Source organism: Bufo bufo, chromosome 1 (genome assembly GCF_905171765.1).
Source record: "Bufo bufo chromosome 1, aBufBuf1.1, whole genome shotgun sequence".
Taxonomy (NCBI): Eukaryota; Metazoa; Chordata; class Amphibia; order Anura; family Bufonidae; genus Bufo; species Bufo bufo.
Window position 1 is genome coordinate 574,566,850 of NC_053389.1, and position 72,089 is coordinate 574,638,938.

The window sequence follows — 72,089 nt, forward strand, 5'->3', positions numbered from 1 at the left end:
CCATCAACAGTGTGGTTATTTTTTGGCCATATATTACATCAGGGGCAAGTTGAGCCTGTCACCCAGCGCCTAAAAAATAGACCTGACATTTCTATTCAACCAAATCTGTACTGTTTTAGCTGGTCAAGTTATTTGTAGTGACTGTAAAAGCACACTTTTTTTTCTGGGTTGAAAAACCATTCCCAAATTTGCCATTCTCAAAATAACTAGTTTCTGGTATTTGAGGCCTACTTGAAATCTATCCCAAAAATAATATCTTACATTGAAGGTACTGATAGTGTCATTCAGAAAAACCTAAGACACACGCTAGTGTGCTGATAGAAATCTGATTCTGTGATTAAACCTATACCTGTCACACAGCGCAAAAAAAAACAGGCCTTACATCTCTATTTAACCAAATCTGTACTGTTTTAGCTGGTCAAGTTATTTGTAGTGACCGTAAAAGCACACTTTTTTTTCTGGGTTGAAAAACCATTCCCAAATTTGCCATTCTCAAAATAACTAGTTTCTGGTATTTGAGGCCTACTTGAAATCTATCCCAAAAATAATATCTTACATTGAAGGTACTGATAGTGTCATTCAGAAAAACCTAAGACACACGCTAGCGTGCAGATAGAAGTCTGATTCTGTGATTAAACTTATACCTGTCACACAGCGCAAAGAAAAACAGGCCTCACATCTCTATTTAACCAAATCTGTACTGTTTTAGCTGGTCAAGTTATTTGTAGTGACCGTAAAAGCACACTTTTTTTTCTGGGTTGAAAAACCATTCCCAAATTTGCCATTCTCAAAATAACTAGTTTCTGGCATTTGAGGCCTACTTGAAATCTATCCCAAAAAGAATATCTTACATTGAAGGTACTGATAGTGTCATTCAGAAAAACCTAAGACACACGCTAGCGTGCTGATAGAAATCTGATTCTGTGATTAAACCTATACCTGTCACACAGCGCAAAAAAAAACAGGCCTTACATCTCTATTTAACCAAATCTGTACTGTTTTAGCTGGTCAAGTTATTTGTAGTGACCGTAAAAGCACACTTTTTTTTCTGGGTTGAAAAACCATTCCCAAATTTGCCATTCTCAAAATAACTAGTTTCTGGTATTTGAGGCCTACTTGAAATCTATCCCAAAAATAATATCTTACATTGAAGGTACTGATAGTGTCATTCAGAAAAACCTAAGACACACGCTAGCGTGCTGATAGAAATCTGATTCTGTGATTAAACCTATACCTGTCACACAGCGCAAAAAAAAACAGGCCTCACATCTCTATTTAACCAAATCTGTACTGTTTTAGCTGGTCAAGTTATTTGTAGTGACCGTAAAAGCACACTTTTTTTTCTGGGTTGAAAAACCATTCCCAAATTTGCCATTCTCAAAATAACTAGTTTCTGGTATTTCAGGCCTACTTGAAATCTATCCCAAAAAGAATATCTTACATTGAAGCTAGTGATAGTGTCATTCAGAAAAACCTAAGACACACGCTAGCGTGCAGATAGAAGTCTGATTCTGTGATTAAACCTATACCTGTCACACAGCGCAAAAAAAAACAGGCCTTACATCTCTATTTAACCAAATCTGTACTGTTTTAGCTGGTCAAGTTATTTGTAGTGACCGTAAAAGCACACTTTTTTTTCTGGGTTGAAAAACCATTCCCAAATTTGCCATTCTCAAAATAACTAGTTTCTGGTATTTGAGGCCTACTTGAAATCTATCCCAAAAATAATATCTTACATTGAAGGTACTGATAGTGTCATTCAGAAAAACCTAAGACACACGCTAGCGTGCTGATAGAAATCTGATTCTGTGATTAAACCTATACCTGTCACACAGCGCAAAAAAAAACAGGCCTCACATCTCTATTTAACCAAATCTGTACTGTTTTAGCTGGTCAAGTTATTTGTAGTGACCGTAAAAGCACTCTTTTTTTTCTGGGTTGAAAAACCATTCCCAAATTTGCCATTCTCAAAATAACTAGTTTCTGGTATTGGAGGCCTACTTGAAATCTATCCCAAAAAGAATATCTTACATTGAAGCTAGTGATAGTGTCATTCAGAAAAATCTAAGACACACGCTAGCGTGCTGATAGAAGTCTGATTCTGTGATTAAACCTATACCTGTCACACAGCGCAAAAAAAAACAGGCCTCACATCTCTATTTAACCAAATCTGTACTGTTTTAGCTGGTCAAGTTATTTGTAGTGACCGTAAAAGCACACATTTTTTTTCTGGGTTGAAAAACCATTCCCAAATTTGCCATTCTCAAAATTGTGGTGAACGGGAACAATGAGGAAAACATCTAATAAGGGATGCGGACGTGGACATGGTCGTGGTGGTGTTAGTGGACCCTCTGGTGCTGGGAGAGGACGTGGCCGTTCTGCCACAGCCACACGTCCTAGTGAACCAACTACCTCAGGTCCCAGTAGCCAGCAGAATTTACAGCGATATTTGGTGGGGCACAATGCCGTTCTAAGGATGGTAAGGCCTGAGCAGGTGCAGACATTAGTCAATTGGGTGGCCGACAGTGGATCCAGCACGTTCACATTATCTCCCACCCAGTCTTCTGCAGAAAGTGCACAGATGGCGCATAAAAATCAAGCCCATCGGTCTGTCACATCACCCCCATGCATATCAGGGAAACTGTCTGAGCCTCAAGTTATGCAGCAGTCTCTTATGCTGTTTGAAGACTCTGCTGCCAGGGTTTCCCAAGGGCATCCACCTAGCCCTTCCCCAGGGGTGGAAGAGATAGACTGCACTAACGGGAGGGAGCAGTGGGCAAAATCAGAACACCCGCCGCCAAGAGACTCCGCCTGCTACTGACCGCCGCCATCTGGGACCGAGCACCCCAAAGGCAGCTTCAAGGAGTTCCCTGGCATGGCACTTCTTCAAACAATGTGCTGACGACAAGACCCGAGTGGTTTGCACGCTGTGCCATCAGAGCCTGAAGCGAGGCATTAACGTTCTGAACCTTAGCACAACCTGCATGACCAGGCACCTGCATGCAAAGCATGAACTGCAGGGGAGTAAACACCTTAAAAACAAAGAAGTCACTCAGGCTCCCCCTGCTACCTCTTCTGCTGCTGCTGCCTCGGCCTCTTCTGCTGCTGCCGCAGCCTCGGCCTCTTCCTCCGCCTCTGGAGGAACGTTGGCACCTGCCGCCCAGCAAACATGGGATGTACCACCAACACCACCACCTGCGTCACCAAGCATCTCAACCATGTCACACGGCAGCGTTCAGCTCTCCATCTCACAAACATTTGAGAGAAAGCGTAAATTCCCACCTAGCCACCCTCGATCCCTGGCCCTGAATGCCAGCATTTCTAAACTACTGGCCTATGAAATGCTGTCATTTAGGCTGGTGGACACACACAGCTTCAAACAGCTCATGTCACTTGCTGTCCCACAGTATGTTGTTCCCAGCCGCCACTACTTCTCCAAGAGAGCCGTGCCTTCCCTGCACAAACAAGTGTCCGATAAAATCAAGTGTGCACTGCGCAACGCCATCTGTGGCAAGGTCCACCTAACCACAGATACGTGGACCAGTAAGCACGGCCAGGGACGCTATATATCCCTAACTGCACACTGGGTAAATGTAGTGGCGGCTGGGCCCCAGGCGGAGAGCTGTTTGGCGCACGTCCTTCCGCCGCCAAGGATCGCAGGGCAACATTCTTTGCCTCCTGTCTCCTCCTCCTCCTACTCAGCTTCCTCCTCCTCTTCTTCCACCTGCTCATCCAGTCAGCCACACACCTTCACCACCAACTTCAGCACAGCACGGGGTAAACGTCAGCAGGCCATTCTGAAACTCATATGTTTGGGGGACAGGCCCCACAGGAGTTGTGGCGGGGTATAGAACAACAGACCGACGAGTGGTTGCTGCCGGTGTGCCTCAAGCCCGGCCTGGTGGTGTGCGATAATGGGCGAAATCTCGTTGCAGCTCTGGGACTAGCCGGTTTGACGCACATCCCTTGCCTGGCGCATGTGCTGAATTTGGTGGTGCAGAAGTTCATTCGCAACTACCCCGACATGTCAGAGCTGCTGCATAAAGTGCGGGCCGTCTGTTCGCGCTTCCGGCGTTCACACCATGCCGCTGTTTGCCTGTCTGCGCTACAGCGTAACTTCGGCCTTCCCGCTCACCGCCTCATATGCGACGTGCCCACCAGGTGGAACTCCACCTTGCATATGCTGGACAGACTGTGCGAGCAGCAGCAGGCCATAGTGGAGTTTCAGCTGCAGCACGCATGGGTCAGTCGCACTGCGGATCAGACACACTTCACCACCAATGACTGGGCCTCCATGCGAGACCTGTGTGCCCTGTTGCGCTGTTTCGAGTACTCCACCAACATGGCCAGTGGCGATGACGCCGTTATCAGCGTTACAATACCACTTCTATGTCTCCTTGAGAAAACACTTAGGGCGATGATGGAAGAGGAGGTGGCCCAGGAGGAAGAGGAGGAAGAGGGGTCATTTTTAGCACTTTCAGGCCAGTCTCTTCAAAGTGACTCAGAGGGAGGTTTTTTGCAACACCAGAGGCCAGGTACAAATGTGGCCAGACAGGGCCCACTACTGGAGGACGAGGAGGACGAGGAGGAGGTGGAGGAGGATGAGGATGAAGCATGTTCTTAGCGAGGTGGCACCCAAAGCAGCTCGGGCCCATCACTGGTGCGTGGCTGGGGGGAAACACAGGACGATGACGATACGCCTCCCACAGAGGACAGCTTGTCCTTACCTCTGGGCAGCCTGGCACACATGAGCGACTACATGCTGCAGTGCCTGCGCAACGACAGCAGAGTTGCCCACATTTTAACGTGTGCGGAATACTGGGTTGCCACCCTGCTGGATCCCCGGTACAAAGACAATGTGCCCACCTTACTTCCTACACTGGAGCGTGATAGGAAGATGCGCGAGTACAAGCGCACGTTGGTAGACGCGCTACTGAGAGCATTCCCAAATGTCACAGGGGAACCAGTGGAAGCCCAAGGCGAAGGCAGAGGAGGAGCAAGAGGTCGCCAACGCAGCTGTGTCACGGCCAGCTCCTCTGAGGGCAGGGTTAGCATGGCAGAGATGTGGAAAAGTTTTGTCACCACGCCACAGCTAACTGCACCACCTCCTGATACGGAACGTGTTAGCAGGAGGCAACATTTCACTAACATGGTGGAACAGTACCTGTGCACACCCCTCCACGTACTGACTGATGGTTCGGCCCCATTCAACTTCTGGGTCTCCAAATTGTCCACGTGGCCAGAGCTAGCCTTTTATGCCTTGGAGGTGCTGGCCTGCCCGGCGGCCAGCGTTTTGTCTGAACGTGTATTCAGCACGGCAGGGGGCGTCATTACAGACAAACGCAGCCGCCTGTCTACAGCCATTGTGGACAAGCTGACGTTCATAAAAATGAACCAGGCATGGATCCCACAGGACCTGTCCATCCCTTGTGCAGATTAGATATTAACTACCTCCCCTTAACAATATATTATTCTACTCCAGGGCACTTCCTCATTCAATACTATTTTTAATTTCATTTTACCATTATATTGCGGGCAACCCAAAGTTGAATGAACCTCTCCTCTGTCTGAGTGCCGGGGCCTAAATGTGTGACAGTGGCCTGTTCAAGTGGTGGGTGACGTGAAGCCTGATTCTCTGCTATGACATGAAGACTTATTCTGTGCTGACATGAAGCCAGATTCTCTGTTACGCGACCTCTCTCCTCTGCCTGGGTGCCTGGGCCTAAATATGTGACAGTGGCCTGTTCCAGTGGTGGGTGACGTGAAGCCTGATTCTCTGCTATGACATGAATACAGATTCTGCGCTGACATAAGGCCAGATTCTCTGTTACGGGACCTCTCTCCTCTTCCTGGGTGCCTGGGCCTAAATGTGTGACAGTGGCCTGTTCCAGTGGTGGGTGACGTGAAGCCTGATTCTCTGCTATGACATGAATACAGATTCTGCGCTGACATAAGGCCAGATTCTCTGTTACGGGACCTCTCTCCTCTGCCTGGGTGCCTGGCCTAAATGTGTGACAGTGGCCTGTTCCAGTGGTGGGTGACGTGAAGCCTGATTCTCTGCTATGACATGAAGACAGATTCTGTGCTGACATAAGGCCAGATTCTCTGTTACGGGACCGCTCTCCTCTGTCTGGGTGCCGGGGCCTAAATGTGTGACAGTGGCCTGTTCCAGTGGTGGGTGACGTGAAGCCTGATTCTCTGCTATGACATGAATACAGATTCTGCGCTGACATAAGGCCAGATTCTCTGTTACGGGACCTCTCTCCTCTGCCTGGGCCTAAATGTGTGACAGTGGCCTGTTCTAGTGGTGGGTGACGTGAAGCCTGATTCTCTGCTATAACATGAATACAGATTCTGCGCTGACATAAGGCCAGATTCTCTGTTACGGGACCTCTCTCCTCTGCCTGGGTGCCTGGGCCTAAATGTGTGACAGTGGCCTCTTCCAGTGGTGGGTGACGTGAAGCCTGATTCTCTGCTATGACATGAATACAGATTCTGCGCTGACATAAGGCCAGATTCTCTGTTACGGGACCTCTCTGCTCTGCCTGGGTGCCTGGGCCTAAATGTGTGACAGTGGCCTGTTCCAGTGGTGGGTGACGTGAAGCCTGATTCTCTGCTATGACATGAAGACAGATTCTGTGCTGACATAAGGCCAGATTCTCTGTTACGGGACCGCTCTCCTCTGTCTGGGTGCCGGGGCCTAAATATGTGACAGTGGCCTGTTCCAGTGGTGGGTGACGTGAAGCCTGATTCTCTGCTATGACATGAATACAGATTCTGCGCTGACATAAGGCCAGATTCTCTGTTACGGGACCTCTCTCCTCTGCTTGGGTGCCTGGGCCTAAATGTGTGACAGTGGCCTGTTCCAGTGGTGGGTGACGTGAAGCCTGATTCTCTGCTATGACATAAAGACAGATTCTGCGCTGACATAAGGCCAGATTCTCTGTTACGGGACCTCTCTCCTCTGCCTGGGTGCCTGGGCCTAAATGTGTGACAGTGGCCTGTTCCAGTGGTGGGTGACGTGAAGCCTGATTCTCTGCTATGACATGAAGACAGATTCTGCGCTGACATAAGGCCAGATTCTCTGTTACGGGACCGCTCTCCTCTGTCTGGGTGCCGGAGCCTAAATGTGTGACAGTGGCCTGTTCCAGTGGTGGGTGACGTGAAGCCTGATTCTCTGCTATGACATGAAGACAGATTCTGCGCTGACATAAGGCCAGATTCTCTGTTACGGGACCGCTCTCCTCTGTCTCGGTGCCGGGGCCTAAATGTGTGACAGTGGCCTGTTCCAGTGGTGGGTGACGTGAAGCCTGATTCTCTGCTATGACATGAATACAGATTCTGCGCTGACATAAGGCCAGATTCTCTGTTACGGGACCTCTCTCCTCTGCCTGGGTGCCTGGGCCTAAATGTGTGACAGTGGCCTGTTCCAGTGGTGGGTGACGTGAAGCCTGATTCTCTGCTATGACATGAAGACAGATTCTGCGCTGACATAAGGCCAGATTCTCTGTTACGGGACCTCTCTCCTCTGCCTGGATGCCTGGGCCTAAATGTGTGACAGTGGCCTGTTCCAGTGGTGGGTGACGTGAAGCCTGATTCTCTGCTATGACATGAAGACAGATTCTGCGCTGACATAAGGCCAGATTCTCTGTTACGGGACCGCTCTCCTCTGTCTGGGTGTCGGGGCCTAAATGTGTGACAGTGGCCTGTTCCAGTGGTGGGTGACGTGAAGCCTGATTCTCTGCTATGACATGAAGACAGATTCTGTGCTGACATCAGGCCAGATTCTCTGTTACGGGACCTCTCTCCTCTGCCTGGGTGCCGGGGCCTAAATGTGTGACAGTGGCCTGTTCCAGTGGTGCGTGACGTGAAGCCTGATTCTCTGCTATGACATGAAGACTGATTCAGCGCTGACATGAAGCCAGATTCTCTGCTATGGCATGAAGAGACTGATTCTCTGCTGACATGAAGCCAGATTCTCTGCTATGGCATGAAGAGACTGATTCTCTGCTGACATGAAGCCAGATTCTTTGCTATGGCATGAAGAGACTGATTCTCTGCTGACTCGAAGCCAGATTCTCTGCTATGGGACCTCTGTCCAATTGATATTGGTTCATTTTTATTTTTTTAATTTTTATTTTAATTCATTTCCCTATCCACATTTGTTTGCAGGGGATTTACCTACATGTTGCTGCCTTTTGCAGCCCTCTAGCTCTTTCCTGGGCTGTTTTACAGCCTTTTTAGTGCCCAAAAGTTCGGGTCCCCATTGACTTCAATGGGGTTCGGGTTCGGGTTCGGGACGAAGTTCGGATCGGGTTCGAACCCGAACATTTCCGGGAAGTTCGGCTGAACTTCTCGAACCCGAACATCCAGGTGTTCGCTCAACTCTATTCCTGTGCGTTCCACAGTGGAACGCACAGTGACTTCCGGTGGGGATCGCGGCTCTCATATGTGTTCCAGTGTGGAACTTTACTTTTAACTATTATATATATTTTTAGTATAATCTAAACATAATTTAAATATATTAATAATCCATTGGTTCATTTTAGTGTAATATAATTTTAATTTAAATATACTAACAGTCCTTTTATCTTATTACTGATTATATTTCATCCCTATCCCTTTTATTTAGGATTTTATATTTATATATTTTATCTATATATACAGGGAGTGCAGAATTATTAGGCAAGTTGTATTTTTGAGGATTAATTTTATTATTGAACAACAACCATGTTCTCAATGAACCCAAAAAACTCATTAATATCAAAGCTGAATATTTTTGGAAGTAGTTTTTAGTTTGTTTTTAGTTTTAGCTATTTTAGGGGGATATCTGTGTGTGCAGGTGACTATTACTGTGCATAATTATTAGGCAACTTAACAAAAAACAAATATATACCCATTTCAATTATTTATTTTTACCAGTGAAGCCAATATAACATCTCAACATTCACAAATATACATTTCTGACATTCAAAAACAAAACAAAAACAAATCAGTGACCAATATAGCCACCTTTCTTTGCAAGGACACTCAAAAGCCTGCCATCCATGGATTCTGTCAGTGTTTTGATCTGTTCACCATCAACATTGCGTGCAGCAGCAACCACAGCCTCCCAGACACTGTTCAGAGAGGTGTACTGTTTTCCCTCCTTGTAAATCTCACATTTGATGATGGACCACAGGTTCTCAATGGGGTTCAGATCAGGTGAACAAGGAGGCCATGTCATTAGATTTTCTTCTTTTATACCCTTTCTTGCCAGCCACGCTGTGGAGTACTTGGACGCGTGTGATGGAGCATTGTCCTGCATGAAAATCATGTTTTTCTTGAAGGATGCAGACTTCTTCCTGTACCACTGCTTGAAGAAGGTGTCTTCCAGAAACTGGCAGTAGGACTGGGAGTTGAGCTTGACTCCATCCTCAACCCGAAAAGGCCCCACAAGCTCATCTTTGATGATACCAGCCCAAACCAGTACTCCACCTCCACCTTGCTGGCGTCTGAGTCGGACTGGAGCTCTCTGCCCTTTACCAATCCAGCCACGGGCCCATCCATCTGGCCCATCAAGACTCACTCTCATTTCATCAGTCCATAAAACCTTAGAAAAATCAGTCTTGAGATATTTCTTGGCCCAGTCTTGACGTTTCAGCTTGTGTGTCTTGTTCAGTGGTGGTCGTCTTTCAGCCTTTCTTACCTTGGCCATGTCTCTGAGTATTGCACACCTTGTGCTTTTGGGCACTCCAGTGATGTTGCAGCTCTGAAATATGGCCAAACTGGTGGCAAGTGGCATCTTGGCTTGACTTTTCTCAGTTCATGGGCAGTTATTTTGCGCCTTGGTTTTTCCACACGCTTCTTGCGACCCTGTTGACTATTTTGAATGAAACGCTTGATTGTTCGATGATCACGCTTCAGAAGCTTTGCAATTTTAAGAGTGCTGCATCCCTCTGCAAGATATCTCACTATTTTTGACTTTTCTGAGCCTGTCAAGTCCTTCTTTTGACCCATTTTGCCAAAGGAAAGGAAGTTGCCTAATAATTATGCACACCTAATATAGGGTGTTGATGTCATTAGACCACACCCCTTCTCATTACAGAGATGCACATCACCTAATATGCTTAATTGGTAGTAGGCTTTCGAGCCTATACAGCTTGGAGTAAGACAACATGCATAAAGAGGATGATGTGGTCAAAATACTCATTTGCCTAATAATTCTGCACGCAGTGTATATATGTATCTAGATCTACTAATTTATACTAATCCCTACCAATTATAATCATTGTATATACCATCAGAAAATCGAATCTTTTTAGTTTTATATTCTTACTTTTTCTATACATTAGGTGACCTATCCCACCCCCTTTCTAACATAAAATAGAAGGAAACTACCTATATATACAACTATTTTGATATCTGAGGTAAAGTTCCACACTGGAACACATATGAGAGCCGCGATCCCCACCGGAAGTCACTGTGCGTTCCACTGTGGAACGCACAGGAAGTGATGCGCGGATCTCTCACTAGAAAATACTGTGCGTTCCATCCTGGAACGCACAGGAAGTTGATATGCGGGCCGCTCACCGGAAGTCGCGGTGCATTCCACACTGGAACGCACGGCAATCCGGCTAGTTTAGGGCATATTACTATAGTTTCACGCCAGCATACATGGCGATGAATATGTACCTACTTATATATCTGGGGCTAGCCAATTGTGACATCCGTTTGCCGACTGTGGCGACTAGCTGGGTTCAAGCTGGGAGGGACTTGAACTTCCGGTTTGGGCCCTGCTCATCCTGCACGCCATCTCCATGTGCTATTTAAATATCCATTAAAGGGGAAGCGCACCAAAAAGGAACCAGTCCTTTTTTGAAGCAGTGGAGACCCTTGTGAAAAGACCCCTGAAGGTAAATAATGTTTTAGTGTATTGCATAATGGAACTCAAACCTGTCCTGAATGTTTCATTGAGTAAATATGATGGAGCACTATTTATAAGTGGAAGATATAACAGTTTGACCCTCTTCTTTATATCACAAGTGTCTTTTATATATCACAAGGTTTTTTGATAGAGACATGTGAATGTGTATTTATTTATTTATTATGTCCATATTCTATTCATGACTATGTATTTATATATATTTTTATGCTATTTATATATTTATATATTTTCATATATTTTCATACATTTTCCATATACTCCATTGTGTACACCTCTGTGTATCCAGTTGATTTAACCATATTGTATGTCTGAGAAAACCTTTTTTTGTTCTCTTAATACCCCTGAAGAAGGAGGATTATAATACCTCTGAAACGCGTTGGGCTATTTTATTGTAATAAACTGCATTGATCAGAAGCCTTGTCGTTGGCTGCCATCAATTGAAATCATTCTACATGAGATCCCGGCGAGGGGGGCAGTTGGCAGTTGTCTTGAGCTTTATCCTGTGACTACCCCCACTGTGAAGTGAGTACTCCAGCTTTCATCAACAGGAATCACCCCTTTGGAGAGTATTCTACATCCTTTTTATATTCACTATATATCACCATATATTATCCTCCGGCCTAAGGGGGTACTAACCACCACATCCAATTTCTACACATCTATGGGAGTGGCGCCTTTTACAGTGTTCTCTCTTTTTTGAATCACGTCCGGTGGATCCTTTTTGTCATTTGGAACCTCCAGACTAGGTTCACCTGTCATTGGTATTTGTCTATTGAGAATGGAAATTCTTTTCACATCCCTATAACACTTGTGCAGCCTTCCCCAAACAGTTATTCAACAGGCACGTAGTTTGTGGTGCTTTTTTATCTCATTCTATAGGATATTTTATACTTCTTTTGTCTACATCTACATCTCCTCCATCCCTCTGGCGCCTTTTCCCCAGGACCTCCAGTCCTGCTGGGACCACTCAACCTCTTTTTTCTTTTCTCTTTGCAAAAGGGGGTTCATGTCACCCAGCAATACAACAGACGATTTTGAGAGATTTAGGCCCCTGTCACCCAGGCACATCAGGGGTTCATTCACGGCAAAAGGGGGATCTTGTCACCCAGCAATAGAACAGAGTAGATGGAGGCAGCAATGGCGGAGAAGGAGGTAGCCAACAATGTTTTTTTTTTATTTTATTGGGGTAGGTAGCCCCCAAAATATTGTGACAAATAAAAAAAAATAAAACAAAGAATTATTGCACTTGACTTGAGTACAAGAATGTATGTTTGATGGTGGTATAAATGTCTATTCTGCACAAAATACAGACAAGTCTTGTGGGATCCAAGCCTGGTTCATTTTAATGAACGTGAGCTTGTCCACGTTGTCTGTGGACAGGCAGCTGCGCTTGTCTGTGATGACGCCCCCTGCTGTGCTAAACACACGTTCAGATAATACACTGGCTGCAAGGCAGGCCAGCACCTCCAAGGCGTAAAGGGCAAGCTCAGGCCATTTGTCCAATTTGGAGACCCAGAAGTTGAAGGGGGCAGACCCGTCATTCAGTACGTGTAGGCGCGTGCACACATACTGCTCCACCATGTAGGTGAAATGCTGCCTCCTGCTAAGACGTTCCATATCAGCTGGTGGTGCTGGTTGTTGTGGCATGCTGACAAAGCTTTTCCACATGTCGGCCATGCTAACCCTGCCTTCTGAGGTGCTGGCGGTGCCCCAGCTGCGTTGGCGACCTCTTCCTCGTCCTCTGCCTTCTCCTTGTGCTTCCACTGTGCCCCCGCTGTCAGGTGGGAATGCCACCAGCAGCGCGTCTACCAGCGTGCGCTTGTACTCGCGCATCTTACGATCACGCTCCAGTGACAGAATTAAGGACGGTACGTTGTCCTTGTAATGGGGATCCAGCAGCGTGGCCACCCAGTAATCAGCACAATTTAGAATGTGGGCAACTCTGCGGTCGTTGCAGAGACACTGCAGCATGTAATCGCTCATGTGTGCAAGGCTGCCCAGAGGCAACGAAAAGCTGTCCTCTGTGGGAGGTGTATTGTATGTCTCCTCTGTATCCCCCCTTCCACGCACCAGTGATGGCCATGAGCTGGTCTGGGTGCCACCCTGCTGTGAACATGGTTCCTCCTCCTGCATCTCCTCCTCCTCATCCTCCAGAACTGTGCCCTGGCTGGACAATTGTGTACCTTGGGTTTGTGGGTGCAGGAACCCACCATCGAAGCCACTTGGGAATGACTGGCCGGAAACCCTACAAAATGATCCCTCTTCTTCCTCCTCCTCCTCCTGTGCCACATCCTCTTCCATCATCGCCAGGAGCGTTTTTTCAAGGAGGCATAGAAGTGGGATAGTAACGCTGAGGACGGCGTTATCGGCACTGGCCATGTTGGTGGAGTACTCGAAACAGCGCAACAAGAAACACAGGTCTCTCATGGAGGCCCAGTCATTGGTGGTGAAGTGGCCCAGTCATTGGTGGTGAAGTTGTGCTGTTCCGTCGAGCGACTCACCCGTGCGAGCTGCAGCTGAAACTCCACTATCGCCTGCTGCTGCTCGCACAGTCTGGCCAGCATGTGCAAGGTGGAGTTCCATCTTGTGGGCACGTTGCATATGAGGCGGTGAGCGGGAAGGCCGAAGTTACGCTGCAGCGCTGACAGGCGAGCAGCAGCAGGGTGAGAACGCCAAAAGCGCGCACAGACGGCCCACACTTTATGCAGCAGCTCTGATATGTCGGGGTAATTTTTAAGGAATCTCTGCACCACCAAATTCAGCACATGCGCCAGGCAAGTGATGTGCATCAAACCGGCTAGTCCCAGAGCTGCTACGAGATTTGGCCCATTATCGCACACCACTAGGCCGGGCTTGAGGCTGACTGGCACAAACCAGTCTGTTGTTCAAGGCCCGTCCACAGCTCCTGCGCTGTGTGTGGTTTGTCCCCCAAACAGATAAGTTTTAAAACTGCCTGCTCTTGTGTACCCCTGGCTGTGCTGAAGTTGGTTGTGAAGGTGTTACGCTGACCAGATGAGGAGCTGGTAGAGGATGAGGAAACGGAGTAGGAGGAGGAAGCAACAGGAGGCAAACTGAAGCGCCCTGCAATCCTTGGTGGTGGAAGGACATGCGCCAAACTGCTATCCGCCTCAGGCCCAGCCGCCACTGCATTTACCCAGTGTGCTGTTATGGAGATATTACGGCCCTGACCGTGCTTACTGGTCCACGTATCCGTAGTCAGGTGCACCTTGCCACAGATGGCGTTGCGCAGTGCACACCTGATTTTGTCCCCTACTTGGTTGTGAAGGCAAGGGATGGCTCGCCTTGAAAAGTAGTGGTGGCTGGGCACGACGTACTGTGGGACAGCCACCGCCATAAGTCCTTTAAAACTATCCATCTCCACCAGACGGAATGACAGCATTTCAAAAGCAAGTCGGGTGGGTAGGGGGGTACTTCCTCTTCCTCTCCAGCGTTTGGGATATGGAGAGCTGAACGCTTCCGTGTGACATTGTGGAGATGCTTGGTGACCCAGGTGTTGGTGTTGCTGGCAGATCCTCTGTTTGTGGGGTGCCAGGTGGCACTGTCACTCCAGAGGTGGATGAAGAGGCCGTGACTGCAGCAGAAGAGGAAGCAGGAGGAGCCAGAGACCTTTCTTGGTTTTTGAGGTGTCTACTCCACTGCAGCTCGTGCTTTGCACTTAAATGCCTGGTCATGCAGGTTGTGCTCAGGTTGAGAACGTTTATGCCTCGCTTCAGGCTCTGATTGCACAGCGTGCAAACCACTCGTGTCTTGTCGTCAGCACATTGTCTGAAGAACTGCCATGCCAGGGAGCTCCTTGGAGCTGGCTTTGGTGTGCTCGGTCCCTTGCTGCGGTGGGCAGTAGCAGGCGTACCTTCTAGAGGACAGCCGCTCCGCTTTTGCAGCCTGCTCCCTCTTCTATTGTGCTGGTGGCTCTGTGCGACCACCGCCTCTTCCTTCGAACTACATAGGTCACTCGCATGACTTTGAATCCATGTGGGGTCGATGACCTCATCGTCCTCCACATCATCTTCCACCCAGTCTTCACCCCTGACTTTCTTGTCGGTCTGCACGCTATCGAAAGCCTCAGCAGTTGACACCTGTGTTTCGTCATCATCCGAGACGTGCTGCGATGGTCCACCCATGTACTCATCTTGAAAAATAAGTGGTTAAGCATCGGTGCACTCAATCTCTTCCACTTCTGGGGCAGGGCTAGGTGGATGGCCCTGGGAAACCCTGCTAACAGAGTCATAAAAAAGCAGAAGAGACTGCTGCATGACTTGGGGCTCACACTGCTTGGCTGATTTGCAAGGGTGTAAGGTGAAAGACTGATGGACATCGGCTGTAGGTGCCAACTGTGGTCTTTCAGCAGGAGACTGGGGAAGGGGTTTCACTTGTGCGTGTAGCTGGCACATATCGACCACGTCCACTCCCTGCAACAGGAGCTCCACCAGCAGCACCATGACCTGGGCCACGTCCCCTATTTGACGCTCTCCTCATATTTTTTGAATTTACGATCTTGAACTAAATGGGTGTTTAATTAATAGTAAAAAAGAACGACAGTATGTAAAGGTGTATCTCACACGGCCTGAACCAGACTAGGGCTCAATTAAAGATTTCTTTGCACAAAATGGCTGTATTTCAAATGGCTGTATTTCAAATGGCTGTATTTCAAATGCCTAATTCAAACCCCTGTATGTATAGGGGGGATCACACACGCCCTGAATCAGTGTAGGCCTGAATTAAAGATTTATTTGCACCAAATGGCTGTATTTCAAATGGCTGTATTTCAAATGCCTGATTCAAAACCCTGTATGTATAGGGGGGATCACACACGCCCTGAATCAGTGAAGGCCTGAAGTAAATATATCTTTGCACAAAAAGGCTGTATTTCAAATGCCTAATTCAAACCCCCGTATGTATAGTGGGGATCACAAACACTCTGAATCAGTGTAGGCCTGAAGTAAATATATCTGTAACGGGGTTCCGAAGGTGCACTCGGTCCCCCATTGCCCACAGAACTGTTGCTTAGCTTTGGGAATGAGGATCTGTGTTTGACCTCATTCCCAGGGCGGCTTTACTAGCTGGGTGGCTCCCTGCTCCTAGTCTGCCTTGAGCGCCGAGCTGATCACTCGGTGCTCGACTGGTTGGTCTGTCGGTCATGTGACGCTGGCCACGTCACATGACCCTCACTCCCCACTATAAATACAGGCAGCCTGCTGGCCACAGGTTGCCTGTTAATTTAGGTTCCACCTGTGATTTAGTCTTTCCTGGCGTACTTACCTCCTGCTGAATTCCTGACGATCCTCTGCCTGCTCCTTGTGTACTTTTCTGCTCTCCTGGTATTTGACCCCGGCCTCCTCCAGACGATCCTCTGCTGACTCCTTTGGTACTTCACATCTCTCCTGGTATTTATGACCCCGGCTTCTCCTGACAATTCTCTGCTTGCTCCATTTGTACTTTGTAGCTTTCCTGGTATTGACTCGGTTCGTTCACGTCCTGTTGTTTGTCTGTCTGTCATCCCTGCACTTATTCCAAGTTAGAGATTGCCGCCCAGTTGTCCCCTGTCATTAGGACTCGCGAGGCAAGTAGGCAGGGCCAGGGGTAAGGGTGGAGCGCAGTGGTCACTTCCCTCCCCCCTGTGTGTGTGTGTGTACGCAACCGTTACAATATCTTTGCACAAAAAAGCGGTATTTAAAATGGCTGTATTTCAAATGCCTAATTCAAACACCTGTATGTATAGGGTGGATCTCAGAGGGCCTAAACCAGTGTAGGCCTGAATTAAATATATCATTGCACAAAAAGGCTGTATTTCAAATGGCTGTATTTCAAATGCCTGATTCAAACCCCTGTATGTAGGGGGGTATCTCACACAGTCTGAACCAGTGTAGGCCTGAAGTAAATATATCTTTGCACAAAAAGACTGTATTTCAAATGTCTGTATTTCAAATGTCTGTATTTCAAATGGCTGAATCAAACCCCTGTATGTATAGAGGGGATCACACACGCCGTGAATCAGTGCAGTCCTGAATTAAAGATTTATTTGCACCAAATGGCTGTATTTAAAATGGCTGTATTTCAAATGCCTGATTAAAAACCCTGTATGTATAGTGGGGATCACACACGCCCTGAATCAGTGCAGGCCTGAAGTAAATATATCTTTGCACAAAAAGGCTGTATTTCAAATGGCTGTATTTCAAATGCCTAATTCAAACCCCTGTATGTATAGAGGGGATCTCACACGGTCTGAACCTGTGAAGGCCTGAAGTAAATACACTGCTCAAAAAAATAAAGGGAACACAAAAATAACACATCCTAGATCTGAATTAATTAAATATTCTTCTGAAATACTTTGTTCTTTACATAGTTGAATGTGCTGACAACAAAATCACACAAAAAAAAAAAATGGAAATCAAATTTTTTAACCCATGGAGGTCTGGATTTGGAGTCACCCTCAAAATTAAAGTGGAAAAACACACTATAGGCTGATCCAACTTTGATGTAATGTCCTTAAAACAAGTCAAAATGAGGCTCAGTAGTGTGTGTGGCCTCCACGTGCCTGTATGACCTCCCTACAACGCCTGTGCATGCTCCTGATGAGGTGGCGGACGGTCTCCTGAGGGATCTCCTCCCAGACCTGGACTAAAGCATCTGCCAACTCCTGGACAGTCTGTGGTGCAACGTGACGTTGGTGGATAGAGCGAGACGTGATGTCCCAGATGTGCTCAATTGGATTCAGGTCTGGGGAACGGGCGGGCCAGTCCATAGCATCAATGCCTTTGTCTTGCAGGAACTGCTGACACACTCTAGCCACATGAGGTCTAGCATTGTCTTGCATTAGGAGGAACCCAGGGCCAACCGCACCAGCATATGGTCTCACAAAGGGTTTGAGGATCTCATCTCAGTACCTAATGGCAGTCAGGCTACCTCTGGCGAGCACATGGAGGGCTGTGCGGCCCTCCAAAGAAATGCCATCCCACACCATTACTGACCTAATGCCAAACCGGTCATGCTGGAGGATGTTGCAGGCAGCAGAACGTTCTCCACGGCGTCTCCAGACTCTGTCACGTCTGTCACATGTGCTCAGTGTGAACCTGCTTTCATCTGTGAAGAGCACAGGGCGCCAGTGGCGAATTTGCCAATCTTGGTGTTTTCTGGCAAATGCCAAACGTCCTGCACGGTGTTGGGCTGTAAGCACAACCCCCACCTGTGGACGTCGGGCCCTCATATCACCCTCATGGAGTCTGTTTCTGACCAATTGAGCAGACACATGCACATTTGTGGCCTGCTGGAGGTCATTTTGCAGGGCTCTGGCAGTGCTCCTCCTGTTCCTCCTTGCACAAAGGCGGAGGTAGCTGTCCTGCTGCTGGGTTGTTGCCCTCCTACGGCCTCCTCCACGTCTCCTGATGTACTGGCCTGTCTCCTGGTAGCGCCTCCATGCTCTGGACACTACGCTGACAGACACAGCAAACCTTCTTGCCACAGCTCGCATTGATGTGCCATCCTGGATAAGCTGCACTACCTGAGCCACTTGTGTGGGTTGGAGACTCCGTCTCATGCTACCACTACAGTGAAAGCACCGGCAGCATTCAAAAGTGACCAAAACATCAGCCAGGAAGCATAGGAACTGAGAAGTGGTCAGGTCACCACCTGCAGAACCACTCCTTTATTGGGGGTGTCTTGCTAATTGCCTATAATTTCCACCTGTTGTCTATCCCATTTGCACAACAGCATGTGAAATTGATTGTCACTCAGTGTTGCTTCCTAAGTGGACAGTTTGATTTCACAGAAGTGTGATTGACTTGGAGTTACATTGTGTTGTTTAAGTGTTCCCTTTATTTTTTGGAGCAGTGTATATCTTTGCACAAAAAGGCTGTATTTCAAATGGCTGTATTTCAAATGCCTGATTCAAACCCCTGTATGTAGGGGGGTATCTCACACGGTCTGAACCTGTGTAGGCCTGAAGTAAATATATCTTTGCACAAAAAGGCAGTATTTCAAATGGCTGTATTTCAAATGCCTAATTCAAACCCCTGTATGTAGGGGGTATCTCACACAGTCTGAAACTGTGTAGGCCTGAAGTAAATATATCTTTACATAAAAAGGCTGTATTTCAAATGGCTGTATTTCAAATGCCTAATTCAAACCCCTACATGTATATAGGGGATCTCACACAGTCTGAACCTGTGTAGGCCTGAAGTAAATATATCTTTGCACAAAAATGCAGTATTTCAAATGGCTGTATTTCAAATGCCTAATTCAAACCCCTGTATGTAGGGGGGTATGTCACACGGTCTGAACCTGTGTAGGCCTGAAGTAAATATATATTTGCACAAAAAGGCTGTATTTTAAATATCTGTATTTCAAATGCCTAATTCAAACCCCTGTATGTATAGTGGGGATCACAAACGCCCCCTGAATCAGTGTAGGCCTAAAGTAAATATATCTTTGCACAAAAAGGCGGTATTTAAAATGGCAGTATTTCCAATGCCTGATTCAAACCCCTGTATGTAGGGGGGTATCTCACACGGTCAGAACCTGTGTAGGCCTGAAGTAAATATATCTTTGCACAAAAAGACAGTATTTCAAATGGCTGTATTTCAAATGCCTAATTCAAACCCCAGTATGTATGGGGGTATCTCACACGGTCTGAACCTGTGTAGGCCTGAAGAAAATATATCTTTGCACAAAAAGACAGTATTTCAAATGGCTGCATTTCAAATGCCTGATTCAAACCCCTGTATGTATAGTAGGGATCACAAACGCCCCCTGAATTAGTGTAGGCCTGAAGTAAATAAATCTTTGCACAAAAAGACATTATTTCAAATGGCTGTATTTCAAATGCCTGATTTAAACACCTGTATGTAGGGGGGTATCTCACACGGTCTGAACCTCTGTAGGCCTAAAGTAAATATATATTTGCACAAAAAGGCAGTATTTAAAATGGCTGTATTTCAAATGCCTGATTCAAACCCCTGTTTGTAGGAGGGTATCTCACACGGTCTGAACCTGTGTAGGCTTGAAGTAAATACACTGCTCAAAAAAATAAAGGGAACACAAAAATAACACATCCTAGATCTGAATTAATTAAATATTCTTCTGAAATACTTTGTTCTTTACATAGTTGAATGTGCTGACAACAAAATCACCAAAAAAAAAATGGAAATCTAATTTTTTAACCCATGGAGGTCTGGATTTGGAGTCACCCTCAAAATTAAAGTGGAAAAACACACTACAGGCTGATCCAACTTTGATGTAATGTCCTTAAAACAAGTCAAAATGAGGCTCAGTAGTGTGTGTGGCCTCCACGTGCCTGTATGACCTCCCTACAACGCCTGTGCATGCTCCTGATGAGGTGGCGGACGGTCTCCTGAGGGATCTCCTCCCAGACCTGGACTAAAGCATCTGCCAACTCCTGGACAGTCTGTGGTGCAACGTGACGTTGGTGGATAGAGCGAGACGTGATGTCCCAGATGTGCTCAATTGGATTCAGGTCTGGGGAACGGGCGGGCCAGTCCATAGCATCAATGCCTTCATCTTGCAGGAACTGCTGACACACTCCAGCCACATGAGGTCTAGCATTGTCTTGCATTAGGAGGAACCCAGGGCCAACCGCACCAGCATATGGTCTCACAAGGGGTCTGAGGATCTCATCTCAGTACCTAATGGCAGTCAGGCTACCTCTGGCGAGCACATGGAGGGCTGTGCGGCCCTCCAAAGAAATGCCACCCCACACCATTACTGACCGAATGCCAAACCGGTCATGCTGGAGGATGTTGCAGGCAGCAGAACGTTCTCCACGGCGTCTCCAGACTCTGTCACGTCTGTCACATGTGCTCAGTGTGAACCTGCTTTCATCTGTGAAGAGCACAGGGCGCCAGTGGCGAATTTGCCAATATTGGTGTTCTCTGGAAAATGCCAAAAGTCCTGCACGGTGTTGGGCTGTAAGCACAACCCCCACCTGTGGACGTCGGGCCCTCATATCACCCTCATGGAGTCTGTTTCTGACCGTTTGAGCAGACACATGCACATTTGTGGCCTGCTGGAGGTCATTTTGCAGGGCTCTGGCAGTGCTCCTTCTGTTCCTCCTTGCACAAAGGCGGAGGTAGCGGTCCTGCTGCTGGGTTGTTGCCCTCCTACGGCCTCCTCCACGTCTCCTGATGTACTGGTCTGTCTCCTGGTAGCGCCTCCATGCTCTGGACACTACGTTCACAGACACAGCAAACCTTCTTGCCACAGCTCGCATTGATTTGCCATCCTGGATAAGCTGCACTACTTGAGCCACTTGTGTAGGTTGTAGACTCCGTCTCATGCTACCACTAGAGTGAAAGCACCGCCAGCATTCAAAAGTGACCAAAACATCAGCCAGGAAGCATTGGAACTGAGAAGTTTTTCAAACCCCAGAAAATGATGGGTGTATTTCTAGCTTAAATTGCACACTGACTAATACACGTGTTGAAGTTTTCCCCAAAAAAATGGTGATTTGCAATGTCCCAAAAGCTCAGATGCAGTGCTGGTGCACTGAGCATGCATAAAATGGCCGCCGCCGCCGCCACCCACCTAGCTAACAGAATTCTAAAAGTTTGTATTTTTGGTCAATGAGCTCTGTAACAGCAGAGTGACGTGCAGCGCTACGTGACCCAAGCTTATATAGAGCCAGGGTCAGATGCTGCTCTGGCCAATCACAGCCATGCCATTAGTAGGCATGGCTGTGATGGCCTCTTGGGGCAAGTAGTATGACGTTTGTTGATTGGCTGCTGTGCAGCCTTTCAAAAAGCGCCAAGAAAGCGGCGAACACCGAACCCGAACCCAAACTTTTACGGAAATGTTCGGGTTCTTTACAGTTCGGGTTCGCTCAACCCTAAACATAATCTTTATGAGGAACGCAGAAAATTAAATGTAATGTTTAGACCCTATCATATGATAAAATCAGTCACACACACAAATCCACAGACATCAATTGTCATTTAACAGATTTCTGAGGTAGATATAAATAGACTCACTTAAGAGAAGGATCTAGAGAGGGAAAAAGATCAGATTTCTAAGGCAGATAGTCTAGAGGACAAATGTATAGACATTCAGAACCAGATGAGTTTTAAATGTGATTATCCTGTCATTATTGATAAAAAACTTATGAAAAAGCAGTCAATGGATTTCTTAAATGAACTAAAAGATTTAGAAATTTCTTAATCAGTCACATTGAGCAGGATATTACAGGATATCATCAATAGAGAGGTAATTAAAATAGTTTTAAGTATTGGCTAGAAATAAGTTTATTGAGGACAGACATATTTGTAATGGTTTTGGCATGGATATGGATAAGGATAAGAATTGTTTTTCACATTAAAGTTAGCTAAATAAAAGTTCTGATTAATTATGAGACAATGTATGACATTATTATATGGTATACATAAGTATATGCAGAGGAATGTGATACTTATTGTAAGATCAGCACATTGTAGGATAAACCATGTATTCAGATTATGGTTCCATCCTCTCTTTTTTATTTTTGTACAAGGACATGTAGAGTTTGAGCAAGCTTGGTATAGGAGACAGAAGCTATAATTGTAAAAGTAACAGGATCCTATTCTCATATGTCTTGAGTCTAGAGACATTTCTCTATAAACCATAGGAGGTCAGAGAATAAAAGAATACGATTTGTATATTCTTTATACAGATAATATTGCTAGGAAATATTTTTCTGTTGTATTTCAAATTATTTTCTATTTTTAGATTTTTCTCCAGTAGAAATTTTCTTAAGAAGCAGCATTTGACTGAAATGAGTAAAATCTTCCTTCCATATCAATTTTCTCCACATTAATAAATAACGTTCATAATTGAATGGAATATCTAGTATTGAAACTATTAATCCACGTAACAATGTTTGACTAACAGATATAATTGTCAACACAAATAATTGAATATGTTGTATAATCCTACAATATATTTGACAAGTCATATAAATAATATGATCATCTTTTAACTAATAATTGCTTATTCATTTCTTACTCATATTTTATGCTCAGTCTTAGAATAGCATTTATACATACTCACATGGCACATACTCACATAACACAGCAGCTGCTCACATCGCTCTTACATCATCACGCGCTCATATAGTCAATTAACTTCAATTAATAAAATGATGTAATAGAACCCATACGTATGTATATTTTGTAATGCACATTATAAAGGAAATTTCAGTTATAAACCTGAAATAGTTCATTTGTGGGCCACAAATAAACAATCCTTTGGTATTTTGCATAAACTTAAGAACCTTGAATTTCTAGAATTTTGGTCTTTCCATACCATTAACCTATTCTTAGACAAAAGATCTCAAATGTCATCATGTTCCCCTGTCAATCACAGACCACATGCTTTTCCTCACGTTGGCTACACACAAGACATACAATGCTTCATGCTTTTCCAAATGTAAGTTACATCTTTATGTATCTTACATTTAGTATTATTCTGTTAGTCAAATATTGTTACGTGGATTAATAGTTTCAATACTAGATATTCCAGATATAGTTTCATCGTTTCAATACTAGATATACTAACATTTTATACTGGAAATGAGATAAAGGAAATTTGTCTAAATTGTGTTAAGAATATGAATAATATTGAGGCCTTATAATAGTAATGCGACACACATATGTTCAAGAAGACACTTGATCTTAGTGTTAAATGCTCTATAACATTTTAAGTTATATTAAGTTAAATATTTAATGATCCAGTATATAGAATCATAAAGATTCATAGGTAAATTTTTCAATTTAATTTACATATGTTTCATGGTAATATTTTTATGGAATTTACTTTATATAAGATTGTTTATTTTGGTTTTCAAAAGTGGTTTTATTTATTTATACTGATGATTTATTATTGATACTACACACACATACACAACTATATCCTTATATACAGAACTATATTCTTATATAGGAAGATATAATATATTTTATGCATGATAGTAATATATTGGTCTTAATGTGAATGAATTATATATATATATATATATATATATATATATATATATATATATATATAATTCTAATTGAACATTTGTAAGGTTTTCAGGATTCTTAGGTTACCTTATTGTAAAGCACTCATGTTTTGTTTATACAGGAGTGATAGTCACAGATGGTCAAGACATACTCATGTCTCTCAAGAGTTAAAGTCTAAGAATAATAGTCAAATTTAGTTATTTGAGTCAATAAGTATTGGTATATGGAGGAAAGTATGCAAATACAAGGGTATAATGAAATATTATGCAGATATCTATTGCACAATTGTATGAATCATCTAATCAGGATATGTGAGTATGACATACATGAACTATATAGTGATCATGGAGTTACTGTAATTGTTATTTGGGATATTGTATTTTTGAGAGTTTCCAAATATAAAATGAGTCAAGGTATTGTATAGTGGGCACTCAATATCTGTTGCTACACATGGGTTCAACACATTTATTATTTAAAATTCATTCAATTGTATAACATTCAATCAATATATTACAATAATATTATATAAGACAATGTATATCAATTCCTAAAATTTCGTACAATTCAAAAAATTCATAAATTTCTGGAGGTTAGATAAAAATTTCCTATACAATTCCTACAGATGAATTAATAATTAATTAGAGCATCATATATTCTTCCATAAAATCCCTCTAAAAGTTCCTTTAAAAAATTTCCACACTAGATGGTAGAGTGCAGTCTATAAAGTGCAATTAATGGGGTGCAAATAATGCAAAGCACTTGTTAATGCTGTGTTGACGTCATTCATAGGTTAAAAAGTCTCAATATAGCGGATTATTAGGGTAATATTTCAGACCAGGGGTTATTAAATGCAGTATAATAGTCGTACTTACTGCTTGTTGTTCGACCTTTTGTGTATCTGACTGTAATTGCGTCCCACTACAAGTCAGTTAACTCACCCTTCTTCTTCTACCCGATGGCGTGCATATGCCTGCAGTTTTTCTTAGCCGCTGTTGTTGCTTTGTTCGGTGGACTTCTTCCGGTTTCTGTTCGGCGTCCCACATGTTTAAAATATCTCACGTGATCGGAGCCTCGGAGCGTCCCACGTGACCTATGCTTTGGTCGATTTGCTTAATTCGAATAGCTTGTTTTCCGGAGCTATTGAGGAAGTGGTACATAACCCTGAAACGCGTATAGCAGAAGCGGATGAGATCCTTATATTAAGAAGACGTCTTACAGCATTGCAATTATCAACAGACTGTTGCGAAAAGTCCTATAGAAACATCTTTGAAAATATTCGTATGTACGGAGGTTGGTACCGCCTCCGGAAAACAAGCTATTTGAAATAAGCAAATCGACCAAATCATAGGTCACGTGGGACGCTCCGAGGCTCCGATCACGTGAGATATTTTTAAAAAGTGGGACGCCGAACAGAAACCGGAAGAAGTCCACTGAACAACGCAGCAACAGCGGCTAAGAAAAACTGCAGGCATATGCACGCCATCGGGTAGAAGAAGAGGGGTGAGTTAACTGACTTGTAGTGGGACGCCATTACAGTCAGATACACAAAAGGTCGAACAACAAGCAGTAAGTACGACTATTATACTGCATTTAATAACCCCTGGTCTGAAATACTACCCTAATAATCCGCTATATTGAGACTTTTTAACCTATGAAGGACGTCAACACAGCATTAACAAGTGCTTTGCATTATTTGCACCCCATTAATTGCACTTTATAGACTGCACTCTACCATCTAGTGTGGAAATTTTTTAAAGGAACTTTTAGAGGGATTTTATGGAAGAATATATGATGCTCTAATTAATTATTAATTGATCTGTAGGACTTGTATAGGAAATTTTTAGCTAACCTCCAGAAATTTATGAATTTTTTGAATTGTAAGAAATTTTAGGAATTGATATACATTGTCTTATATATTATTGTAATATATTGATTGAATGTTATACAATTGAATGAATTTTAAATAATAAATGTGTTGAACCCATGTGTAGCAACAGATATTGAGTGCCCACTATACAATACCTTCCTTTTATAATCTATTGTGGTTGGGGTGAGCCACACCATAGTGTGAGCACCTGTCTGTGATAACAGGAAGGGTGAGCCATTATATATATAAATCTTTTATAAAATGAGTCAAGCCTGAATCAGTGATAGGAAATGAAACTCATAAATGGTCATTTAAATATAAAGGTCAACTATATTGGAAAGAATTCCAGCTATAGGGATTATGTTAATACATATTTGTTGCTTTTCTAAACAAAGGTTTATGTTTACAGTTATATTCTAAAGAAGAAGAATACAATGTTATTTAATAGAGTAATATATCATATCTTGTGCAGATTATTACTTTATTAAAAAAAAGGTAAAGATTTGGTTTTACTGTAGAAAGAAATATTTTGTGCGGTCAATTAAATTAATCAATATAATTTTTTATTTATAAAAATCCCACAAACATGCACAAATGCACAGAGTCCCTGGAAAAGACTTGGAGGTAAACAAATCTGTGTCATATTCTGGGAAAGTTGTGAAGATAAGGGGCACTGAAGAGTGACCCAAGACAAGGGTGAAGAGTATCTGAAGCACACCTGTTCATAGACAACTCCAAAGGTAAAGGTCATAGAAAGAAAGTTCTGTCTACTGTAAGGGATCGTTTACTTTTAGGGGGTCGCCATCACAAATTACTTCACCAGACAAGGATAGAATGTCCAAACTTGTGTTTTATTCCGGACGTTTCAGCAAAACAGGTTATAAAGTCACAGCTTCAACTTATCACGTGTGATATCAAAACAAAATAACAAACCCTTGTCCGGCTAGGCTCTAACTAAACACATAAGCGTATCCCTGACTCACCTAGAGAGCCCTGTTCACACATGGAACACAAATGCGGCTTTCCTCAGCCATACAGTCCAGCAACTTCCAGGCTATGACACTTAAATACCTTTTGGGGGATTATGGCCCAGTATTCCTCCCGACTCTGACCTCGTGATCCTTGTTTCACAGGCATCACCGCGTCCCCCAAAGTTCAGGATATCGCTAGCCTCGTGGCCCCTCAGCCCACCCGGCTGAGACCACTCACACAGAGCCTCATCAGGACTCTGCTTCACAAAACACACCAGAGTGAGACACACCAAATTCCAAAAACCATATTAAATGGAATCCCTGGATGTGAGCATGCCCTAAGTCCCGGACTGGAGCATGTGGAACAGGCACCCACCCAACACATTGCCTATTCCCAGTAAAAGCCCGCCCTGAACTAGCTGAACCAGCTACACTATCTATATGGTGTCCCCCAACTTTTAGTGGACACCTGAACTAAGGCCTTTACTCCACCAAGGCCGGGCCCCTTGGTGACATGCTCCCGTTGCACACAACACCTCTTTTATCCTGCTTCCCCGGGACTTTACTGCACACCTCAATGTTCACATTGCCACACTACACAGAAAGAAGGTCTGTGACAGAAGGACTGGCATCCAAAATGGAGAATTGAGCTCAAGGAGAGCGAGTGCTGAAAAGTTTCAGTAAGTGATTTAAAGTTATAATAGTTAGGGTTTCCAGAAGTGAGATATTTAGAGCCTAAGTACGGCCTTGGGTGTTTGTATTTTTCTGAAAAAGCTATTCCATTGGATTGCCATAAACACCTCTGTGAAGTTCAGAAATTTGCTACTTGTGATACTAAAGTTAAAAGCTTTGTTAAAGGACTACATTCATTTTACTTGATTGTCAATAATCATGATGAAAGCGTGAAATTCTTCATGAGGAGGAATGGAAAGTTAATTAAAATTCCTTATAAAGTTCTACCAAGTTATAACTGGTAAGAAAGAAAGGGGAATGACAAAGAAGTCACAGCTGTTCACAGACGCTTCTGAAGAAGACAAAGGAATTCCTGATATGTTTGTACGTTAAAATTTGTGTCTAGGAAAGCTTTGTCACCACAAATAGTAAAAGGTGATAAATTTTGTACATGAACATCATTGGAAAATATTATACAATTCAATTTAAGGACTGCACATCCTCTACATGCAGTTATATCAATCCTATCATAGACTATGTGATTTAAATTTAAGATGAGTAAGTGAAAATTACAGTATCAGGATCATGACGAGACCAGAGGAAGATGATAAAGAGAAAAGGATACCTAGTAAGATAGTAGATTAGTTCCTAAATTTATTTCATTGGTATTCAATCACAGTTTACCATATGTTCAGCAAATATTATTATTGTGTTGTCAAATAAATAATTGATGGACAATTAATTAATTTATAAAGAAGAAAAGAAGAATGAAGAGTCTAAGATAATTGTAAAATTTGATTTTACAAGAGGGGGAAATGTTAAATAATATGTGATATAATATTAATTGGTATTTAATATAAAGTATGTATTACACTTCACAGTGACACCATTTATAGTGATACACAAGGGTGATGGGAGGTATGTATGAGGACGTCAAGAACTGTATTTGAAGTCTACCATATATGACAATGTATAAACCCATACATTAGTAAAGACACACCTGAATCTATGGTATAAATGACTGACAGGGAAAGACAAGGGGCGGTCTTCTTACACTCACTCTCAAGTCTGTTGGGGATTGTGGTTGCTGGAGAAGATGAAGAGAAGATACATGGAGCCTTGAGAAGAGGATTCCTGACCTTCAACAATGATACTTTAAGGACTATCAACATTCACTCATGGACAATAGATTAAGACTTTTCCTAAACTATTTCTGTAAGTAATCAACTCTTATGAAGACTGAAAATTAATCACATTATTCATTTTTTATATAACTTTTGTTAAATACTGGTGATGAGTGCTCTGGGTGTTCTTTACTCCAAATAAGCATACACTAGATTTGGAGAGGATTAACAAATCAGGTTGATATATTTTTCATACATAAATATTTTACATTTGGAGATATAGTACAATTGGTGAGCTACCATACCGATATATATTCAAGCTTGAAGAGGGGGAAGAGTGAACTCAAAAAGAATTATCAAGCTTTAAGAGATGTAGCGCAGGTAATGTCACTGCCACCAGCGGCAAAATAATTAGACCGTCTACATAAAAAGAACACTGGATGTCACAGATATTTTTAGGCTGCGCACACGTTACACAGGAGATATAGCACAGATAATGTCGCTGTCACCAGCGCCAAAAAAAATTACACAGAATGTCACTGATATTTCGGATGCGCTAACGTTATACTGGAGATGTAGCATAGGTAATGTCGCTGCCATCAGCAGAAAAAAAATTACACAGAATGTCACTGATATTTCAGATTCGCAAACGTTATACATGAGATGTAGCGGAGGTAATGTAACTGTCCGCAGCGGACACCGTCTACGGAAAAAGTACACTGGATGTCACAGATATTTTTAGGCTGCGCACACGTTAGACAGGAGATGTAGTGCAGATAATGTCACTGTCTGCAGCAGCCAAACAATTGCAAGCTATTTAGCGCAGGTTGCACTAAAAATATATATTGCTGTCAGATACAACTATAGTCCTTAAAAGGACTTTTGGGTCTCTAACAAGTTTTAGCAATTTAGTGCAGCTTGCGCTAAAATATATATTGCTGCCACACACAGTAGTCCATAAAAAGACTTTTGGATCTCTAAGAAGTTTAAGCAATTTAGCGCAGATTGCGCTAAAAATATATATTGCTGCCACACACAACAATATTCCTTAAAAGGACTTTTGGGTCTATAAAAAATATAAAAGCTAAAATATTCCTATTTAACTCCCTACACTATCTCTCCCTTCTGCTCTCCAGATCTCCCTGACTAAGACTGAGCCGAACACGTGTCATCGGGTGCTATATAGCACCCGATGACACGTTCCGGTTGGCCAACATGGCTACGGCGATACAGTGAATGGCAGTATTAACCTGCACGTTTATTGGCGGGGAAGAGACTCGAGCACCTTGCTAGAGTACACGTGGTATTTGGCCAAACACCGCAATGTGCGAGCATCGCAATGCTTGAGTAAAATTTGTGTTTGGCCAAGCATACTCGCCCAACACTAGTACCTTTCTTCACCCGCATAGTGAAGAAACTACTCACCAGCAGCAGCAGGTAGACCTGGAGCAGGACCAGAACCAGCAGGTGGTGGACATACTTAGACAGCACCTTACCACCCCACATTGAAGATCCACTGGACTACTGGGTAGCCAACTTATGTCACCTTGCCACTCTGTGGCACCTCATGCTGCTGCCATCTACATACTATGTCACCTTGCCACTCTGTGGTATCCTGATGCTGTTGCCATCACCACACTATGTCACCTTGCCACTCTGTGGCCTCCTGATGCTGTCGTCACCTCTAAACTATGTCACCTTGCCACTCTGTGGTCTCCTGATTCTGCTTCTGCCATCTCCACACTATGTCACCTTGCCACTCTGTGGTCTCCTCATGCTGCTGCCATCTACAGACTCTGTCATTGTGCCACTTTTTTGGTAAAAATGATGGGTGACTGAAAAACTCCTTTTGCTGTATATACCGAATGACGTCGTGTGAGGTCGTGTGACGTCTGAAAGTGTGAGGAAAATATATATTATGAAACAACAAATATACAAAAAGTACATGAAAACAATGACAACCTCCTGATGCTGCCGCCACCTCCAGACTCTGTCATTTTGCCACTCGGTGGCCTCATCATACTGCTGCCATTTACAGACTCTGTCATTGTGCCACTCGGTGGCCATCTCATGATGCTGCTGCTGCATCCGCCACCTCCAGACTCTGTCATTTTGCCACTCGGTACCCTTCTCCTGATGCTGCTGCTGCATCCGCCACCTCGAGACTCTGTTATTGTGCCACTCGGTGGCTTTCTCCTGATGCCGCCACCTCTAGACTCGGTCATTGTGCCACCCAATGGCCTCCTTATACTGCCGCCACCTCCAGACTCTGTCATTGTGCCACTCAGTGCCCTCCTTATACTGCTGCCAAGTCCAGACTCTGTCATTGTGCTACTCGGTGGCCTCCTCATACTGCTGCCAAATCCAGACCCTGTTATTGGGCCACTCTGTGGTCTCCTCATGCTGCTTCCACCTCACCACTATGTCATAGGTCCACTCTGTGGACTTCTAATGCTGTTCCCACCCTCCTTACTTCATGACTGGTCCACTATTTCGGCTCTCGACCTGGCTGACATCATCATTTATTTGAATTTTCTTCTGATCTGTCAGAAGGAAGGAAAAATGAGCCGCACAACGGATCCTGTCTGTGTAGCAGCTGTAAGGCCTGTATGTTCCCATCAGAATTGGCTTATGATTTGGTAGCCAAAAGCAGGAGTGGGTAGAAAACACAGAAGACATGCAAATATTCCATTCGCGTGTCATGTCAGTTTTACATCCTCTCCTGTTTTTTTTTTTTGGGCATTTGCAATACTGATGGATTTTTGAGCAAATGCTGACCGAGTAAAGGCGTATGCTCCACAGACAGGATTAGTTTTTTGTGGGTTATTATTCTGACGGATCAGAGGAAGGGCAAAGTGACTCTGTCTGGGAGGCTCGACTTGTATACGTGTTATGACACAGTGAGATGTTTGGTCTGGGAAAACAGGTATTTTCCTCCCAGCATGTGCCGTTGGGCTGATTTACAGCCAGGTGAGGTCAAATACTGGACCGGATTTTAAGTGCCGGTCCGGGTTTTGGCAGCACCTTGCTGTCCTTAAATAGGCAGCTGGGCTCAGAAGCCATGTCTCTGTGTTGGGATCTGGGAGCCTTGTGTCTGGATGAAGGCTTGCTACCTGTTTGGTGTGAAAACAGGTTGGTGCTGCTATCAGCAAGGACTCTTTCAGGCAGAATTGCCGCATGGTGTGAATTACCACCAACACAGCAAGGTGACTTTTATTTTGAATATGACTGCTTATTTTGTCACTTGCCTAAAGTGTGAATAAAACACTGAACTGTTTGATCCAAATAACTTTTCGTTGCCTCTATACTACGTCCGCTAATCCTGTCTGCCAGATCGAGTCCCCACAATTGGTGGAGCATGTGTGCATGAGCAGTGAGGCTGGCGTGAAAGCCAATATTTTTGGTTTCTGCATTTTTCAGGCATGGTTGTATTTCGTACATTAAACCAGCTGTATTGCAACCAGTGCCCGACAACAAAATGGAGGCTGTTGTGAAGGCACTCATGGAGGCTAATCTGCAGCAGCAAGAAACAAACATGCAGCAATGCGAGGCTAATAAGCAACAGCAGGAGACTAGCTAGTTGCTGCTACAACACGTGATGGCTTTGCAGACAGCAAGAGCACCCCCGAGCGTCCACGATGCCCTGAAAGCAGGGCCGGTGCAAGGATTTTTGCCAACACAAGCGTAGCTCCATTTTGGTGCCCCCCCCATTCTCGCGGCTCACCTGGCCCTGGTCCCGTCTGCAGCAGCTGGCTTCTCCTCTGTGTGGTCTTGGTATCTTCTCTCTGCTTCAAACAATCGCAGGTTTGAGGAGCGTAGTTTTTACCCTCTAAGACACACCTAGGTTTTAGAGGAGGATAATAAGAAAAAAATATGTTCCATTACACCTCAGGTCAGACCAGCAATCAGACCCCCAATGTTAATCAGACCTCAGCTCACAGTCGCCATCAGACCCCTAATGTTAATCAGACCTCAGATCAGACCCCCATGTCAGACATCATGCCGCCATGTCAGCCATTAGCCCCCATGTCAGCCATCAGCCCCCATCCATCAGTCCCCCATGTAAGCCATTATGCCTCCATGTAAGCCATCATGCCCCCATGTCACATTTCTCCCCCTCTATGTCAAATCACCCCCCTATGTCACATCAGCCCTCCATGTCACATTTATCCCCCTCCATGTCACATTTTTCCACCCTCCCCAGGGTGTGCCCTAAGGCAGCCGCTTGGTCTGCCTTATGGTAGCACCGACCCTGCCGGAAAGCAGTCCGTGCCGTGATTCCTAAGATAAATCCCGCAGACGACATCAAAACCTACCTGGCGATGTACGAGAAAGTGGCCATCAGGGAAAAGGTACCTTGTGACCAGTGGGCTTAGTTCGTCGCTCCCTTCCTGGCATCCGATTCACAGTGGATATATTTCAACTTCCTGGACGATCAAGCGGCCGATTACCAGAAAGTCAAGGGTGAGATTCTGGCAAGACTGGGGGTGAATGTGTTGGTCCGGGGCCAAAGGGCGCATCAGTGGGGGTTCAACCCGGCTGAGCCTGCAAAACACCGATATTATAACTTACTTCACCTCTTGCAAAAATGGCTACAGCCTGATGTGCTGAGTCCCACTACTCTGCTGGATTGTCTGTTAGCCGATATGTTCTCGAGGGATTTGCCATATCCTCTCCAGCACTGTATCGGTCATGTGTCTCCTGGCAATGCCCTTGGGATGGTTGACCTGGTGGAACGCTATGAAGCTACCAGGAATCTAAAGGAGGGTTCTGAAGGGAGGGGGGTTGGAAAACCCCGGAAATCTCCACCCTGGGGTGGGAGATTTGAGGTGATAAAACCCACCTGGGATGTACCCACGTCAGACCTGGCTCTGATAGTCTGCTAAAGGTGTCAGGAGGCTTGCCATGTAAGGGCTGACTGTCCCCATTGGGTTGAGCCCATGGACACTAACTATGGCTACGATCAGTCGCTATATGCCAGGAGGCTGTGTGCAACAGGTACCCCAGAGTCTCTAGATCACTTGTACCAGGTGGAAGTGGGAGACACTCTAACGGAGGCTCTGCTGGGCTCAGGGAGTCTGGTGACCCTAGTAAGGGCTACCCTGTTGCGGTCCATGAGTATACTGGCCAGAAAGTCAGGGTGATGTGCATCCACGGAAACTTAAAAGACTATCCCACCGAGCTGATGTCTCTAACTATGGTGGCCGGTAGATGGACCGACGAGGTGGCTGTCACCACAAATCTACATTATGAACTCATAATAGGGAGAGACTTCCTGGGCTTCCCGGCACTGTGGCCTGCTATGAGGGGGACTGATACCCATGAGAAAGGGGTAACCCAAACAGAGTGGCCTGTCTCAGGGAGAGACCAGAACCATGGGAACCTGACACCGAAGGGCCAGCGGTAGGGGTGACCGCCACTTCGGTGGAAGAGGGGGAGACAACCCCGCTAAGTGTGATGGTTGAAGACGTGGAGGACTTGCCGCCGGGTCTTGAATTGGCAGACCTCAATGTCTCCGGGGTCAATTTTGGTACTACCCAACGTTGGGACCCAACGCTATCCCACGCCTGGAAAAATGTGTTAATAGTAGATGGTGAACCACAACAACCTGGGGCAGAGTCAGTGTTTCTCTGTTTTGTGGTTCATCAAGATATGTTGTATCAGGTAAACCAACTACGGGGTGAGCCTATTGAACAGTTGGTGGTCCCCAAGGCTTATCGCAAGCTTGCGTTAGATCTAGCCCACCAACACGTTCTCGAGGGTCACCTGGGGCTGCAGAAAACTTAGGATCGTATTCTACAGCGGTTTTACTGGCCCAGCATATTCAAAGAAGTGGAAGAGATTTGCAAGTCTTGCCTGACCTGCCAGATAACTACCCCCCAGCCACATTTCCGTAGTCCCTTAGTACCTCTCCCGATTATCGAAGTACTGTTTGACTGAGTAGTTATGGACCGAAGTCCGCCAGAGGTAATCAACACATCTTAGTCATTCTAGACTATGCCACTCGGTACCTGGAGGCGGTGCCACTGTGACATACCTCGACTAAAATCATAGCTAAGGAATAAATGGAGATGATTTCCTGAGTAGGGCTACCTAAAGAGGTTCTGTCCGACCAAGGGATCCCTTTGATGTCCAAGGTGATGAGGGAACTCCGTAAGTTGCTGAACATAAAAGAGCTATGGACGTCACACAAACGGACGGTCTGGTAAAACGGTTTAACCAACATTGAAAAATATGTTGATAAAAATTCGAAGGACTGGGACCTCCTTCTGCCCTATCTCATGCTTTCAGTGCGAGAGGTGCCCCAGGCCTCTACTGCTATATGGCAGACACCCTCGCAGTCTCTTGGACGTTGCCAAAGAGGCGTGGGAACAAAAACCCACTCCACATAAAAGTGTCATTGAGTACGTTACCTAGATGCAAGATCGGATAGAGACAGTGTTGCCTCTTGTTAGGGAGCATAAGGAGGCATCTCAGCGAGCCCAGAGTCGGATCTATAATCGGCAGGCCCGGGTCTGGATCTTTAATCCGGGTGATCAGGTTTTGGTTCTGGTGCCAACCGTGGACAGTAAGTTCCTAGCTAGGTGGCAGGGGTCCCACGAGGTTCTCGAGAAAATTGGAGATGTAATCTACAAGGTACACCAGCCAGGGTGACGAAAGTCAGAGCAGGTTTACTATGTGAATTTTCTCAAACCAGGGAAAGATAGGGAAACCTGTACAGAAGAAAGCCTGGTTTTCTAGGAGAAGAGGTACAGGCCCCTCTGTCTGATGCAAGAGAGGCGGCTGCTACAGTACAAATTGCTGACAGCCTCTCCTCTAAACAGACTCAGGAGGCCAGGAAGTTCGTTAGTCAGAACACAGATGTGTTCTCGGACCTCCCTTAACACACTTCCATAACCCAGCATGACATTGTCACTGAGCCACAGGAAAAAGTCAGATTAAAACCATACCGGGTACCCGAGGTTCGGTGACAAGCCATATCGGAGGAGGTGCAGCTAATGTTGCAGGTAGACGTCATTGAGGAGTCAAAAAGTGAGTGGGCCAGTCGAATAGTATTGATACCCAAGCCGGACGGGACGTTGCAGTTTTGTAACGACTTTCGAAAACAAGGTTTCCAAATTCGATGCGTATCCCTTGCCCTGGGTGGATGAGCTCATCAAGAGGTTAGGACAAGCCCGGTATTTTTCTGTTTTTGACCTCACGAAAGGATACTGGCAGGTGCCCTTAATGAAAGCTGCCAAAGAGAAAACTGCCTTCTTCACGCTGAAGGGCTGTATCAATATAAGGTCTTACCCTTTGGTCTGAATGGCGCCCCCGCCACTTTTCAGCGACTAATGGACATTGTGCTTCGTCCACATCATCAGTACGCTTCAGCTTACCTGGATGATATTGTCATCCACAGTATCGACTGGGAAAGTCACCTACCCAAAGTGCAGGCTGTAGCTGGCCTATAAGCTACCCCCAAAAAATGTGTAATAGGGTTAGAAGAGACTAAGTACCTGGGGTGTGTCATTGGGCGCAGAGTCATCAAACCCCAAGTGAACCCCAAGTGAACAAAATAGAGGCGATACGGAATTGGCCCCGACCTGTCACCACTAGGCAAATAAAGTCATTCCTGAGAATGGTGGACTAATAGATGAGGTTTGTTCCCTCCCTTAGCAGTGCTCTTGACAAGACTCTTGAAGGGACACAAGTCAATGATGGTTCGCTAGGATAATCGGGCGGAAGAGGCTTTCTCCGCTTTAAAGTCGGCCCTGTGCGGGTCTCCATTTTGGTGACGCCTGACTTCAAAAGGGAGTTTTTAGTACAGACCGTTGCCTCCGAAGTAGGCCTTGGTGCTGCACTAACTCAGGAAGTCAACGGGGAAGAGCATACCATTGTCTTCCTCAGCTGTAAGCTCACCCCAGCCAAGACCCGGTATATTTAAGTGAAAAGAGAGTGCCAGGCAATCAAATTGGCACTAGAATCTCTCCGCTATTATTTATTGGGGAGAAAATTCTGTCTGGTGACTGACCACTACCCTCTCAAGTAACCAAGGCCAAGGACAGAAATGCTTGGGTCACCCGATGGTTTCTCTCCCTACAAAACAAGAACACAGGGAAGGCCAGTTACAGGGAAACGCGGATGCCCTGTGTCAGGTACACTGTCTGGCGTGTGTTCACCCCCTCAGGGTTGAGCAAAGGGGGGGTTATGTGACACAGCAAAAGGTTTGGTCTGGGAAAACAGTTTTTTTCCTCCCAGCATTTGCTGCTGGGCTGATTTACAGCCAGGTGAGGTCAAATACCAGACTGGATTTTAAATGCCAGTCCGGGTTTTTGCAGCACCTGGCTGTCCTTAAATAGGCAGCTGGGCTCAAAAGCCATGTCTCTGTGTTGGGATCTGGGAGCCTTGTGTATGAAGGCTTGCTACCTGTTTGGCGTGAAAACAGGTTGGTGCTGCTATGAGCAAGGACTCTTTGAGGCAGAATTGCTGCATGGTGTGAATTACCACCAACACCGCAAGGTGACTTTTTGTTTGAATTTGACTGCTTGTTTTGTCATTTGCCTAAAGTGTGAATAAAACACTGAACTGTTTGATCCAAAGAACTTGTTGTTGCCTCTATACTGCATCCGCTAAGCCTGTCTACCAGAGAGAGTCCCCACAGTGTTTAATAGAACAGATTCTGATTAGTGATGGACAAACATCGGCCGGGATGTTAACCGCGCGTTCAAATGTTCGCAAACCGCGCGTCCGCGTCGGGCCCCATTCACTTTAATGGCATGCCAACCTGAAAAACCTTCAGGTCAAATTTGCAGCCACCAAAAACTTACTAGAAGTGCACAAATAGTCCCACAACATGGACAGTGACATACCAGAGGGGGATCAATGGCAAAAATTCCCACAAAAAATATGTATTTTAATCAGGGGCCATTTTTATTTGTCTTATAGGGGAAACTCTCAAAAATGTGCCCTGCTGGAGCCTAGAAAATTTTTATTTTAGGCATGGGAGTGTAGGCCCCAAAAATTAGGCATTTACCTGACAGAAAAGAACAAGTGATTATGTGGCTGGAGGTACATTAGGCGGTCACTGAATAACAATTTTACTGTAGGCCAGTGGAGTACAGGCCCCAAAAATTAGGCAGTCACCTGACAGAAAAGAACAAGTGATTATGTGGCTGGAGGTACATTAGGCGGTCACTGAATAACAATTTTACTGTAGGCCAATGGAGTACAGGCCCAAAAATTAGGCATTCACCTGACAGAAAAGAACATGTGATTATGTGGCTGGAGGTACATTAGGCGGTCACTGAATAACAATTTTACTGTAGGCCAGTGGAGTAAAGGCCCCAAAAATTAGGCAGTCACCTGACAGAAAAGAACAAGTGATTATGTGGCTGGAGGTACATTAGGCGGTCACTGAATAACAATTTTACTGTAGGCCAATGGAGTACAGGCCCCAAAAATTAGGCATTCACCTGACATAAAAGAACAAGTGATTATGTGATTGGAGGTATATTAGATGGTCAGTGGATAACAATTTTACTGTAGGCCAGTGGAGTAGAGGACCCAAAAATTAGGCATTCACCTGACAGAAGAGAACTTGTGATGATGAGGCTGGAGGTACATTAGGCAGTCACCGGCTAAAAATGTTACTGTAGGCCAGTACAGGCCCTAAAAATTAGGCGGCATTCACCAGTCAGAAAATAACTTGTGATAATGTGTATGGAGGTACATTAGGCGGTCACTAGATACAAATTTTACTGTAGGCCACTGGAGTAGAGGCCCAAAAATTAAGCATTCACCTGAAAGAAAAGGCCTTTTATGCCGCTGTATATACATAAAACACGGACCATTCTTTGTTCTGGGTGGTGGCGGATATGTGTGGGCTGGCATGATGAAATTCAATAACACATGGTTGTCATAGGTGTTGAATTCCTCTTAGATCCATACCTCAATCATTTTTAGCAATGTGAGGTAGTCCACACTGTCGTGAGCTAGGCGAGTGCGCTTATCGGTCACGACCCCCCCTGCAACGCTGAACGTCCTTTCGGGCAGGACACTCGATCAGGGGCAAGCCAAGAGTTCCATGGAAAATTGTGCCAGCTCTGGCCACAGGTCAAGCATGCACACCCAGTACTCCAGGGGTTCCTCGCTTCTCAGAGCGTCCACATCGGCCTTTAACCCGATTTAGTCAGACAATTGTCGTTCTAGGCGTTCACTGTGGCTGGATGCGGAGGGCGGCTGTCGATGGGTTGATTGCAAAAATGATCTCATATCCGAAGTGACCAACACAGCTTCAAACCGCCCTCTTCTTGCAGGAACGGTTGGATTGGTACCCGGACCTGTTTTGCAGTGGGTGGAAATTCCTCTGCCAGCACCCGTAACAGCAGAATGCAGCATCTCTCGCAGCAAGGCCTGGAAATGCTGCATTCTGACAGCCCTCTGTGATGCTGGTAACATGTCCGCCATTTTGTGTTTGTACCGGGGGTCTAAGTGCGTTGCCACCCAGAACTGGTCCTTGCCTTTTATGCTTTTTATACGAGGGTCCCTCTTCAAACACTCGAGCATGAAGGCCCACATTTGCACTAAATTGGAAGCAGTGGAGCGCCCTGGCTCCTGCTCATCGCCCAGGAGAATGTCGTCCTTGGTCTCCTCTCTCTAGCCACGGACAATACCAGGGATCCCCGAAAAGTTTAAAGTCTCCCTCAAAGCCTACTCTTCTTGCTCTTCCTCCTCCCCCCAGCCATCATCCTCCTATGACTCCTCTTCACACTCCTGCTGACTTGTCTCAGATGGAGTAATTCTGACAGTGTTGACCACTGAGGAAGGGAGAGTGAATCTACCCGTAACGCGTATGGTGAAACAAGTGATGTACCTGCATTGAAAAGCCTCCGATAATACTGTATGGCCATACAGAAGAAAATTTCTACAGTAAAGGATTAACTATTCTTATCGTCGAAAGCTGCACCAAAGGAAATTGCGGAACAGAGTGGGAACTCCTGCGATCTTTGGAACTCCCGCGAAATTTAAACCAGCTTGCTGTATGGAGCGACTGAATAAGCCGGCAAATATTTAAAGCTCCATTGAAGCAATAGGGAGACAGCAGACGCTAGACGGTAAGCTAAATATCGATTTAAAGTTTTCTTCAATTCAAAGCTCATATCGACCTTAAAAGGATATGCTATAAGAGACTTTTCACATTATCAGGATTCCTGTGGACACTTTATGAACATATTGCGCTCCCAGTGAATACACCTACAACATTTTCAGTGACATTCAGTTTCCCAAATTGGGATAGAGCTCTAGAGGATAATACCTCCTCTTTCCCAAATAACAGCATATACTTGAAGTTTTTTGGTGTGATATATATTATTGAATTTATCGACACTATTGAGTCATATGAATATAGTGTCGATCATATCTACCACAATATATGTGACTGTAATGTTGTATATTATTGCTACATTGTTCTTATAAATTTTATTACTTGTATTTTATGGGGATTTAATAAATACTTTCTGCACATGTCAATCTGGTTGCCAAGTGTATGAGTGCTCGCTCATTATTCTATTACTACATTTGCCTTTTAAGAGAGGGTGGGGTGATTCCCTCTATATGAGCTTGCAGCACCATACCTTAACTACTTGCTAGTGAGCCACCACAACCTACCACTATTTTTTGTCTCAGATGGAGTAGCACCCCCTGGGAATTCAAACCCTGGTGTATCAAATCCCTAATCAGTATTTTGTGGAAGCAGGTGTACCGCAGGCCTCAATTAATATTTGGAAGAAGCAGGTATATCAATCCCCTTAATCAGTATTTTGTGAAAGCAGGTGTATCTCAGGCCTCAATCAATATTTTGTGGAAGCAGGTATATCAATCCCCTTAATCAGTATTTTGTGGAAGCAGTTGTATCGCAGGCTTCAATCAATATTTGGTGGAAGCAGTTATATCAATCCCCTTAATCAGTATTTTATGGAAGCAGGTATATCGCACCCCTCAATCAGTATTTTGTGGAAGCAGTTGTATCGCAGGCCTCAATCAATATTTGGTGGAAGCAGGTATATCGCACCCTTCAATCAGTATTTTGTGGAAGCAGGCATATAGAACCCCTTAATCAATATTTGGTGGAAGCAGGTATATCGCACCCCTCAATCAGTTTTTTATGGAAGTAGGTATATAGAACCCCTTAATCAATATTTGGTGGAAGCAGGTATATCACACACCTTAATCTGTATTTTGTGGAAGCAGGCATATCAAACCCCTTAATCAATATTTTGCGGTAGCAGGTATATCGCACCTCTAAATCAGTATTTTGTGGAAGCAGGTGTATCGCAGGCCTCAATCAGTATTTGGTGAAAGCAGGTATATTGCAACCCTCAAGCAATATTTTGTGGAAGCAGGTATATCAAACCCCTTAATCAGTATTTTGTGGAAGCAGGTGTATCGCAGGCCTCGATCAATATTTAGTGAAAGCAGGTATATCGCAGCCTTCAATCAGTATTTTGTGGAAGCAGGCATATCGCACCCCTAAATCAGTATTTGGTGGAAGCAGGTATATTGCACCCCTCAATCAGTATTTTGCGGAAGCAGGTATATCAAACCCCTTAATCAGTATTTTGTGGAAGAAGGTGTATCACAGGCCTCAATCAATATTTTGTGGAAGCAGTTATATCAATCCCTTTAACAAGTATTTTGTGAAAGCAGGTGTATCGCAGGCCTCAATCAATATTTGGTGGAAGCAGGTATATCAATCCCCTTAATCAATGTTTCGTGGAAGTAAGTGTATCACAGGCCTCAATCAATATTTGGTGGAAGCAGGAATATCAAACCCTTTAATTAGTATTTTGTGGAAGCAGGTATATCGCACCTCTCAATCAGTATTTTGTGGAATCAGGTGTATCGTAGGCCTCAATCAATATTTGGTAGAAGCAGGTATATCGCACCCCTCAATCAGTATTTTGTGGAAACAGGTATATAGAACCCCTTAATCAATATTTGGCGGAAGCAGGTATATCGCACCCCTTAATCAGTATTTTGTGAAAGCAGGTATATAGAACCTGTAACGGCATACAAGGGAATGCTCCAAACTCCGAACGGAACCTCACGAATAGCTGCTAGTAGACGAATAGGAAACGCACCCAAGCGGCTTACACTCCTAGCAATCAGTCTCTAACAGCATACAGTGAATCCCCCCAAGAATGAGACGAGGCTCCGTGTTGAGGGTCAAGCAGTGGTCACCCAGAGCTGTGCGTTTATTGATCTTATATAACATTGTTACACTCTAGTACCACCCACAGGGTTTTGTAAAAACAACCAATAAACACGTACAATACAGTAAAACACTCCCACACAAAATCCTCCCCTCTGCCTGTGATACAATTACCTTACAAAATGGGTTGATGTAATTATCACAGGCAGGAGAATACACAATGTCTTCTGTCCTGGAGACAACCGAGGAGTAATTCTATTATCTCTCAGGACAAAAGGAAATCGCCAATACACACGTGGGGACAATAGGACAGACATCACTACTCAAATATACAATGTCCCACCCATTACAGTAACATAGACATTTAACATATCCCCAGATGGCTTGGATCTGAGCGCTCAAAATATCCAAACAGCGCTCAGATGCCACAAACACAGTCAAATCACCATGGGGTTTTAGTTTAGCATGGGCTGATAAGAGGGCCCATAATCCTGGGGCAAGAGGCTGGCAACCAGGCCCCTCCAAAACCCAGAGTCGAGGTTAGTTTCGCCACAGAACCCCTTAATCAATTTTTGGTGGAAGCAGGTATATCGCACCCCTCAATCTGTATTTTGTTGAAGCAGGTTTATCAAACCCCATAATCAGTATTTTGCAGAAGCAGGTATATCACACCCCTCAATCAGTATTTTGTGGAAGCAGGTGTATCTCAGTCCTCAATCAGTATTTGTTGGATGCAGGTATATCGCAACCCTCAATCAGTATTTTGTGGAAGCAGGTATATCAAATTCCTTAATCAGTATTTTGTGGAAGCTGGTGCATCGCAGGCCTCAATCAGTATTTCGTGGAAGCAGGTATATAGAACCCCTTAATCAGCATTTGGTGGAAGCAGGTATATTGCACCCCTCAATCTGTATTTTGTGGAAGCAGGTATATCAATCCCTGTAATCAGTATTTTGTGGAAGCAGGTGTATCGCAGGCCTCAATTAATATTTTGCGGAAGCAGGTATATCAATCCCCTTAATCAGTATTTTGTGAAGGCAGGTACAATATATAGATCCCCTCAATCTGTATTTTGTGGAAGCAGGTATATCAAACCCCTTATTCATTATTTTGTGGAAGAAGGTATATTGCACCCCTCAATCTGTATTTTTTGGAATCAGGTATATCAAAACCCTTAATCAGTATTTTGTGGAAGCAAATATATCCATCATATTAATCAGTATTTTGTGGAAGCAGGCATATAGAACCCCTTAATCAATATTTCGTGGAAGCAGGTATATTGCACCCCTTAATCTGTATTTTTTGGAAGCAGGTATATCAAACCCTTAATCAGTATTTTGTGGAAGCAAATATATCCATCATATTAATCAGTATTTTGTTGAAGCAGGCATATAGAACCCCTTAATCAATATTTGGTGGAAGCAGGTATATTGCACCCCTTAATCTGTATTTTTTGGAAGCAGGTATATCAAACCCCTTAATCAGTATTTTGTGGAAACAGGTATATCGCAGGCCTCAATCAATATTTTGTGGAAGCAGGTATATCGCACCCCTCAATCAGTATTTTGTAGAAACAGGTATATAGAACCCCTTAATCAATATTTTGTGGAAGCAGGTATATTGCACCCCTCAATTAGTATTTTGTGGAAGCAGGTATATAAAAAACCCTTAATCAGTATTTTGTGGAAGCAGTTATATCGCACCCCTCAATCTTTATTTTGTGGAAGCAGATATATAGAACTCATTAATTAATATTTGGTGGAACCAGGTATATTGCACCCCATAATAAGTATTTTGTGGTAGCAGGTATATCGCAGGCATCAATCAATATTTTGTGGAAACAGGTATATCGCACCCTTCAATCAGTATTCTGTGGAAGCAGTTATATTGCACCCCTCAATCTGTATTTTGTGGAAGCAGGTATATCAAACCCCTTAGTCAGTATTTTGTTGAAGCAGATATATTGCACCCCTCAATCAGTTTTATTGGGGGCAACAGTTATATCACACCGCAAATAGTTGTTCTAATATCAATTGTCCCTCTATATACCTGCGTATCGCAGCGGAACTGCACTCAACTGCTGCACAATACATATGTACTATATACTTTCTATGTTAGAAAGTATATTATAGGTATATCACACCCCTCAATCAGTTTTTATGGGGGCAACAGGTATATCACACCAGTTGCAAATAGTTATTCCAATAGCGTTTGTCCTTCTATATAGATGCGGTATTGCAGCAGAACCGCACACAACTGCTGCACAATACAAATGCACTATAATATACTTTCTATGTTAAAAAGTATATTATAAGTATATTACACCCCTCAGTATATCACACCTATCAATAGCACACTAGTGATGAGCGGCAGGGGTCATATTCGAATTTGCAATATTTCGCGAATATTTTGTAGAATATTTGTCAAATATTCGCGAATTTGAATATTCGTTATATTCTACAATTTTTTTACTCCAAAAATCGACAAGGTAATGATCGCGTAATATGCGAATTTTCGTAATGCAAATTTTTATCGCAAATTGTTCAATTGCCGAGTAAAAACATGATTCCTCCCTGCTTCTTGCTTGTGGGCCAATGACTCATTTGCCCACAAGCAAGAAGCAGGGAGGAATCATGACTTTAAATGGGAAAAATGATGAATATTCTAAAAAACTAATATATAGCACTATATCGAATATATTAGTTTTTTCGAATATTCGTAATATTCTAAAACAAGAATATATAGCGAATATTCGAAAAAAAACAAAAAAGAATATAGAGCAATTTAGCGAATATAGTGCTATAATCTTTTTCAATAGTTGAAATTTTTTTCCTATCTGAACAAAGAAGATTATAGCACTATATTAGCTAAATTGCTCTATATTAGTTTTGTTCGAATATTCGCTATATTGCTATATATTCTTGTTTTAGAATATTACAAATATTTGAAAAAACAAATGTATTCGATATAGTGCTATATATTAGTTTTTTAGATTATTCATCATTTTTCCAATTTAAAGTCATGATTCCTCCCTGCTTCTTGCTTGTGGGCCAATGAGTCATTGGCCCACAAGCAAGAAGCAGGGAGGAATCATGTTTTTACTCGGCAATTGAAAAATTTGCAATAAAAAAATCGCATTATGAAAATTCGCAATAAAAAAAATCTCAAATATTCTAAATTACGAATATATATCACTATATTCGAAATATTCGTGAATTTTCAAAGTACCTATATTCGCGATAAAAATTCGCAATTCGAATATTCGTGATCAACACTATAGCACACCTATACCAGTCCTTAAAAGGAATTTTGTGGCCATATTATCTAGTGTTTGGTGTCCCTAACAGTCTGTTCCTGCTCCACAAAGCAACCTCTCTCTACACTGGCAAAACATACAATATAAAATGGTTGCCAGACCGGGTTCTGTTATAGGGTGGGGGTGTGTCCATGTGCTGAAACGTCTTAATTGGCTGTCCTGTCCCAACGGATATATGTGTCATGGGTCAAAGTTCAGCGCAATGCAAAAGAATCTGGCACATGCAAACATTGCCATATGTTCGCATGTTTGGCAAATCGCGTACGAGCAAAGTTTGCCGCGAAACAATCGCCGGCGAACCGCAAGGCCATCTCTAGTTCTGATAACATATATGTGGAATTAACTTACGACAGTGTAAAAGGAGTGCGCTTCTTCTTGGCGCTAACATCGACCTGTAAGGCTGAGTTCATACTTGAGTTACTTGGTCAGTTTGGGCCCCGTGACTGCCCTAATAAGTGAAGTGTGCAGTGATTCTAAGAGTGACGCCTATCATCTGCATGTCATATGGACTCACAGTATTATTTCACTACGAAAACAGACTCCCTATGATTGCTACTACAAGACATAGTGTTCTACAACACTATAAAGGCTCTCAGCAGCCAGGAAATAGCAGTTTTTTTTTAAGTAATTCATCGCAACTTTATTCGGATGGAACCAAATTTTTTACGAAAAAATTTGGCGAATTGAATTTTTAAAAAATTTGATCATCGCTAGTGGGCAACTTGACACTGGCTGGGAGTAGACTGATTGGTTTAAAGGGAACCTGTCACCAGTTTTATGGTGTCCTAACTAAGGGCAACATAAATAAGTGATTGATTCTCTTAGCACAATGCTGGGTCACTTTCTTTAATTGACCCAGTCAATCTGCCAACATCTTGTATTGAAAAGCTCCAGCTGATAATGATGAGTCATGAATATTCATAAGCTCCTGACTCTCCCCGCCCACCTGCTGCTGATTGACAGTTATTTTCCATATGAACCAGCAGCAGGTGGGCAGGGGAGTGGCTATAGCTCTGAATTAAATATACGCTGGACTCAATGACATCACGCCGGACTCCAATCAGCTCATTAGCATGCGGCATGTGGCATCTTTGTGTGTATATTATGAGGTAACCATCTGTCACACCAGTAAGTGAATACTTTTAAGGTACTTTTTAGTAGTTAATGATTGTATATAATTAGTTAGATTATAATCAAATATCCACATGACAGGTTCCCTTTAATAAAGATGCTTGGCAGTATCAGACAACATTAACTGGAAGTCAACAGAAGAAGAGCTAGAACAACACAAAATCTGAGACAAGTTAACATACTGTAGTTTGGGTAAACCAGGAGTAGATCCAGTTGAAGTTGCAACCATAGACCTAGTAACCGTGGTTCCAAATTTTTTTTATACACAATTATTTGCCAAATAACATCTAGTGAATTCTATAAATAAATCAGAAATAGTAGGATAGATTAAAGGGAATCTGTCACCTGCTTTTACTATTTTAAGCTGCCACCATCGCTATGTTCACTAAAGTACCTTATTTCCAGCAGTCTTCTTTTTACTTTATTTTGTTTTGTCCTTTTGATATAAAAGCCCTTTTTATGATATGCTAATGAGGCTCCAAGGTGCCCAGAGGGGCGTTTTTTTCCCTCTCCGGTGCCCAGTGATGCCCCCCTGCAGTGCCCAAGAACGCCTCCTGATCCTCAAATAACCTCCCACAGCCCCGGTAAATGGTTCCGCCCCCTCCCCACGTCATCGTCTACCTTCTAGAAATGCCCCGTCCTTCTTCCTGTCGGCGGCCAGAAAATTTGCGCAGGCGCAGTACCGCCTGCGGCCTGCGCCTGCGCGATCATCAACCTCCTCAGGGCAACAGCGCTCAGGTTACATTACTGGGCTCAGCGCATGCCTAGTGAGACTTTTGAGGCTGTTGCCCTAAGGAGCTTGATGATCGCGCAGGCCGCAGGCGGTACTGTGCCTGCACGAGTTTTCTGGCCGCCGACAGGAAGAAGGACGGGGCATTTCTAGAAGGTAGATGATGACGTGGGAGGGGGCGGAAACGTTTGCCGGGGCTGTGGGAGGTTTTTTGAGGATCAGGAGGCGTTCTTGGGCACTGCAGGGGGGCGTCACTGGGCACCGGAGAGGGAAAAAAACACCCCTCTGGGCACCTTGGAGCCTCATTAGCATATCATAAAAAGGGCTTTTATATCAAAAGGACAAAACAAAATAAAGTAAAAAGAAGACTGCAGGAAATAAGGTACTTTAGTGAACATAGCGATGGTGACAGCTTAAAATGGTAAAAGCAGGTGACAGATTCCATTTAAATTAAAAATACATAAAAATATTAATATAATGAAAAATGAATGGATTAAAGTCCTTTCTATAAAATTATATTCCTGCTTCTTCAGTAAAATATTTATTCAAGGTATACAGAACTATGACCTGGATAACTCATGAAGTTATCCCTAAAGAAAAATCTAATATTCCATTTTCCATATTCCATAACACTGTTTATGGGTTTGCTATGTGTGTTAATAAAATTAGGAGATGATTTGAAAATAGATATCTAAAATTTCATACTATATTTATATGCGTCTATTCTCTAGTAACTGCTGAGTGATAATGTCTGCTGGGAGTCTGTCAGCCTCCTCTCATCACATGTGTGGTGTGTTATGTCTTTCAGCAGAATGATTTATGTTCCGTATTAACACATTACTTGTACTGGGTATAAAACAAAATATGAAATCCCAACATTGCTTGGGCAAGTCATACAAGCATTATAATTTTGGCTATTTGATATAAAGGATTGTATGTGTGTAAAAGTCGTTTTTTGCAATAAGATTTCCGAATTATATGCTGCAAAAATCTATGGCTGACACAGATTTCTGCTGCAGACCTATAGTTTTTAATGCCTCGGATCCGACCACAGATTACCCAATGGGGCTACTCTATATGTGGCTTTCTCATGTATTCTGCATTAATAAGTGATGTTTTACTTCTTGGAGAAGATTTAAAATCCATGTTGAAAAAAATCTTTGGCTCGTAAAGGAAACAGGTTCTTGGCAATAACCAAAGACAATTAACTTTCCCAATTGGTTCAGGATCTGACTAGAGGGATGGCCATAATGGACTTAGTATTAACCAATAAACCTGACAGAACAACAGGCATGCAGGTTAGGGGACACCTGGAAACATTGACCATAAAATAATAACCTTTCAATTGTCATTCAAAAGAATGTTTCTTCAGGGAGGCACAAAAATTCCAAACTTCCAAAAAGTTTAATTTGACCAGCCATTAGCTTCATTAACTAGGAAAATGTCCTCAGGAATAAAAATGCAGCCGCAAAATATAATATTTTTAAAAGCATCCTAAACTCTAATTGTGAGAGCTACATACCTTATGTGAATAAAAGGGTAAGAAACAAGAAAAAAACAATGTGGATTAATAGAAATTTGAAGGCAGCAATAAATGACAAAAGAAAAGCATTTAAATAACTAAAACAGGAAGGTTGCAAAGAAACATTGAAAAAAATATATAAGGAAAAAATATAGAATATGTAAAAGACAAATAAAAGCAGCTAAGCTGGAGACAGAGAGACTTATTGCCAAAGAGAGTAAAACCAACCCTAAAATATTCTTCAATGCACCTGTCCATAAGACGCACCAAGGTTTCATAGGAGGACAATATTTCATTAGAGCTCAGATCAGACTACCAATTAGACCCCCAATGTTAATAAGACCTCAGATCGGATGCCCAATCAGACCCCCAATGTTAATAAGACTCCCAATCAGACTTTAGAACAGACCCCCGATGTTAATAAGACCCGAATCAGACTGTCAATGTTTATAAGACCCCATTCAGACCTCAGTTCAGACCCACAATGCTCATAAGACTTGTAATCAGACCTCAGATCAGACCTTCAAAGTGAATACCCCCAATCAGACCTCAGATCAAAGCCGCAATGTAAATAGCTCCTATTCAGACCACAGATCAGAGTCCTGATGTAAATGACCCCCAATCAGACCCTTATGCTAAGAACAGACAAAAAAAATCAACTTACCTCTGCTGCTCCAGATGTTGCCGCCACTCCTGTCATCCAACTGTCATCCAACTCTCTTCTTGTTTTTCCTGCCACACACTGTGCTGTGACCCTCATGCTGTGCGCTGTCACAGTCATGCTGTGCATAGTCACAGCACACCGAGCAGCTGAGGAAGACCAGGAAGCAGTGAGTACAGAGCCAGAGAAGCGCTGCATTGCCCATTTCCTGGTCCTCTTATACTAATAAGCACTCATTAGTATTATACCTACTTTGGGTGAGTATGTCTTATAGGGCGAAAAATACGGTATATAAATGGTAAAAAGCATAAATCTGAAAGTGTTTGGCCCGTTACAGAGTGATGAGTGAGGAGCTGTAGAGAGCGATGAGGAGAAAGTGAATCTATTATTTATTTTTATTTTTTACTCCACTATACTCACTGAGAAAAGTAAGAATAAACTGTCAGTGTAAAAGTAAATTTCCCATTAAAAGTGGCCTGTCTCACCCAAGAAGAAGTGCAGTGGTGACTTAAAAAGATTAAAATAGACCAATCGCAGGGACCAGACTGCATAAACCCCCATATCCTAAGAGAACTAAGTAATGTCATAGAAAGACCCTTATTTCTGATATTTAAGGACTTGATAATTACAGGGCATGTTCCATCTATTGGGGCTTAGAAAATGTGGTGCCAATATTCAAAAAGTGATCAAAAACAGAGCCCAGAAACTATTTGATACTGCATTTGATACTGTGCCACATAAAAGGTTAGAATATAAAGTGAGAATGCCTGAACTGGGGAAAAATGTGTGTGCTGTATGAGGAAAAGTAACTGGCTCAGTGTCATGCCCTGCCTTGTGAGAGGTCTGAGAAGATCTGACAGACTTGCTACACGTGAGTCTATATGACAGATTGTTCTATTTCTCTTTGTTTTGGTTTTGGGCAGGATCCCACCTCCCCACAGGTTTTGCTCATTAGCTATTTAGTGGTGCTATTTATACCCGCCTCTCACTATAGCCCTTGCGGTTTACATTTGCTTCTGGAGTTCTCAGCTGGTGCTTGGTGGATCTCTTGCTCCCCGTCCATCTTAAGCTAAGTCCTACTCCTTCCGTTTTGTTGTGTGTTCTGGCTAGGCCTCAGGAAGATGCTGGTTCCTGCACCTTGCGCTAGGAACCGGTTGTCTTATCTCCAGCTCCCTATCTGAGGGTTTGTTTCAGTTTCAGCTAGGCTTAAGTCCCAGCGCATGAGCACTTCTACCTTAAGGATTTGCTCATGTTGTCAGCAGTCAGGGAAAGGCTCAGGGATTGTCAGGTGGTGATCTTTCCCTGTTCCCTAGCTTTGGGGCCTAGCCTTGTATTTTGTTGCTTTTGTTGTATTTGGTTTGCTTCCCTTCCCTCACCTACCGTGACACTCGGTGATAGAAAACAGAGGATGGTTATTAACGGTACACACTCAGATTGGGTCACTGTCACCAGTGTGGTACTAAAAGGGTCAGTATTAGGCCATATTCTCTTCAATATATTTATTAATGATCTTGTAGAAGGCTTGAACAGTAAAATATAATTTTTTTTTGCAGATGACACTAAACTGTGTAAAGTGCAGTAATTAACACAGTAGAGGACAGTATACTGCTACAGATGTATCTAGAATGTATAGATTGGAGGTTTGGGAAGAGAAGTGGCAGATGAAGTTTAAGGGGGTGTGTGACCTGAGGAAGCTTACGCGAAACGTGCGTCGGGGCTCTCTGGTTCACCACCCAGGTATCTATTCTATGGCTTTTCAGTAACAGTTCAGTATATTATCTATGTACTTTGCACATTGCACTTTGCACTTTTTATATTTATGGACTGCATTTGGTTTTAATACTGTGCTGAGGGCCCTGGCTGGGTCTATATACTATATACCTATTTTGGGTTATTTATATACTATGATGTATTCTCATGACCCTGCCAGTATTGATGTGCAGATTGCCTAGTGGTGTCCCATTTTTTATCCTGTGTTTTCTCCATCCACCATTGTATTGTCTCTCATTGTATTTTATTGGATTTTTCGTCTCTTTCTGAGACTATAATAAAGTTTATATTCATTGTTATTTGTGCTAGCCTCTCTCTCTTTTGGTGTTATACTTTGCGTGCAGGCTTTAGCACGGGTACTCACGTCTGTGAGTCATTTATTATTGGTGTATATCTCCTATGAACAAGGCAGACATAGCAGAGCTGGAGAGGGTTCGGAGGAGGGCAAATAAAGTAATAACTGGAATAAATGAACTACAATACCCAGAAATATTATCAAAATTAGGGTTATTCAGATTAGAAAAAAGACAACTGAGGGGAGATCTAATAATTATATATACATATATCAGGGAGCAGTACAGAGATCTCTCCCATCAGCTATTTATCTCCAGGACTGTGACTGCGGTGAGCGGATATTCTCTGCATCTAGAGGAAAGAAGGTTTCTATACAAACATAGAAGAGTATTATTTATGGTAAGAGCAGTGAGACTATGGAACTCTCTGCCTGATAAGGTGATGATGGTGAATTCACTAAAAGAGCTTGATAGGTGCCTGGATGTATTTCTGGATTGTAATAATATTGCAGGTTATATTTATTAGATTTCTGGAGAAGGTTTGTTGATCCAGGGAGTTAGGCCTCTTTCACACGAGCATGACAGATTGGTTCCAGATGCGTTCAGGGTGTGTTCAATGAAACTCGCACCATTTTGAAAGTTCAGTCACTTTTGTCTGCAATTGGGTTCAGTTGTTCAGTTTTTTCCACGTGGGTGCAATGTGTTTTGATGCGTTTTTTACGCACTTGATAAAAAACATAAGGTTTACAAACAACATATCCTAGCAACCATCAGTGAAAAACACATTGCATCTGCACTTGCTTCCGGATGCTATGCGTTTTTCATTGAAGCCCTATTCCCTTCTATGGGGCCAGGGCTGCGTGAAAAACACAGAATACAGAACATGCTGCGTTTTTCACGCAACGCAGGACTGATGCGTGAAAAACACTCATGTACAAAGACCCATTGAAATGTATGGCTCAGGTTTCAGTGTGGGTGCTATGCGTTCACGCATTGCACCCACGCGGAAAACTAGCTCGTGTAAATTGGGCCTTATTCTGATTGCCCGATTGGAGTCAGGAAGGATTTTTTTCCCCCTAGTATGAGGAAAATTGGCATCTACCTCACTGTTATTTTTTGCCTTTGTCTGGATCAACAGGATGAACTGGATGTAAGGATGCCTTTTTTCAGCCTTACAAACTATGATGCTATATATCAGGGATGCTCAACCTGCGGCCCTCCAGCTGTTGTAAAACTACAACTCCCATCATGCTCGGCTGTAGGCTGATAGCTGTAGGCTTTCTGGGCATGCTGGGAGTTGTAGTTTTGCAACAGCTGGAGGGCCACAGGTTGAGCATCCCTGCTATATATGAATGACAATATGGATTCCTATTAGGAACGATGGACTGTTGGCCATGACTTTCATGCAGATTTTGGTGTGGAATGCGCATTAAAAGCCATGGTAATTTTAAGTCTCTGAACATACCTTTAAGTATTCATTTATTTTTATTTTTTATTTTCCTTTTTAATACTTTGTTGAATTTCATTTTGTTTGAGAAAATAATGGATAGGGTCATTGCTAAATGTGTGAATGACACAAAATGTACAATATTATTTTGACATTTTTATGGGAATGTGTCACGAGGAATTAGCCTGCATACCACCTCAGTGTAGACTATTAGCAGAGCTGAGCAGAGACAGTGCAGTTCAAGAGCTCACAAAAGACATCAGTCTCCTGCTTGTGCCCGCTCTGCTAAAGCCTGGCATAGTCTATGTATGCCAGGCTTTAGTGGAGTAGCACTAGTACAGGCAGGAGCAGTGATGTTCCAGCCTGTACATCACTCAATGCGACCACATGAGAATCTGAACTCCCATACACAGCTCTTCAGGTGTCTATTTGGCATGAAAAAGTAAAATAAATAAAATGTTTTGCAACAATTATTTTAGCACATTTAGAATAGGAATTTAAGTTTACTTAAAAAGTGAGGTACACTCTAACCAAATGAGTGAAAATTACATATTTGCAAGATTCTGTATATAATCTAATAAGAGGAATAAACCATTCATTTTAACATTTGCAATGGAAGTGGTAACATGCAGATACCTACTGTTGATTTTTAGCAGTATTGTCGGGTTGGTGAAATTCCAATAAACTTAATTGTCTATTTTTGTCTATTTTACTAAACTGTGCAATAAGTTACAATGCCAATAATTAGAAATCCCTAATTCCTCTGATCCCTTATTCTAACACTGCCAAGAGTGTCAGACCTGAAAAAATCTGGCTAGCTATCATATTTAAAGAGATGCTGAAAGTCCATTATTGTGACCTAAAATTATACCTGCAATACATAGTTAATACTATGTCTGATACAACATTGTGGGTCAGTATAAATGTGGCAGTGGCAAATTTGCTTTTAGACATCATGAGGACAATATTTGAAGTCAGTTTTGCTTGAGTCTGTGTTCATTTATTGGTTCTTACACTCAGGGTCCATTCTGTTTATACGCAGATTGAAAATGTCATTTGTTGGAAGCTCCAAGCGGACAATGCAATTCTTGATTCACGTCCTGCCATCCTGATGAATTAAAGGTGTTCTTTTGGATGAGGTTACCACAATCAGTAGGGCTTGTTCTGATGATCATGTTTTCTATGAGAAAATTCTGAAGGCTTACGATTAGATTAAACCAGAAAAAGTGACAAGAAACAGATGCTAGAAACCGCTGGCTGGCACAAACTGATTTTTCTCTCTCTCCGGTGGTAGCTGTAATGCATTTAAATATACAAATGAAAGGAAGAACCCAAATTTTCCCCAAAATAACAGATCATTTGAAAAAATATTATTTATTAATTATGATGTTATGTACAGTATGTTGTCCATGCCATCCACTGTATGAAATGTAATCACGTATAACAGAATGGGAATAATAAAGTCTTGTATTGCAGATCCCATTTCATATATTGAAAACAAATAAGTCAACTCTTTTGAAGTGTCAAGAGTCTCTAGTTTTAACCGTATTGAGAAGGTTAAAGGGCATCTGTCTGAAGGATAAACCTAAGAGGGTAGAGTTGCATTTATGTCACTGTAGGTTATTGTTTGTAATGTGACATGGGATATTGACTGATATAGTTGTGACTGGATGTGTACATTCATATATATATATATATATATATATATATATATATATATATATATATATATGTGTAGAGGGGCTTCATGGGAGATAGCCCCTATCTTGGATTAAAGTATATGTGTCATTCTAGCAACCACGGGGGGTGGAGCTAAAAGTTTATCTTCATAATGTAAGTTTGTCTGTTTTTTTTAAATATACCAACTAGTAACAGTGACACAAAATAAATATTCAAATCGCTTCCAATAGTGTAATTATCAAATAACTATTCCCTCCTACAAACCGTATTACACCAGGATCAGTGTGATAGGGACGATCCTGCTAATTAAAACATACCTTTCTTTTCTCGATCTGTTGTTGTATTTAAGAGGAATAAGTGTGTTTCTAAAAATATGCAATTGAAAGCTTAAGTGCACTGAGCCATTCCATGAACTTAGCCATTCCATGAACCCTAGGGGGCTGCGGAACCCGATATAACCTAATGCGAGGGTCAAATCAGAGGATCTCATGAGAAAATGGGAAAAAGAATCCATTGAATCCTTCCTCCGTCTCGTGAGACTATTATTAGAGGAAGAAAAAAACATCCTGGCCAAGACCACCACTGAATTGCAGGGACAGATAGAGACAGCAAAAAAGTTTACCCAATCCTCCGATTTTGAAAGAAGAGAAATAATATTGCAGCAGTCAGTTGAAAAATTCACTGGCTATATCAGGGAAAGGAAACACAATCTTTTTGTTCGTGACACCCGTGATTTTAAGGAAGGTACCGTCTTTAGCTATACAGGTAGAAAGACTCAACCTAATATTGAAAGCGAGACGGAAATCTCCTCATCTGAGGGGAAAATTGACGCAGAGAGTACATCAGCGCCATACACGAACGTTAGAAACAGAGGTAGAGGACGTGGCTGGCGACCAAATAGAAACCGAGGCAGGGGTAGATCTGGCAGGGGTGATAGAGGTGTTTTTTTAGGGATGGGCATGGAATACCCTCTGAGAAGCAGACAGAACCAATAGCTCCACTTAGGCACACGGAGGACTTGCAAATAATCAATCTGTCAAGTCGCTCGTTAACAATGCATGACATGGAGCTTCTGCGGAAGGGGCTGTCTTTTGTCCCGGTTTGTAAATATAATCCATTTAACTGGGTCACTTGAACCTATTTATTAGAAAGTTCAAATGGAGAAAATTCTTCCTCACCCATGACCGGGACCAATGTCGTAAATTGGGCATAGATGAGGAAAAATTAGCGGACGTGCGCCTGCTGGCAGATTTATGGGATGAGCGGCAAAGACCAATAGGAACCAGTCCTTTCACCAGAATGAAGCCAGCATCTAGGAAAAAACCCACCAGTCAGTGACTATTCTCCCCTAGATGCCTTCCTAGTGACAGTGACGGAGCAATTGAGGACACTACGTGTATGTGAACAGTAGCTGAATAATCGGACCCTGGATGAAGCTGAAGCTCTGATGGCACTGCAAAGTGACATGGAGATTGTGGTAAAGCCGTTGGATAAAGGCGGCAAAGTAGTGGTCATGGGAAGAGAAACATATAGGGAAATGTGCCTCCGTATTTTAAGTGAGAAATCATGTTACGCCAAACTCCACTCGAACCCTGCTAGTGTCCTTAAGAGTGAGTTAACGGGGATATTGAGTGAGGCCAAGAAAAATGTTACTGAATTTAACTATCTGTTACCAGAGAACCCCATTACACAGGTGTTTTATGTGCTGCCAAAAATACACAAAGGGGTGAATCCCCTAAAAGGCAGGCCGATAGTGTCTGGGGTGGGAAGTCGCACGGAGATGGTCAGCAACTATGTAGATGTGATCCTGCGCCCATTTGTGGTGAGCTTACCGTCCTATGTAAGGGACTCGATGGACGTGCTAAGACATCTTAATGATGTAGTATGCAAAAGGGGCACGCTCCTAGCCAGTTAAGATGTGGAAGCATTATACAGCTCCAACCCACATGAGAAAGGATGTGAGGCTGTGGGTGCTTTATTAGCAGAAAGAGGGGCACATCTTGGACCACATAATGACTTTGTCATTAGATTGCTGACCTTCATCCTTGAGAATAACATCTTTCTCTTTGACAGACAAATCTTCCACCAGCTCAGGGGAATGGCAATGGGTAGCCCCTGTGCCCCAACCTTCGCAAATCTCTACCTGGGCTGGTGGGAGAGAAAGGTTTTGTTCGGTGACAGTATGAGTCGATGGACCTCGTCCATTGCATTATGGATGAGGTTCATTGATGATGTGTTCATACTAATGGATAACACCATATCCGCATTCATGGAATTTGTTTCTGCCCTGAATCAGAATGATTTAGGCCTGTACTTTACTAGTGAGATCCATGACACCAAATTGACCTTCCTGGACCTCTCAATTAAGATAGGACCGGATAGGTCAATCACGACTAACATGTACAGGAAACCTACGGCCACAAATACATTGCTTCTATGGGAAACCCGTTCCCATTGAAGCGTGGTATTCCAAAGGGACAATATTTGCGGGCAAGGCGTAATTGTTCTGAATGGGCCGATTTCAGAATTGCTGCAAATGATTTACGGACCAGATTTAATCGGAGGGGGTATCCAGCAGAACCACTCAGAAAGGCATACCATCATGCGGCCTCATGTGACAGAGAAAGTCTATTGCATCCTAAAACTGTCAGTGCTGATGATTCTAAGGCTAGAATCATTGGCACATTTGTTACAGTACATAAGGAGGTACGGAGGGTCCTTAACCACCTCCGGACCGCCTAACGCAGGATCGCGTTCCGGAGGTGGCAGCGCTGCGCACAGTCACGCATATACGCGTCATCTCGCGAGACGCGAGATTTCCTGTGAACGCGCGCACACAGGCGCGCGCGCTCACAGGAACGGAAGGTAAGAGAGTTGATCTCCAGCCTGCCAGCGGCGATCGTTCGCTGGCAGGCTGGAGATGTGTTTTTTTTAACCCCTAACAGGTATATTAGACGCTGTTTTGATAACAGCGTCTAATATACCTGCTACCTGGTCCTCTGGTGGTCCCCTTTGTTTGGATCGACCACCAGAGGACACAGGTAGCTCAGTAAAGTAGCACCAAGCACCACTACACTACACTACACCCCCCCCCATCACTTATTAACCCCTTATTAGCCCCTGATCACCCCTAATCACCCCTGATCACCCCATATAGACTCCCTGATCACCCCCCTGTCATTGATTACCCCCCTGTCATTGATCACCCCCCTGTAAAGCTCCATTCAGACGTCCGCATGATTTTTACGGATCCACTGATAGATGGATCGGATCCGCAAAACGCATCCGGACGTCTGAATGAAGCCTTACAGGGGCATGATCAATGACTGTGGTGATCACCCCATATAGACTCCCTGATCACCCCCCTGTCATTGATTACCCCCCTGTCATTGATTACCCCCCTGTAAAGCTCCATTCAGATGTCCGCATGATTTTTACGGATGCACTGATACATGGATCGGATCCGCAAAACGCATCCGGTCGTCTGAATGAAGCCTTACAGGGGCATGATCAATGACTGTGGTGATCACCCCCCTGTCATTGATTACCCCCCTGTAAAGCTCCATTCAGATGTCCGCATGATTTTTACGGATGCACTGATAGATGGATCGGATCCGCAAAACGCATCCGGACGTCTGAATGAAGCCTTACAGGGGCATGATCAATGACTGTGGTGATCACCCCATATAGACTCCCTGATCACCCCCCTGTCATTGATTACCCCCCTGTCATTGATTACCCCCCTGTAAAGCTCCATTCAGATGTCCGCATGATTTTTACGGATGCACTGATAGATGGATCCGATCCGCAAAACGCATCCGGACGTCTGAATGAAGCCTTACAGGGGCATGATCAATGACTGTGGTGATCACCCCATATAGACTCCCTGATCACCCCCCTGTAAAGCTCCATTCAGATGTCCGCATGATTTTTACGGATGCACTGATACATGGATCGGATCCGCAAAACGCATCCGGTCGTCTGAATGAAGCCTTACAGGGGCATGATCAATGACTGTGGTGATCACCCCCCTGTCATTGATTACCCCCCTGTAAAGCTCCATTCAGATGTCCGCATGATTTTTACGGATGCACTGATAGATGGATCCGATCCGCAAAACGCATCCGGACGTCTGAATGAAGCCTTACAGGGGCATGATCAATGACTGTGGTGATCACCCCATATAGACTCCCTGATCACCCCCCTGTCATTGATCACCCCCCTGTCATTGATTACCCCCCTGTAAAGCTCCATTCAGATGTCCGCATGATTTTTACGGATGCACTGATAGATGGATCGGATCCGCAAAACGCATCCGGACGTCTGAATGAAGCCTTACAGGGGCATGATCAATGACTGTGGTGATCACCCCATATAGACTCCCTGATCACCCCCCTGTCATTGATCACCCCCCTGTCATTGATTACCCCCCTGTAAAGCTCCATTCAGATGTCCGCATGATTTTTACGGATGCACTGATAGATGGATCGGATCCGCAAAACGCATCCGGACGTCTGAATGAAGCCTTACACGGGCGTGATCAATGACTGTGGTTATCACCCCATATAGACTCCCTGATCACCCCCCTGTCATTGATCACCCCCCTGTCATTGATCACCCCCCTGTCATTTATCACCCCCCTGTCATTTAGCACCCCTCTGTAAGGCTCCATTCAGATATTTTTTTGGCCCAAGTTAGCAGAATTTTTTTTTTTTTTTCTTACAAAGTCTCATATTCCACTAACTTGTGTCAAAAAATAAAATCTCACATGAACTCACCATACCCCTCACGGAATCCAAATGCGTAAAATTTTTTAGACATTTATATTCCAGACTTCTTCTCACGCTTTAGGGCCCCTAGAATGCCAGGGCAGTATAAATACCCCACATGTGACCCCATTTCGGAAAGAAGACACCCCCAGGTATTCCGTGAGGGGCATATTGAGTCCATGAAAGATTGAAATTTTTGTCCCAAGTTAGCGGAACGGGAGACTTTGTGAGAAAAAAATTAAAAATATCAATTTCCGCTAACTTGTGCCAAAAAAAAAAAATTTCTATGAACTCGCCATGCCCCTCATTGAATACCTTGGGGTGTCTTCTTTCCGAAATGGGGTCACATGTGGGGTATTTATACTGCCCTGGCATTCTAGGGGCCCTAAAGCGTGAGAAGAAGTCTGGTATCCAAATGTCTAAAAATGCCCTCCTAAAAGGAATTTGGGCACCTTTGCGCATCTAGGCTGCAAAAAAGTGTCACACATCTGGTATCGCCGTACTCAGGAGAAGTTGGGGAATGTGTTTTGGGGTGTCATTTTACATATACCCATGCTGGGTGAGAGAAATATCTTGGTCAAATGCCAACTTTGTATAAAAAAATGGGAAAAGTTGTCTTTTGCCAAGATATTTCTCTCACCCAGCATGGGTATATGTAAAATGACACCCCAAAACACATTCCCCAACTTCTCCTGAATACGGCGATACCACATGTGTGACACTTTTTTGCAGCCTAGGTGGGCAAAGGGGCCCATATTCCAAAGAGCACCTTTAGGATTTCACAGGTCATTTACCTACTTACCACACATTAGGGCCCCTGGAAAATGCCAGGGCAGTATAACTACCCCACAAGTGACCCCATTTTGGAAAGAAGACACCCCAAGGTATTCCGTGAGGGGCATGGCGAGTTCCTAGAATTTTTTATTTTTTGTCACAAGTTAGTGGAAAATGCTTATTTTTTATTTTTTTTTTTTTTTTCATACAAAGTCTCATATTCCACTAACTTGTGACAAAAAATAAAAACTTCCATGAACTCACTTTGCCCATCAGCGAATACCTTGGGGTCTCTTCTTTCCAAAATGGGGTCACTTGTGGGGTAGTTATACTGCCCTGGCATTCTAGGGGCCCAAATGTGTGGTAAGGAGTTTGAAATCAAATTCTGTAAAAAATGACCTGTGAAATCCGAAAGGTGCTCTTTTGAATATGGGCCCCTTTGCCCACCTCGGCTGCAAAAAAGTGTCACACATCTGGTATCTCCGTAATCGGGAGAAGTTGGGGAATGTGTTTTGGGGTGTCATTTTACATATACCCATGCTGGGTGAGAGAAATATCTTGGCAAAAGACAACTTTTCCCATTTTTTTATACAAAGTTGGCATTTGACCAAGATATTTATCTCACCCAGCATGGGTATATGTAAAAAGACACCCCAAAACACATTCCTCAACTTCTCCTGAATACAGAGATACCAGATGTGTGACACTTTTTTGCAGCCTAGGTGGGCAAAGGGGCCCACATTCCAAAGAGCACCTTTCGGATTTCACAGGTCATTTACCTACTTACCACACATTTGGGCCCCTAGAATGCCAGGGCAGTATAACTACCCCACAAGTGACCCCATTTTGGAAAGAAGAGACCCCAAGGTATTCGCTGATGGGCATAGTGAGTTCATGGAAGTTTTTATTTTTTGTCACAAGTTTGTGGAATATGAGACTTTGTATGAAAAAAAAAAAAAAAAAAAAAAAATCATCATTTTCCACTAACTTGTGACAAAAAATAAAAAATTCTAGGAACTCGCCATGCCCCTCACGGAATACCTTGGGGGGTCTTCTTTCCAAAATGGGGTCACTTGTGGGGTAGTTATACTGCCCTGGTATTCTAGGGGCCCAAATGTGTGGTAAGGAGTTTGAAATCAAATTCAGGAAAAAATGAGGAGTGAAATCCGAAAGGTGCTCTTTGGAATATGGGCCCCTTTGCCCACCTAGGCTGCAAAAAAGTGTCACACATCTGGTATCCCCGTACTCAGGAGAAGTTGAGGAATGTGTTTTGGGGTGTCTTTTTACATATACCCATGCTGGGTGAGATAAATATCTTGGTCAAATGACAACTTTGTATAAAAAAATGGGAAAAGTTGTCTTTTGCCAAGATATTTCTCTCACCCAGCATGGGTATATATAAAATGACACCCCAAAACACATTCCCCACCTTCTCCTGAGTACGGAGATACCAGATGTGTGACACTTTTTTGCAGCCTAGGTGGGCAAAGGGGCCCATATTCCAAAGAGCACCTTTCGGATTTCACAGGTCATTTTTTACAGAATTTGATTTCAAACTCCTTACCACACATTTGGGCCCCTAGAATGCCAGGGCAGTATAACTACCCCACAAGTGACCCCATTTTGGAAAGAAGAGACCCCAAGGTATTCGCTGATGGGCATAGTGAGTTCATAGAAGTTTTTATTTTTTGTCACAAGTTAGTGGAATATGAGACTTTGTAAGGAAAAAAAAAAAAAAAAAAAAAATCATCATTTTCCGCTAACTTGTGACAAAAAATAAAAAGTTCTATGAACTCACTATGCCCATCAGCGAATACCTTAGGGTGTGTACTTTCAGAAATGGGGTCATTTGTGGGGTGTTTGTACTGTCTGGGCATTGTAGAACCTCAGGAAACATGACAGGTGCTCAGAAAGTCAGAGCTGCTTCAAAAAGCGGAAATTCACATTTTTGTACCATAGTTTGTAAACGCTATAACTTTTACCCAAACCATTTTTTTTTTACCCAAACATTTTTTTTTTATCAAAGACATGTAGAACTATAAATTTAGAGCAAAATTTCTATATGGATGTCGTTTTTTTTTGCAAAATTTTACAACTGAAAGTGAAAAATGTCATTTTTTTGCAAAAAAATCGTTAAATTTCGATTAATAACAAAAAAAGTAAAAATGTCAGCAGCAATGAAATACCACCAAATGAAAGCTCTATTAGTGAGAAGAAAAGGAGGTAAAATTCATTTGGGTGGTAAGTTGCATGACCGAGCAATAAACGGTGAAAGTAGTGTAGGTCAGAAGTGTAAAAAGTGGCCTGGTCTTTCAGGGTGTTTAAGCACTGGGGGCTGAGGTGGTTAAAGACAACTGGGGCCTCCTGCAATCAGATCCGGTAGTGGGACACCTAGTGGGTGACTACCCGCTTGTCATATACCGCAGAGGTGGCAATCTGAGGGATAAGCTAGTACACAGTGCTTTTTCTACCCCAGCACTGGAAACCTGGTTACCCAAGAGACCGCTGGGCACTTTTAGCTGCAGTGGCTGTGTGGCATGCAAAGCCATAAAAAAGGGGAGAACGGTGATAAGTACGAGCACTAAAAGGGTGTATGACATCCGGTATTTCATTAATTGCAGAATGACGGGGGTGGTATATGTAACAACGTGCATTTGCGGGCTACAATATGTCGGCAAAACAAAACGCGAGTTCAGACGTCGTATTGGTGAACATTTGCGCGACATTGTCAACAAAGCTGATACACCGATTGCCCAGCATGCTGCGATATACCACCCCAATGCGATCAACTGCATGAGCTTCCAGGGGATTGAGCATATTAGAACATCTGCACGAGGAGGGGATGTTGACAATCTCCTTCTTCGCAAAGAAGCTCAATGACCTTTACCCTGCAGACCGTTAAGCCCCATGGATTAAATGACTTCATCTCCTATGTTAGTTTTATATAGGTAGATGTAGTACTTGCATGCCATTGCTATTAGTGTTGAGCGAACAGTTCGAGCATAACTTTTCGTAAAAGTTCGGGTTCGGGTTCGTCGTTCGGCATGTATTTTGGCGCATTTTGAAAGGCTGCAAAGCAGCCAATCAACATGCATCATACTACTTGCCCTAAGATGCTATCGCAGCCATGCCTACTATTGGCAAGGCTGTGATTGGCCAAGTGCAGCATGTGACTCAGCCTCTTATAAGCTTGTGCGCACGTCGGGACGTGCTCACTCCCGATGTGAATAGAACAGGGTTAGACGCAGCTGATGCTAGGGCGAGAATAGGCAGGGATAATTGAATAACTGGAAGCAAATTTCTCTCCTCCACCTGTGATTCATCTGAACAACTGCAGCTGAGCTGCTTTTTTTATAGGGATTGGCTATTTTTAGAGTGGCCAGAGTGATTTTTCCATCCACATGTACCCGGGCTGACCGCCGGCCGCCATTTTGCGACTTGTAGTGCTGCAGCAGAAGCTGCCACAGTGTGCATTCCAAAGCTCCAAACAAGTCAGACATCTACACCTGGGATTCAGACCAATAGCGATTTAGCAGCACAGTCCAAGGCTATTTTTTTTAAAGGTTGTGCAGACCATTTTATGGCACATGTTACTGGGCTGATAGGCGGCGGCTATCTTGGGACTAGTGCTGCAGCACAATCTCTCCCAACGTCCATTAATCACTTGTAATAGTGGTCTGTGCCATAGAAATCCTACATCAAGGACTTGGGTGTGCTTGTGTCACCCCTACTAATACCAGTCCACCTGTAATCCATACAGTGAAAAGCCATAAAGTATTCCAGTGAGGGAATTTTTTTTTTATTTAAAAAAGGCCAAGTTAGTTTATCTGGCGTTCAATATACTAGATACAGTTAGGCCTGCGTTTCATACATCTGGAATTAGCAAACTAATGTGCTGGGGTTGGGAAAACATATATGTACCCATACTAGAATCTGTCAAAGAAAGCGGTACTCACATATAACAGTCATTCCATCTGTAATCCATACAGTCAAAAGACTGAAAGTATTCCAGTGAGGGAATTTTTTTTATTTAAAAAAGGCCAAGTTAGTTTATCTGGCGTTCAATATACTAGATACAGTTAGGCCTGCGTTTCATACATCTGGAATTAGCAAACTAATGTGCTGGGGTTGGGAAAACATATATGTACCCATACTAGAATCTGTCAAAGAAAGCGGTACTCACATATAACAGTCATTCCATCTGTAATCCATACAGTCAAAAGACTGAAAGTATTCCAGTGAGGGAATTTTTTTTTTATTTAAAAAAGGCCAAGTTAGTTTATCTGGCGTTCAATATACTAGATACAGTTAGGCCTGCGTTTCATACATCTGGAATTAGCAAACTAATGTGCTGGGGTTGGGAAAACATATATGTACCCATACTAGAATCTGTCAAAGAAAGCGGTACTCACATATAACAGTCATTCCATCTGTAATCCATACAGTCAAAAGACTGAAAGTATTCCAGTGAGGGAATTTTTTTTTTATTTAAAAAAGGCCAAGTTAGTTTATCTGGCGTTCAATATACTAGATACAGTTAGGCATGCGTTTCATACATCTGGAATTAGCAAACTAATGTGCTGGGGTTGGGAAAACATATATGTACCCATACTAGAATCTGTCAAAGAAAGCGGGTACTCACATATAACAGTCATTCCATCTGTAATCCATACAGTCAAAAGACTGAAAGTATTCCAGTGAGGGAATTTTTTTTATTTAAAAAAGGCCAAGTTAGTTTATCTGGCGTTCAATATACTAGATACAGTTAGGCCTGCGTTTCATACATCTGGAATTAGCAAACTAATGTGCTGGGGTTGGGAAAACATATATGTACCCATACTAGAATCTGTCAAAGAAAGCGGTACTCACATATAACAGTCATTCCATCTGTAATCCATACAGTCAAAAGACTGAAAGTATTCCAGTGAGGGAATTTTTTTTATTTAAAAAAGGCCAAGTTAGTTTATCTGGCGTTCAATATACTAGATACAGTTAGGCCTGCGTTTCATACATCTGGAATTAGCAAACTAATGTGCTGGGGTTGGGAAAACATATATGTACCCATACTAGAATCTGTCAAAGAAAGCGGTACTCACATATAACAGTCATTCCATCTGTAATCCATACAGTCAAAAGACTGAAAGTATTCCAGTGAGGGAATTTTTTTTATTTAAAAAAGGCCAAGTTAGTTTATCTGGCGTTCAATATACTAGATACAGTTAGGCCTGCGTTTCATACATCTGGAATTAGCAAACTAATGTGCTGGGGTTGGGAAAACATATATGTACCCATACTAGAATCTGTCAAAGAAAGCGGTACTCACATATAACAGTCATTCCATCTGTAATCCATACAGTCAAAAGACTGAAAGTATTCCAGTGAGGGAATTTTTTTTATTTAAAAAAGGCCAAGTTAGTTTATCTGGCGTTCAATATACTAGATACAGTTAGGCCTGCGTTTCATACATCTGGAATTAGCAAACTAATGTGCTGGGGTTGGGAAAACATATATGTACCCATACTAGAATCTGTCAAAGAAAGCGGTACTCACATATAACAGTCATTCCATCTGTAATCCATACAGTCAAAAGACTGAAAGTATTCCAGTGAGGGAATTTTTTTTATTTAAAAAAGGCCAAGTTAGTTTATCTGGCGTTCAATATACTAGATACAGTTAGGCCTGCGTTTCATACATCTGGAATTAGCAAACTAATGTGCTGGGGTTGGGAAAACTTATATGTACCCATACTAGAATCTGTCAAAGAAAGCGGTACTCACATATAACAGTCATTCCATCTGTAATCCATACAGTCAAAAGACTGAAAGTATTCCAGTGAGGGAATTTTTTTTATTTAAAAAAGGCCAAGTTAGTTTATCTGGCGTTCAATATACTAGATACAGTTAGGCCTGCGTTTCATACATCTGGAATTAGCAAACTAATGTGCTGGGGTTGGGAAAACATATATGTACCCATACTAGAATCTGTCAAAGAAAGCGGTACTCACATATAACAGTCATTCCATCTGTAATCCATACAGTCAAAAGACTGAAAGTATTCCAGTGAGGGAATTTTTTTTTATTTAAAAAAGGCCAAGTTAGTTTATCTGGCGTTCAATATACTAGATACAGTTAGGCATGCGTTTCATACATCTGGAATTAGCAAACTAATGTGCTGGGGTTGGGAAAACATATATGTACCCATACTAGAATCTGTCAAAGAAAGCGGTACTCACATATAACAGTCATTCCATCTGTAATCCATACAGTCAAAAGACTGAAAGTATTCCAGTGAGGGAATTTTTTTTATTTAAAAAAGGCCAAGTTAGTTTATCTGGCGTTCAATATACTAGATACAGTTAGGCCTGCGTTTCATACATCTGGAATTAGCAAACTAATGTGCTGGGGTTGGGAAAACATATATGTACCCATACTAGAATCTGTCAAAGAAAGCGGTACTCACATATAACAGTCATTCCATCTGTAATCCATACAGTCAAAAGACTGAAAGTATTCCAGTGAGGGAATTTTTTTTATTTAAAAAAGGCCAAGTTAGTTTATCTGGCGTTCAATATACTAGATACAGTTAGGCCTGCGTTTCATACATCTGGAATTAGCAAACTAATGTGCTGGGGTTGGGAAAACATATATGTACCCATACTAGAATCTGTCAAAGAAAGCGGTACTCACATATAACAGTCATTCCATCTGTAATCCATACAGTCAAAAGACTGAAAGTATTCCAGTGAGGGAATTTTTTTTATTTAAAAAAGGCCAAGTTAGTTTATCTGGCGTTCAATATACTAGATACAGTTAGGCCTGCGTTTCATACATCTGGAATTAGCAAACTAATGTGCTGGGGTTGGGAAAACATATATGTACCCATACTAGAATCTGTCAAAGAAAGCGGTACTCACATATAACAGTCATTCCATCTGTAATCCATACAGTCAAAAGACTGAAAGTATTCCAGTGAGGGAATTTTTTTTATTTAAAAAAGGCCAAGTTAGTTTATCTGGCGTTCAATATACTAGATACAGTTAGGCCTGCGTTTCATACATCTGGAATTAGCAAACTAATGTGCTGGGGTTGGGAAAACATATATGTACCCATACTAGAATCTGTCAAAGAAAGCGGTACTCACATATAACAGTCATTCCATCTGTAATCCATACAGTCAAAAGACTGAAAGTATTCCAGTGAGGGAATTTTTTTTTATTTAAAAAAGGCCAAGTTAGTTTATCTGGCGTTCAATATACTAGATACAGTTAGGCCTGCGTTTCATACATCTGGAATTAGCAAACTAATGTGCTGGGGTTGGGAAAACATATATGTACCCATACTAGAATCTGTCAAAGAAAGCGGTACTCACATATAACAGTCATTCCATCTGTAATCCATACAGTCAAAAGACTGAAAGTATTCCAGTGAGGGAATTTTTTTTATTTAAAAAAGGCCAAGTTAGTTTATCTGGCGTTCAATATACTAGATACAGTTAGGCCTGCGTTTCATACATCTGGAATTAGCAAACTAATGTGCTGGGGTTGGGAAAACATATATGTACCCATACTAAAATCTGTCAAAGAAAGCGGTACTCACATATAACAGTCATTCCATCTGTAATCCATACAGTCAAAAGACTGAAAGTATTCCAGTGAGGGAATTTTTTTTATTTAAAAAAGGCCAAGTTAGTTTATCTGGCGTTCAATATACTAGATACAGTTAGGCCTGCGTTTCATACATCTGGAATTAGCAAACTAATTTGCTGGGGTTGGGAAAACATATATGTACCCATACTAGAATCTGTCAAAGAAAGCGGTACTCACATATAACAGTCATTCCATCTGTAATCCATACAGTCAAAAGACTGAAAGTATTCCAGTGAGGGAATTTTTTTTATTTAAAAAAGGCCAAGTTAGTTTATCTGGCGTTCAATATACTAGATACAGTTAGGCCTGCGTTTCATACATCTGGAATTAGCAAACTAATGTGCTGGGGTTGGGAAAACATATATGTACCCATACTAGAATCTGTCAAAGAAAGCGGTACTCACATATAACAGTCATTCCATCTGTAATCCATACAGTCAAAAGACTGAAAGTATTCCAGTGAGGGAATTTTTTTTATTTAAAAAAGGCCAAGTTAGTTTATCTGGCGTTCAATATACTAGATACAGTTAGGCCTGCGTTTCATACATCTGGAATTAGCAAACTAATGTGCTGGGGTTGGGAAAACATATATGTACCCATACTAGAATCTGTCAAAGAAAGCGGTACTCACATATAACAGTCATTCCATCTGTAATCCATACAGTCAAAAGACTGAAAGTATTCCAGTGAGGGAATTTTTTTTATTTAAAAAAGGCCAAGTTAGTTTATCTGGCGTTCAATATACTAGATACAGTTAGGCCTGCGTTTCATACATCTGGAATTAGCAAACTAATGTGCTGGGGTTGGGAAAACATATATGTACCCATACTAGAATCTGTCAAAGAAAGCGGTACTCACATATAACAGTCATTCCATCTGTAATCCATACAGTCAAAAGACTGAAAGTATTCCAGTGAGGGAATTTTTTTTATTTAAAAAAGGCCAAGTTAGTTTATCTGGCGTTCAATATACTAGATACAGTTAGGCCTGCGTTTCATACATCTGGAATTAGCAAACTAATGTGCTGGGGTTGGGAAAACATATATGTACCCATACTAGAATCTGTCAAAGAAAGCGGTACTCACATATAACAGTCATTCCATCTGTAATCCATACAGTCAAAAGACTGAAAGTATTCCAGTGAGGGAATTTTTTTTATTTAAAAAAGGCCAAGTTAGTTTATCTGGCGTTCAATATACTAGATACAGTTAGGCCTGCGTTTCATACATCCGGAATTAGCAAACTAATGTGCTGGGGTTGGGAAAACATATATGTACCCATACTAGAATCTGTCAAAGAAAGCGGTACTCACATATAACAGTCATTCCATCTGTAATCCATACAGTCAAAAGACTGAAAGTATTCCAGTGAGGGAATTTTTTTTATTTAAAAAAGGCCAAGTTAGTTTATCTGGCGTTCAATATACTAGATACAGTTAGGCCTGCGTTTCATACATCTGGAATTAGCAAACTAATGTGCTGGGGTTGGGAAAACATATATGTACCATACTAGAATCTGTCAAAGAAAGCGGTACTCACATATAACAGTCATTCCATCTGTAATCCATACAGTCAAAAGACTGAAAGTATTCCAGTGAGGGAATTTTTTTTATTTAAAAAAGGCCAAGTTAGTTTATCTGGCGTTCAATATACTAGATACAGTTAGGCCTGCGTTTCATACATCTGGAATTAGCAAACTAATTTGCTGGGGTTGGGAAAACATATATGTACCCATACTAGAATCTGTCAAAGAAAGCGGTACTCACATATAACAGTCATTCCATCTGTAATCCATACAGTCAAAAGACTGAAAGTATTCCAGTGAGGGAATTTTTTTTATTTAAAAAAGGCCAAGTTAGTTTATCTGGCGTTCAATATACTAGATACAGTTAGGCCTGCGTTTCATACATCTGGAATTAGCAAACTAATGTGCTGGGGTTGGGAAAACATATATGTACCCATACTAGAATCTGTCAAAGAAAGCGGTACTCACATATAACAGTCATTCCATCTGTAATCCATACAGTCAAAAGACTGAAAGTATTCCAGTGAGGGAATTTTTTTTATTTAAAAAAGGCCAAGTTAGTTTATCTGGCGTTCAATATACTAGATACAGTTAGGCCTGCGTTTCATACATCTGGAATTAGCAAACTAATGTGCTGGGGTTGGGAAAACATATATGTACCCATACTAGAATCTGTCAAAGAAAGCGGTACTCACATATAACAGTCATTCCATCTGTAATCCATACAGTCAAAAGACTGAAAGTATTCCAGCGAGGGAATTTTTTTTATTTAAAAAAGGCCAAGTTAGTTTATCTGGCGTTCAATATACTAGATACAGTTAGGCCTGCGTTTCATACATCTGGAATTAGCAAACTAATGTGCTGGGGTTGGGAAAACATATATGTACCCATACTAGAATCTGTCAAAGAAAGCGGTACTCACATATAACAGTCATTCCATCTGTAATCCATACAGTCAAAAGACTGAAAGTATTCCAGTGAGGGGATTTTGCTTATAAAAAATAATATATTTCATTGTGGTGCGAGTTGAATCGCAACAATGAAGAAAAATACTATTAAGGGACGAGGACGCGGTCGTGGTGGTGTCCGTGGAGCCTCTGTTGCTGGTAGAGGACGTGGCCGTTCGGCCCCAGGCGCACACAGTAGGGAACGAACTCCCTCAACTAGCCGGCAGAATGTAACGCAATATCTCGTGGGGCACAATGCCGCTCTTAGGATGGTAAGGCCTGAGCAGGTACAGGCATTAATCGATTGGGTGGCCGACAGTGCTTCCAGCACGTTCACCACATGGTCTTCCACCCAGTCTTCTGCGGAAAGCGCACAGGTGGCACCTGAAAACCAAGCCCATCAGTCTGTCACATCACCCCCAAGCATATCAGGGAAACGGTCTGAGCCACAAGTTATGCAGCAGTCTCTTCTTCTGTTTGAAGACTCTGCTTCCAGGGTTTCCCAGGGGCGTCCACCTAGCCCTTCCCCAGTGGAGGAAGACATTCCATGCACTGACGCACAACCACTTATGTCTCCAGATGAAGAGGACATGGGAATACCACCACAGCAGAGTCACCGACTCTCTGATGATGACGAAACACAGGTGCCCACTGCCGCGTCTTTTTGCAGTGTGCAGACTGAACAGGAGGAGGTCAGGGAGGGAGACTGGGTGGAAGACGATGCAGAGGACGATGAGGTCTTAGACCCCACATGGACTGAAGGTCGTGGCGATGACTTTCACAGTTCAGAGGAAGAGGTAGTGGTGAGACCGAGACAACAGCGAAGCCAAAGAGGGAGCAGGGGGCCAAAGCAGACGAGCCGCCGCCCCCAGAGTTCGCCTGCTACTGGACATCGCCAACAGGGACCCAGCCCCACAAAGGCAGCTTCAAAGAGTTCCCTGGCATGGCACTTCTTTAAACAATGTCCTACCGACAAGACCCGAGTGACTTGCACGCTCTGCCATCAGAGCCTGAGGCGAGGCATTAACGTTCTGAACCTCAGCACAACCTGCATGACCAGGCATCTACATGCAAAGCATGAACTGCAGTGGGGTACACACCTTAAAAACCAGGCACTCGCTGAGGCTCCCCCTGCTCCCTCTACCTGCTGCTGCCTCGGCTTCCGCCTCGAGAGGAATGTTGTCACCTGCCGAGCAGCAAACAGAGGATGTGCCACCGACACCACCACCACCGCCACCGTCAACTAGCGTCTCCACTATATCACACAGCAGCATTCAGCTCTCAATATCTCAAACCTTAGAGAGGAAGCGCAAATTCCCCCCGAGTCACCCTCGAGCCCTTGGCCTGAACGCCAGCATTTCTAAACTGCTGGCCTTTGAAATGCTGTCATTCCGGCTGGTGGACACAGACAGCTTCAAAAAGCTGATGGCCATGGCTGTCCCGCATTATGTGGTTCCCAGCCGCCACTACTTCTCCAAGACAGCCGTGCCTTCCCTGCACATGCAAGTGTCCGATAAAATCAAGTGTGCACTGCGCAACGCCATTTGTGGCAAGGTCCACCTAACCACAGGTACGTGGACCAGTAAGCACGGCCAGGGACGCTATATCTCACTAACTGCACACTGGATGAATGTAGTGGCGGCTGGGCCCCCGGCGGACAGTTCCTTGGCGCACGTCCTTCCGCCCCCTAGGATCGCAGGGCATCATTCTCTGCCTCCTGTAGCCTCCTCCTCCTACTCGGCTTCCTCCTCCACTGCTTCCACCAGCTCATCCGGTCAGCCACACACCTTCACCACCAACTTCAGCACAGCCCGGGGTAAACGTCAGCAGGCCATTCTGAAACTCATATGTTTGGGGGACAGGCCCCACACCGCACAGGAGTTGTGGCGGGGTATTGAACAACAGACCGACGAGTGGTTTCTGCCGGTGGGCCTCAAGCCAGGCCTGGTGGTATGCGATAATGGGCGAAATCTCGTGGCAGCTCTGGGACTAGCCGGTTTGACGCACATCCCTTGCCTGGCGCATGTGCTGAACTTGGTGGTGCAGAGGTTCATTCACCACTACCCCAACATGTCAGAGCTGCTGCATAAAGTGCGGGCCGTCTGTGCGCGCTTCCGCCGTTC